The sequence below is a fragment of the Anopheles arabiensis genome, chromosome X (genome assembly GCF_016920715.1).
Source record: "Anopheles arabiensis isolate DONGOLA chromosome X, AaraD3, whole genome shotgun sequence".
NCBI classification, from domain to species: domain Eukaryota; kingdom Metazoa; phylum Arthropoda; class Insecta; order Diptera; family Culicidae; genus Anopheles; species Anopheles arabiensis.
In genome coordinates, this window is record NC_053519.1 from 4,404,667 (window position 1) to 4,458,455 (window position 53,789).

General features: G+C 49.8%; 7 protein-coding genes across 17 annotated transcripts; 1 reads left to right on the forward strand and 6 right to left on the reverse strand.

Annotated features, from left to right (window-relative positions):
* The first annotated feature begins 2,361 nt into the window (after nucleotides 1-2,361).
* Nucleotides 2,362-18,526, forward strand: LOC120906786. 8 transcript variants are annotated; one of them, XM_040318783.1, is made up of 7 exons: nucleotides 2,362-2,459; nucleotides 6,432-6,922; nucleotides 11,925-12,033; nucleotides 12,130-12,335; nucleotides 12,435-12,743; nucleotides 14,991-15,403; nucleotides 17,209-18,526. In XM_040318783.1, the coding sequence occupies exons 2-6, from the start codon at nucleotides 6,656-6,658 to the stop codon at nucleotides 15,105-15,107; spliced, it is 1,008 nt and encodes a 335-aa protein (XP_040174717.1). In that variant the 5' UTR covers nucleotides 2,362-2,459; nucleotides 6,432-6,655; the 3' UTR covers nucleotides 15,108-15,403; nucleotides 17,209-18,526. The 8 variants fall into 8 exon arrangements, with proteins under 8 accessions (XP_040174717.1, XP_040174716.1, XP_040174712.1 ...); XM_040318782.1 differs by lacking the exon at nucleotides 2,362-2,459 and adding an exon at nucleotides 2,532-2,625; XM_040318778.1 differs by lacking the exon at nucleotides 2,362-2,459 and adding an exon at nucleotides 2,589-2,796.
* A 577-nt stretch (nucleotides 18,527-19,103) lies between these two features.
* On the reverse strand, nucleotides 19,104-24,471 carry LOC120906785 (serine protease Hayan-like). Its single transcript, XM_040318777.1, has 3 exons — nucleotides 23,939-24,471; nucleotides 20,225-20,872; nucleotides 19,104-19,820 (listed from the first exon to the last, which is right to left on the reverse strand). The coding sequence occupies exons 1-3, from the start codon at nucleotides 24,054-24,056 to the stop codon at nucleotides 19,495-19,497; spliced, it is 1,092 nt and encodes a 363-aa protein (XP_040174711.1). The 5' UTR covers nucleotides 24,057-24,471; the 3' UTR covers nucleotides 19,104-19,494.
* A 1,868-nt stretch (nucleotides 24,472-26,339) lies between these two features.
* LOC120906784 (serine protease persephone-like) lies at nucleotides 26,340-28,179 on the reverse strand. The gene is made up of 2 exons (XM_040318776.1): nucleotides 27,554-28,179; nucleotides 26,340-27,479 (listed from the first exon to the last, which is right to left on the reverse strand). Exons 1-2 carry the CDS (start codon nucleotides 27,672-27,674, stop codon nucleotides 26,455-26,457), a joined length of 1,146 nt encoding a protein of 381 aa, XP_040174710.1. The 5' UTR covers nucleotides 27,675-28,179; the 3' UTR covers nucleotides 26,340-26,454.
* Nucleotides 28,180-29,455: 1,276 nt separating this feature from the next.
* Nucleotides 29,456-36,408, reverse strand: LOC120906787 (serine protease persephone-like). Its single transcript, XM_040318787.1, has 7 exons — nucleotides 36,166-36,408; nucleotides 35,899-36,076; nucleotides 35,487-35,823; nucleotides 35,240-35,414; nucleotides 30,493-30,968; nucleotides 30,232-30,415; nucleotides 29,456-30,147 (listed from the first exon to the last, which is right to left on the reverse strand). Exons 1-7 carry the CDS (start codon nucleotides 36,239-36,241, stop codon nucleotides 29,801-29,803), a joined length of 1,773 nt encoding a protein of 590 aa, XP_040174721.1. The 5' UTR covers nucleotides 36,242-36,408; the 3' UTR covers nucleotides 29,456-29,800.
* Nucleotides 36,409-39,103: 2,695 nt separating this feature from the next.
* On the reverse strand, nucleotides 39,104-40,216 carry LOC120906183. 2 transcript variants are annotated; one of them, XM_040317685.1, is made up of 3 exons: nucleotides 40,103-40,216; nucleotides 39,659-39,992; nucleotides 39,104-39,570 (listed from the first exon to the last, which is right to left on the reverse strand). In XM_040317685.1, the coding sequence occupies exons 2-3, from the start codon at nucleotides 39,747-39,749 to the stop codon at nucleotides 39,179-39,181; spliced, it is 483 nt and encodes a 160-aa protein (XP_040173619.1). In that variant the 5' UTR covers nucleotides 39,750-39,992; nucleotides 40,103-40,216; the 3' UTR covers nucleotides 39,104-39,178. The 2 variants fall into 2 exon arrangements, with proteins under 2 accessions (XP_040173619.1, XP_040173620.1); XM_040317686.1 differs by having other exon boundaries at nucleotides 39,659-40,209.
* A 2,871-nt stretch (nucleotides 40,217-43,087) lies between these two features.
* Nucleotides 43,088-43,766, reverse strand: LOC120906209. Its single transcript, XM_040317719.1, has one exon. It carries the CDS (start codon nucleotides 43,717-43,719, stop codon nucleotides 43,210-43,212), a length of 510 nt encoding a protein of 169 aa, XP_040173653.1. The 5' UTR covers nucleotides 43,720-43,766; the 3' UTR covers nucleotides 43,088-43,209.
* A 283-nt stretch (nucleotides 43,767-44,049) lies between these two features.
* LOC120906208 (forkhead box protein I2) lies at nucleotides 44,050-49,983 on the reverse strand. Of its 3 annotated transcripts, none has more exons than XM_040317715.1 (6): nucleotides 49,090-49,802; nucleotides 48,988-49,014; nucleotides 46,216-46,292; nucleotides 46,035-46,136; nucleotides 44,433-45,035; nucleotides 44,050-44,368 (listed from the first exon to the last, which is right to left on the reverse strand). In XM_040317715.1, the coding sequence occupies exons 1-6, from the start codon at nucleotides 49,682-49,684 to the stop codon at nucleotides 44,357-44,359; spliced, it is 1,416 nt and encodes a 471-aa protein (XP_040173649.1). In that variant the 5' UTR covers nucleotides 49,685-49,802; the 3' UTR covers nucleotides 44,050-44,356. The 3 variants fall into 3 exon arrangements, with proteins under 3 accessions (XP_040173649.1, XP_040173652.1, XP_040173650.1); XM_040317716.1 differs by lacking the exon at nucleotides 44,050-44,368 and adding an exon at nucleotides 45,525-45,907 and having other exon boundaries at nucleotides 44,483-45,035; nucleotides 49,090-49,983; XM_040317718.1 differs by having other exon boundaries at nucleotides 44,050-45,035; nucleotides 49,090-49,978.
* Between the last annotated feature and the right edge of the window lie 3,806 nt (nucleotides 49,984-53,789).

A 53,789-nucleotide genomic window follows, 5' to 3' on the forward strand; every position in this document is an offset into this window, starting at 1 on the left:
AGAAAATAAAGAGAGAATCATCAATGGGTTTTTTTAAATATCAATACGTATGGGTTAACCGAGTGTGACCAATGCGAAGCCTGGGTAGAATTCGTTGGTCTCGGCTTTCCATGGTGTCATGTTTGTTTAGATTTTTCGGAGGTGTGGTTGTTGTCCATTGTGCCAATATGTTTCCCAGTGCATGCGAACAATACTTTGTGGTCCGGTTTACAAAATCGCTTTTGGCCAGTAAGCGTGGAGTTTGATGGGGGATTTTAACCTGCCAATATTTGCGAGCTAGGCTGCTCTTTCGTTGCCACGAATACCTAGATAACTGCGTATGGGGACACAGTCTACTCGAGGCTTGAACCAATTACGGGCATGTTGTTAAGTCGTACAGCTTGACGACTGTGCCACCAGACCGCCAGAAAAAGAAGTACCCCGACAGACAGAAAAGTACTAACCCTGGTATGAAAATCTAAATGGACGAATAGATTATTGAATACGCACGATATTGCCGTTATGGAGTCATTTGATCCATACTGTGTGTAGCTAAAATCCAGTCTTCAAAATTGCCTACAAGTTGGTCGGTGTAAGCTAAAAGTTTCTCCAGTATCTGGAGTGCATCTATGTTGCTGCAGAGCACGCCAGCAATGAAGAGTACTTGAACATTTCTACGCATAATTTCTAGTGTTTCTAGAGACCTAAAAGATGACAGCGCGAATGATAGGAAGGCTGATCCATCATCATGATCATGACCCCTCCAGGGAAGACAATGTATGGCCGTAACGTGTAATTTTTCTTCGTATTTGCTCAATTCGCTGCTTCCATGTTCCGACATACGGACAAGGCACGACGGTGCCGTACTCTAAAATCAGTCCAACTAGACTACAATATAGCGATTTGAGGCAGCTAGGATCATCACAGACCTAGGCAACTTCTAACATAAGCCCAAAGTGTTCTTTTTGCTCATCGAATGGTCTCCTCGTGGTGTGCTAAAAAGTTGAGTCTGGAATCTAGGTCTAGGAATCGCCTAGGTCGCGTGCCTCTATTTTCCGTTGCAAAATTTGTCCATCGAATATGATCCTATCCTATGGATGAAGTATGATGCTCGTAAATCTTGTTCTAATGATCTTGGTGTTATCTCTTGAGAAGGCTCCTTACGAAGATCACCATGTGGATATCAAAGCTAATCGGTAACTATGAGCGGAAAAGCGGGCTTTACACAAAGAAGAGGGTTATGTTCGGTTTAAAGTGAGAATTGATGTAGTCCAGCAAATTGGAGGCAGCATACAAGATGAAAACACCCATACAAACAATTCCGTTTAAAGAAAAACAACTAAGAAACACATTCGAAATCGTAACCCGACGGTATGAGTCATCAGCGGTCGCGATCACAGCTGTGCCTTTGGAGCCACCGTCCACCGTTGTTGCTGCCCATCTCCCCTCGCATGAATCGCTCAGGTACACGCTCAGGTAAATGCAACAAATGCACTGGTATTGGTGGCAAAGGAAAGAAATAGAGAGAGAGGGCGAGAGATAAACCCGAGCACTTCAAAGTGTGTGGAATTTAGCCACGTGGTGGCGCCTGCAATTATGACGCCGCCGACTGCTCCCCACTCCTCTTCCTCCTCTCTCTCTCTGCAATTCCTCCAATTCTCTGAATCGCCCACGAACATCCGCGCGAAGAATTCGCCAGTCGGGAAGGTCGCCTCAAAATGGAGAGAGGGAACTGATCGTGAACTTGCAGCTACTGTACTTAGTGTGTGCTATTGTGTATATGTGTATGTTTGTGTTTGTGTCAGACTCATTCAACCCCCTGGAACAGTGAGAACACCAACAACAACAACAAAAAAACAAAAACAAAAACAACGAGAAAAAAAAACTCTTTCCGGCCTTTTGCTTGAAACGTTTGCCGTCTCCCCATGGCTTGGTTCTACGCGAGTTGAGCAGCCCTGGCCCGGTGGAGGGCTCATCTCTCGCATGCCCGTTCCCTCATCAGAACAGTACCCCTGGAATGATAGAACAAAAAAAAAAGAACGGATACACACAATACGCTTCAAATACATCCGATCGGGCTGCAGCCACCGTTGCCCTTCATAACCCTGTACGAGAGTGTGTGTGTGCGTGTTGTTGTGGGCAATCATCCCCCATCCCCCTTGCAGGCAGCATTCAAAGCACGCGCGCAAGTGATACGGCGGCAAAGCAAACAACACCCCTTCTTACCTGTGTAACACGCACAACTCGCTCTCTCTCCTTCTCTTTGCGTCTGTTGCACAAGAAAAACAAGCAACTGTGCGGTACAGAAAGAGAGAAAGGAGTGAGAGAGAGAGAGAGAGCACGCTCACTCCACGCACACCTTTTGGCGTGTAGAGGCGATCGTGCGGGACCTAGAACACCTTCGCGAGGCACCCGAGGCTACCGAAACAAGCACACGCGCGCGCATGCAGCATGCCGACCACGACGACAATAGAGCGAAGGTAAATGAATGGGCCAGGGGGGGGGGGGGGTGGGAAGAGCGCTTTCAAAGCCTTCTCTCGTACAATCCCCCCCAGACCCACACACGCAGTGACCAGGCAGCGCGGTGACGTTTCGGTAGCGACCGGCCCGTTCTCAGCGCGCATTTGCAGTTCGGAAGTACGATCGGTCGGTTGATTTTTGTCTCTGCGCGCCCGTCCCAAGCCAACACTGGCTTAACGTACCGGTGTATCTTTACCTGTGCGGGTGTGCGTGTGTGTGTGTGTGTATCTGTGTGTTTATTATGTGTTTCTTTGACATCTCCCGCAAACCGAAACAAGTGCAAATTCGGAGTTTTTGGTTAGTTCTCGTGCCACGGGTTGTGATTTCCCTGGAGTTCCTGGAGTTGCAGGCGGGGCTGTTGCTAAACACAGAGTGCAACGCAAACACCTCCCAGGGGATCTGCTATCAATGCTCAGAGACGAGCGAGTCTTCAAAAAACCTCAACCGTTAAATCCTGAACTAAATCCTGAACTCCGATCGGTTGTAGATATCCCGGAGGACCTAATCCCGGAGAACCTAATATCGTATTCCAGCAGTTGTGTGTTCTCCATCAAACAGCTTCCCAAATATCCGTGTGTGTGTGTTTGTGTGTGATCTACTACGGCAAGAAGCGAAAGGCCACTGCGCTCTGTCACTGGTTTGGGTTGCGAAAATGAAACATTGGATTTGGACGACCTTGCGGCAGTTGGCGAACCGCGAACCTTCGTTTTGTTCGTTGAAGCTCTGAAGTGTTGGATACAGTTTTTTGGAGGAATATTTTTGAATTTGAAGCAGAACATTCTAACATGCCTGGCCAGCTGTGTGATTCCTGTGTGAGACACGGCGTGGGCTCGATGACTCAACGCTCAACGCTTGAGGTGCTCGTGTAGAAATTCGCAACTGTTGGGGTCCAGGTTGTGTGGAAAATGCAACACAACTGCAGTTGTGCTTTCAAAACCCTCACACTCTCTCCCACTCTCTTGCTCTCTCTCTCTCTGATTGATGGGCTTATTCTAATACTTTTTCTCTCTCTTCTTGTTACTGTCTCCCACCTTCGTTCTACTCCCTTCGCTGGGCCAGCAGGGCCCCACACACTTGCCCGTATTGAGCAGCAGCGCGCTGTCGCGCATAAACCCGCGCACGTTCTGTTTTGCTTCTTTACCATCTGCGTGTGTGTGTGTGTGTGGTTTTGTTGTTAAGTTTTTTTTTTTGTTACTGTTGATGGTTTGCTAGAACTACAGCATCCACAGCTTAATGTCCGCCCGTGTGCGAGGTTTTGAGAGGGTGGAGGGATAATACAATTGGATAATGGCCGGGACCCAATTATGATGTGTGTGTGTTCCGGCTTTTGCGCTCTTGATTGTGCCCGTTTCCCCCCTTTGACGTATGTGTGTGTGGAAGTGGACACAGTGTCAGGTAGGCAACAACTGGCCAGGGGCACGATGGCGGATAAGCTAATAGGAAGGGATTTTATCAAGTTGTCCCCACTTGGCGGCTTGATTGTGGGGTTTTATTTTGTGTGTGCCGCTCGTACAGCCACTGGCAACTGGCCGGTGGCCAAGTGAGTCAAGCTGCGTGCCAGCGTGCCGGAATCAACAACATCATCATCGTCATCATCATCGCCGTCGTCGTTTGGTGGCACCGGGCGTTAAACGATGACTAGATGACCAACCGGGACGGTGCTCCGATGACTCACGCTTCATTTCCGTTCCGTTGCAGCAGTTTTTTTTTTGCAACCCGGAATTCAAAACATCCGGAAGTTGCATGGGATATTGTGGGAGTCCTCCGGAATTTTGGAACGCAACCAGGAGCGCTTAGTGACGAGGGAATCTCCAACTCCGAGCAGGATCTTGAAACAGCGGGGAACTTCCGAGGAACTCCAAAAGCAAAACAAAGCGTAGATTTTAATGTCATCCAGCAAAAACACCTTTTTTCGCTTCTCAGCGACCCTGTCTGTGCAAACAGTCCAGATAAAAACGGATTAGTGCGAGTCGTCATATATCATCCCCAACACACATACTAGGGCCTGGCAGACATCAAGACAAACAGTGCGCTGCATACCCGCTGGCCCCGTCGTCAATTAGAGCCTGCGCTAGGACCGAAATCTGTCGCACTTAGTGGCTGTTAATTTTCATCCGTTAGCACGCCTTCGCCACTCATTAGTGGCTGGGACGTAGCGTGTCGGAGCGTGCGCTACTCTGCTGTTGAGTACAACGGGCACAACAGGGAATCTAGAAGTGGAAGTTGAAGTTACGACTAATATAAGACTCAATCGAGCTTTCCCGGCTAAGGCGTTCCTTGAAGTCTCCGAAGTTGTGGCTACTGTGTGCGATCGGCGCGTGAATCAATCAATCTCGCTTTAGTGTGGGGAATTTTCTAATCCCCGGGGACCGGTTGGACGGAAGCGAAGACAGAGAGGGAGAGATAAAAAAAAAACCGGTACGTGCCACAACGTGGACACAACACCACGTCTTGGATAATCCACACATTCGGGACGCTTCGAATTTGACGCAACCATAGGTGACAGCAATTGAGAGCAACTTCTTCATTCCCACGCTGAGGTTAGGTAAGGCAGCTGGAAATTCGGCAGCAGCAGTGGGCTCTGCCTGCTTGTATCGCAGTACCGACCCAGAGGGTCACAGACGGGGCGTCATATTTCTGGGAAGGATGCCTGACAGGTGGAACAAGCCTTTGCCGGGCATCTTCTCTTATCTTGATCTCTTCCCCGCCATGACAGAGAACTGTTCCGCGGGTGTGTGTGAGAGAGGTAAAAAAGGGCATGACAGCGCCATTGACATTGGGAATAGCTTCAACAAACAAACAACTACCGGTCGGATCACGTGTGTGCTGGTGATGGTGGACGCCCCCGGAAGTACGGGAGTTTTCTTGACCAACCCAATCCAGCTGGTGTTGCACGTGAGTGTCCCATCGCAAAAGGGTTCAATCGGACAAGAAAGAGCTCTGCCCTAGGTACCACCCCTCTTTTTACCGACAAAAGCGCACTGTGTGGGTCTTCCTTTTGTGCCTACACACGCACACACATCTTCAAGGTTTTGTCATACTACGTGTTTGTCCCTGTGTGGGCCTAGTCGTGATTGTTTTCTTGGAAGGTAGCGCCGACCGACAAAGACGTCGGCCGTGCAGCCGTGCTGGAATGCAGTTGCATCGATTCATTCGCGCCAGTTGCGTCGAATCGGGCTGCCTACCTCGTCTACCTGCCGGACGGTCGCGGGACGCGCAACGGTGTCGCTCTGTGCGTGATACGTGATTAATACGCGGTTTTTGCTGTGTACGTGTGCGTGCCCGCAGCCCCACAAAGCGACAGTGTCGCTGTGTGCGCTGCTTTGCTTACCGCGCGGTGACGTAAAACGCTGCTCGTAGTCCTTCGAGCCGGATCGCGCAGCGTTGGTGCATTTGTCCTACAGTTTCGTCCATCAAAAATCGGATCCGAGTCCGCAACAATCAAACCCACCGTCCACCCGCTCACCGTGTGCAAAGCACACGCACATGCGAACGCAAAAAAAAGGGTCAAATTGGTTTGCTGCGCCCTCTCTTCTCCCCCCATCACCTGCTCCTCTGTCTACCCTATTCTTGGGGGAGGTGTGTCCGTTTTGTTTTCTTTTTTTTGTGTGTGTTTGTTTTGTTTGCTAATGCATTGCTAGCGCCTCTTTCTTCTCTCTCTCTCTCTGTCTTCTTTCTTTCTCGTTCGTCCACAGTTCGACGCCGTGGCTTCTCATGTGCGCTTTATTTTTAGTCACCGATCGGCCTGAATTGGCCGAGTTCGATTTTGCCCCGCACCTCTCCCAATCGTTGTGCCTTTATGGCTGTTTCCCCTTATCGTCCACCACTCTCGCTTTAGTTCCCCAACAGCCCACCCATCCCCATTTGTTCGCTAGTTTGCATTGGGAAGAAGGTGAAAGTGATTTGACCATTGGTTTTTTTTTTTACAAAAGACAAATATTACAGCCCAACTGCGTGTGAAACCGTTTAGCGACCTTGAAACGAAAAGAAGTGCAAACAAAAGTGCAGTGAGCAAACAGGCGAAAGAACAAACAATCAACGACATTTTTTTTTTTTTTTTTGCAAACCAGAGCAAAAGAACGAAAGCAACACTACGAAACGAAACACTGAGAAAATAGAACAACAAAACAGTGCAATAACGAGCAAGCGACACCCAATGAACAGCAAGCAAAGCAACAAGCAAACGATGCTGCCGGGATCGTCCCTGGTGCTGCTGGTGGCGCTGGCTGGGCTGGTGATGGTGCTGCTGCCCGTCGGCACGGTGCCGGCCGTCCACGCCCAGCAGTCGGACCGGGCGGGCGCACTGATCGAACCGAACGACGCCCTGTACGATGCCCGGTACGCGCGGATCGCGAAGGAGAAGCGCGAATCGTCCCGCCGCCTGGCGACGACCGAGGAGCACGGATCGGAAGAGTTCTACGAGGTGAGTAAGGAAGTTGTCGCGGATGAGTCACTAGTGAGCAATGGCATGGGCGGGTTGAGCGGCTGCAGTACCGCGCATCCGGTCCCGTGAGCGCCATTCGCTCCCTTATAAGGTGGCTCGAAGGGGGTGGGAAGGTTGTGGGGAGCATTGGGACCGGGTGGATCGTCGCGCCCTGTTTGTTTGACAATTGTGATTATGTGGCATAACACTCGGCACTGTTCGGGAATGGAAACAAGGATGCATTAATCTAGCAAGCGTTATGCATTATGACTCATGCTGGATGTGCCGGAGCCCCTTTAAAACACAGCCCTCCTACACACACACACACAGCATGAAGTGGAGAGAAACATAATTTCTCCTTAGACGCGCGACACGTTGGCGACCTGTTGGAATGTCTGACACACGCACTGTTGCCACGGCGGTGACTAATGCCCCGTAAAGTATTAATGCGAAGCTGCTCATGTCTGAACTTGTTGAAGGGCACACACGTTGTGTGTGTGTGTGTGAGTGTGTGTGTGTGTGGGGAGGGGGGGGGTGTATAGAAAGGGTATTCCCTCCAGGGTTCTTGAGAAACGACGATCCATCAAACCGCTTTGATAGTTTAATATCTCGCAGGTGAACCGGTACAGCGGTCAATGCGTTTCAGTGCATTTGCCACTCGACCGATAAGATAAACGAGGCTCTCCAGACGCTACGCGAGCTGCTGCTGCTCCCACTGGAATTGCTTCATCCATCCCCCGGTTAGAGATTGGAGTGTTGGAGGAAGAAGTAAGCAACACGAAAGTATTAACTAGACAAGCGGATTGATTTCCATTTCTGCCACCAATGGCGCAGTGCAAGCGGACTGGGGGTTTTTTTATGTCAATGTCAGTCGTATTTTTGCTTTACAGTAACTATGGCATTAAAAAGGGCAAACGATCAGGCTTCTAAGTCCCGCGAAATCCCAGGGAATATTTTTACAAATTTGACGGTTGTTCAAAATCCTGCACATTTGGGTAAATCAAAAGAGCATCTTTCAACAACAACAAAAATCAAGAAGTACTGCTTTGAATGTCAAGGATTGCAGTGTTTTAGAAAGGACATTACAGGTTTTTTTTTTACAAAAGTTCTCATAGCTGTAGAACACTATATTAACTCTTTCTAACGTGAAATGATCTTTACATAATGGGAATCGAACTCTATAGCACCCTTGTTGGACAAATTCCGTCGACAAATAGAAATTTCCAAGCAGCGTGTGCCATACAGTACAATTTCCAACATGTGAAGTTAATTTCCAATGAGAAAAAGTCAAGGAAGTGTCCCACAAGTATGAGAATCCCTAGAAAACCCTCTAAATACCCTTTTTTAATTGCCTTATTTAGAAACTTATTGAAATATTCTATTGAGTTATGGCAATAAATAAAACAAAATAATTGTTAAAAAGTGTCAAATCCTTACAGGGGTTTTCAAGTCACTTCCGAATATGCACATAACTCTTCGCCGGCTCTAAGAAGTGTTTTAACAGCTGCCACATGTTGCATTGGCATTACAATAAAATTTCAATTCTTACACATGATTTTCAACACATCACAAAGAATTGTCATGCTCAGTCCTGAGCCTGAGAAGTGTTGAACATTATGTGGAAAAACTGTAATATTGATGCAAATGCAATATTTGACAGCTGTTGAAAAACATCCAGCAAGCAATAAAAATTGTTGTTGACATTGGAAATTGACTCGGAATACGCTGTAACATGGTTAGAGGTATAGATTTTAGTGTATTTGTGCTTTCCAGGCCGTATTTTCTGTTATAATATTATTGCTTATGTTTTTTTTTTAGTTTGAAACTAACGTTTGTGAAATAAGAGTTTTCAGAAAGACTTACAGCAATGCACTCAGTCTCAGAGTTTTTTTAAAATAAATAATACTTTACATTTCCATTGTACTGTGCCAAAAGCAATGCTTAGAATTCACTGTACAGTTTCCTTGTGCTGAAACTGTTAGAAACCAGTGAAACTATCAAAATACAACTATTTAGTTTGAATTTTAATAATTTTTAAATCTAAATAGAACACAAAATCCTTCTTCGAGAGAAAGTGTTAAGCTTTATGTACAATATATTTTTATCCCCGTGGTATAGTTTCAGCCACTAAGCAGACTTGAAGCTGCATAAAAGCAAACCTGTCGGTCTATTGCATCTGTCATCGAATAACAAAACTTTCATTGTTTAGATGAATGCCAAAGTTTAAAAAAATAATCAACCCCATGTCGATGTTGCTTCCTTCCCGACACAAAACGGGGCGCACGGGCAAAGTTGTGTGCTTGCCTAATGCAGCAACTCGAACACATTGATTGTAGCACATTGATTAGTGCGCGGCAGGTGTGTTAATTTGTGTTAATTTCTGCCACCAATTAGCGAGCCTTTTGTGCTACGTGCCTGTGCGAGCCTAAATAGGTTAGGTTAATTAAGCCATAAGCGCTTGCCTAATGGAGTTGTGGGAAGTGACACAGCTGCCAGCGAAATTGTACGTAGAGTGCTGTGCCATAACAATGAGCTCTAAATCGTTCTTAAAAATGAGCTGCGCTTATAGTAAAGGCGCAGAACTCGCGGCATAGAATGACGTCTCATAGAATTATCTTCCAGAAAGTAATAGTCTCTTCGGAGGAGTTCAAGGATATCATTTTTTATTTAACATTGGTGATTGTAGCAAGGTAAACTGGTGGCAGAAACAAATTTGGTCTGAATCAAACAAAGCAACATGGGCAAAGTTGTTTTTGTAGTTTTGAATTTTGTAAATTTTCAAACACATTGAGGAATTCGTCACGAGGGGTCTTTATACACGTTAAAATATAGTAGCTCGTCACACCTTCTCAACACATCACAACCGATACGTAACGCATTTGAAGCTGTTCCATGTCCACTTACCGCCAATAAATTACTTACCATAAACGGGCGGTAGGTGTGTGGTGTGCATGTTTTACGACGTATAAGTGCGAAATAGCCGGTAAGCGTAACGCATTGCGCACATTATCGCGCGCGTTCGCTATTTCTCTTTCTCTCTCTGACCAAACAAACGTTTGAAAGCGTTGAAACCTAGACGCTTTCTTTAAAGTAAGGGAAACGGAGCAAAATGGGTACTCTTTAGTTAAGCATTATTTCACAGCAAGACTACATTCCAAGACCCAAATGGAAGTTTCGCATATTTTAAAGATATGGCATTTCTATACTACTAGTCTGAAGAAAGCAGGGCAATTGAATGCGTATTCTCATTAATATAACAAAAAAAAATATAACAAATATGCTTCACTTGGGACAAAATGGGCAGAATATAAATATAATATTGATTATTTCGTTAGGATTCATTTCAATCAATCTCTCATTGAGATTCATTCAAATGAATCTTTAGCGATGAGTGATTTGAATTTCGAATAGAATCTCCATTGATTCATTACTTTATAGAGAGTCATGAAATTTTAAAGATACATTAATCTCCAACAAGTCATAGATCGATTAATAAATCTCTAGACATTTATGAATCTTTAGTTGTGTATGATTTTCAAGACATTCAACCCCAGACTCAGTGACTTCGAATTCGAATCAGTCGCGATCCGAACGAGTCTGATCGAGTCCGGGTGAGTTTTAAAATAGTCCGGGTGAGTAAAAAGTAAGGTTAGTTCAATTTCAAATAACAAAAAAAAAATTGTTATACTGTATCGTACATATTCGATGCCTTACATGAAAGTGAACGAACATCAATAATTGCCTGACCGATAATGGATAGTCATTTTTGGGAATTAACAATTGCAACGTCAACCTAAACTACTCGCCCGGGCGCCCGGATCTGACTCGTTCAGACCCATCCAGACTCATCCGGACTCATCTGGACTCATCCGGACTGATCTGGACTCATCTAGACTCATCTGGACTCATCCGGACTCATCCGGACTAATTCGGATGCGAAATCTGATCCTGGAGTTGACTGATCCGGACTGATCTGGAGTTGATTCCGGTTATGATTCATCCGGAGTCGGATTCATATTTTGCACACCGTAGTCGGAGTTGATCCATGACTCCGATTCGGATTACCCATCACTTCGTGGTACTTTCCAACAAGTCTCGAAAGATCGTATAGCCAAGAAGAAGTATAAGAAGAAACTCATGCTCTATGATACGTTTGAGATTTATGAAGCTTTTGAGATTCATGAAGCTTTTAAGATTTAATAATATCTTGAGAATCGTGAATCTTTTCAACCGAGATTCAGATTCATTGAGTCAATTCAAAGATTCACTCAGATCCATGAATCTTAATCAGATGTACCCAACACTAGTCACAATAGCATAACGTTTTCCATACATCGCATCACGTATTACATTTTTTTGAGGTTTTCTGGTGGTTTCAATCCATAGAAAAACAGTAGAGCCATAAAATAATGTAAGAATTGCTGTGTTTCGTAGCAAAATTCGCATGACATTGCCCCGCTTGTCCCTATTTATCGTAGCTTCGTGCAAAGAGTGCAGCCTCGATGATTTGATTTGATTACACCGTATCTACTCCAATGCCTTTGTTATGTTGAGAAAGAGAAACTTGTTGGAAAATAAACTATCTATCATGAATCGGAATGGCAACAACAACAGCACAGTTTTGCCAAGCAAATAAAAAGCCGAAAAAAGCTCCCCAAGGGTGGCGTACTTGCAGCCGTGTCGCGCGCGCGCGCGCCCATTGATAAGAGTTCGTCGTACCTTGCACAACAGTCGCACGAAGCGGTCGGTCGCCCGAAATGTTGGTCAAGGTGTCAAGGTAGGGAAGCCGGCCGCCACCGGGCCACAAAATAGGTCGCGGTGCGTGCTCGGCTCGATTTCGTTACGTCAGCGGCGCGATTTGGAGCCGAACTGGCAGCGCCTGTGCAGCCAGCCACGCTTATCTTACGCTTTAACAGTGTTGTTCCAATGCTAACTAGTGCGATCGAAACTGACCAATACGTTTCTTCCTACCCCTCCCTCTTTTTTCCTCTTGTCACTGCAGCTTCCGATCGAATACGCCCTGCAGCTATCGGAGCTGAACACGTCCGCGGACATCCTGCCGCTGCTCGATCCGGACTCCGTCGACAGCCGCATCTTCATGGACGGTGGGGGTAAGTGGTGACCATCTTTTTATTATATTTTATTCTCCTCTACCTCCTCTCACGAGCTTACCCTTGTTTTCTCTTTAAAAAAACACACACACACAGAGTACAGTGGACGGGACATTGGAATGGAACCGGTGGCGGCATCGTGCGAGCCGGACTCCGAGCTGGTCAGCCTGCGGCCGGAGAATCTGACCAGCTCCCGCTACTACTACTACCCGAGCTGTACGCGCGTGAAGCGGTGCAGCGGCTGCTGCAACACCAAGCAGCTCGTCTGCGAGCCCACCGCCAACCGCACCATCCTTTACAAGGTGAGTGCGGCTCTGCGGCAGCTTCGACGCTCCACAAGCGCGTCCTAAGCGCTCTTCGCTACTGCATTGTTTGCTAATCCTTCTCCCACTCCTCCGCAGGTCACCATACTGGAGTACCGGCCGAACAAAAAGGATCGCTTTTCGCACCGCGAGCTGGTGCCGATCGAGGAGCACGTCCGGTGCAAGTGCCAGTGCCGGGTGAAGGCGTGGCACTGCAACGAGCGCCAGCTGTACAACGCGAACAACTGCCGCTGCGAGTGCACCAACCGGGCGGACCGGGACGAGTGTGCCCTGGAGAGCGACAGGAAGCAGTGGAACCCGGCCACCTGCACCTGCGACTGTCTGCCGCGGAACGAGGACTGCACCAGCGGCTCGCACTACGACCGCAACGCGTGCAAGTGTGTCCCGGTAAGCATTAGGCGTCGCATCACCGCCTCCGCATCGGCGGTCCGGTACTCCCCCGTCGTCGTCGTCCTCAGTGTCGCCGTCGTCGCCGCCATCGCCGCCGCCTACCACCATTAATGTCACCGTAGTTTAGTGTTTTGCGCAACAGACATTGTTTTTTTTTCTACACACACCACTCGTTCCTTGTAAACGTCCTTGTTATCCCCCCTATGTTATCTATTTAGCCGCAATTGCCATACCGATGTCGATGGTTGGGAAGTATCTTCCCCAGTTCCTTACATATAGTTTGTTAATGAAAAGTTCCTTATTTGATACGCGTGTGAACTGAACACCCGACCCGATTGCACCTCTGTTTCACTTCCGTGAACTTAGGTCCTAAACCACTCCTCCCTGCACAGTAGAGATGGGAACTGCAAGCTTCTTTGGTAGTGCTATTACATTCGGTACCTGGTACAGGTAGTCCCCGAGATACTTTGAGCAAATTTTGCTGACTTGACCACTTCAAGTGTCCAAAAAGTATCCTTCAATCAGAATCATATTAAATAGCTAATTCAGTGCTATTTCACCGCTTCTAGCCAAAAGATTTTTGGATATTTTGCATATAGTGGGCTATAACTACCCACTATATGCAAAATATCCAAAAATCTTTTGGCTAGAAGCGGTGAAATTCGACTTTGGCGGAAAACTGGGACTTTCAGACATTTACCCAGATACACTAGCGCAACGATCTTTGCTGTCCTGTAGCTGGCTCTTACATTTCATAGCACTGTCGTCATGCATTTTTATTCGTATTTGATCTAATGAGCTTTTCACGTGTAACTCTGTGATTTTTTTGGTAGAATTTAGCTCTTTAGGTTGCAAAGTTTGACCGATCGCTGCCCTAGGGCAATCCGAGGTTCAGTTTTTGACCCATAACTCCATATAGGATGCTGGTCGATGCATCTCTTTCGGAGCTGACAAATGAAAGTAGGTAGAAGAAGTCTTCACTTGACAGCTACCTCGTCCAGTTTGGTTGTCTACATTTTGTGTGGGATGCTGCATCCCATTCACAACCTTCCATTTTTTAATTAAACTCATTAATCAGACTCTTAACAAAAAAGCACCAAAAATCCTGAACTATTGTGAAGAATTAGACGCAACCAAAACAGTTCATTCTAGGGGTAAAACCCTTGTACTTAAATCTAAAATTAAGTCTAAAAAAATCTCGAACAGAACACCAACACAATTGAAACTAGTCGTCAATTTCACCAACCATTCACATTGAGCTTAGTGTGCGTGCTGTATACAAATGAACGAGGCAACTGTCAAACCCAAAATATTTTTGTATTAGTGCCAAAATGAGCTCTGCAATCAAACCTGTATCCTCTATGGACTTTGTTTTGACCCACGATAACCTCTGTCAAAACGCACTTTGACGTACCAGAATTCTGAATTCCAGCTACTAAATGTAGTAGCACCATAACTGGTTCAGAATTGATGTTGTTTGGATTTTTTTTCAACTAATATTTGCTTACATAAAACAAGAGCTGTATGGAAAAGAATGACAGCTGGAGTAAACAGTTGCTAGCTACTTACACCACATGTCACTCTATTCCAAGAAGGTAATTAGTATCTTTTTACTGATTACTTCAACCCTTTTTAATTCCGACAACTAGCTACTGGTAGCTACTGGTAACTGTGGAGTTACTTTCAAACATTCGCCCTGTAACCTGTTGTTACTTTTTATTTCCCAAAGCCCATCCCATCTCTACTACAAACACACACATACGCCGCGATAACACATTTATGCATTCAGTTTGCACATTATACATTTTATTTTAGTTTTTTGTCTCGTTTGTTTTCGTTTAGATTGTTTATTATATGTTTTTTCTCTCTCTCTCTCCCCTTTCCCTCGTTTTCTCTCTTTCTATCTCTCTAACTGTCTTTTTTCTTCATTTTTCCATGCACATGCACATCCTTTCTATTCGTCCATCTTTATCTATCTCTCTCTTTCTCTCTCTCTCTCTCTCTCTTTAAACCGGCCAAACATGTCCTTGGTGGTCAACGCCTCTCACTAACAAACACCTTTCACTTCGCGCGCGCCTGCGAAACCCATCGCTATGTCTCGGCTATCCTTTCGAATCTGTACTCGGCGACGCGCTCCACACGTGGTGTTTGGGACTTACTCTGCGGTGTAATGGGATCGGGGGTTTGTGTGCGTGTGTGGGCGGGTGCGACTATGCTATGCTTTCTACTGGGGATTTCTCACAGAACGATTTCTACGCCTACGATGGGGTTGCATCGTACTGGGACCATCAGAAGCAGCAGCAGGAGCAGCAGGAGCAGCAGCAGCAGCAGCAGCAGCGACCCATTCCCCTGACCGGGTAAACGCGTGTGCGAATGCCGTGGCTGTAGCGTGGAGGGGGTAAAGGATGCTTCCCCGGGAGTTTTTTTGTTTCTAGTACCAAAACCGTTACCGATCCTTGGTAGCGCCATTTATGCCAGTTACTGTACTTAGCTGTAAGCGATAGTCAATGTTTTTTTGGAGTAGATATAAACACACACGTAGAGAGGGATGCACAGAGAGAGAGAGATATTGAGTGTACGAGTGAGAGAGAGAGAAAGGGAGACACACATAAATAAGTAAAACACGGCAGCACGGTTCCGGGTCGGCGTGCATGAAGGTGAGCTAATAGTTTGTCGGGGTGGTGGGTTTGGGTTTGGGTTGTTTCTAAGCCTTCTAACAAACGAGAAACACCCAGTGGTCTAACAAACTCTCGTAACACTCGTATTTGCCATCCCCCCCAAACACTAACGGATAGATGGGAGTGTGTGCGCGCGAGAACAAAAAACAACATCGGATATGATATGGTGGTAGGTGCAGCCTGCTTTCGGAATGTTCATACGCCTCGTTTCACCCACAGCACTACACCCCGTAGTATCGCTCGGTAGTAATGGTGGAAGGTTGGAAGGCCGGGGGGGGAGGATATAGTGGCACGCGGCAACGCTTCTGACGAACGAAGACGACTTACTGTATAAAAATGTATAACACAGGGACAGGGTTTGCCGGACTGTTTCCTATTATTAGAGAGAGATAGAGAGAGAGATACAGAGAATAAGCGTAAGGTCAGTGATCGACAACCGATAGGGAAGAGATAACACTATCTGGCAGCTTTCCAGAGTATAATTCCCTATTTTAAGCTTCACACTTATACAGTAGAATCCCTCAAAGGGTATTTCAAACTGGTGATGGGAAAAATGAAGCTTTCTGTATCGATTCTGCAATTGGTTCCCAAATTGGAGTCGACTCTGGAATTGGAATTGGCTCCAGAATCAGAGTCGGTATCGGAATCTTCACAAGAATAAGCTTTTGGGTCCTATGGTGCTATGATTGCTGCAAAGAACCCAAACTTTCTTGTAAACGAGCCGGTGATACCGGGATTGATTTCGCTTCTGAAACTTCTGATTTCTTCATTCCAGGACTGATTTTGGCTCCGGAACCTGTTACAATTCCGTAACCGATAGCTATTCCGGATTCAACTCTGATTGCGAAACAATTATTGATTCCGAAACACTAGTCGATTCCAAATCCTAATCCAATTCTAATTCAATCAATTTTGGATCCAATTCTGATTCTAGAATCGGCTCTATCATTTCAATCGGTTCCAGAATCTGATTGGAAATTGATTCCAGATTTGATATCGGAATAAACTCCAGAATCTAAATCGATTCCTGAAACGAAATCACTTCCAAGACATTGAGTTTGGTATATTTTACAGTTTTTTAAGGCTTGTTCAAACAAAAACAAGCTGAGCGTATAATGCTCGAATTCAGAGATTCTTCAAATCCATGATTCTAGGCAATGAAACATTGATTTAAGTTTTGTTAGGAAAACTAAAAGTACTTATCTGGAATCCCATGCTTTAAATGACCATTTGATAGATAATTGTCTTGATACGCAACATATCTTTAACATCTAAAATTGTAGCAAAAACAAATTATTTTGATTGAAATATTTCATTGAAGCTGAAAAAACACCATTACACCTAACTGCCATACGTTGCCGATCACTGTAACCTTGTAGGAAAAGCTGCCGGCCTTCAAACCCCGTCCCTATCTACTCTCTTTCTCCTACTCCTCCTCCCTTCGGATGTACATGCGCTCTTCCCCTCCCGTGTGTTTGCTAATCATGCCCGGGATTTGGATGCTGCTTAACAATCCCTTCATAACCTAGTATCATCAGACCCTCGCTACCCCGCGCTAGTCACGCAAATCAAAATAATGCTGTTCTGTGTTTTTACTTTCATGGTCCCTTTTTATGCTCATCATCCACCACCAACCATCGGGTGCCACATACCTGCCACATCACCACATCTGCCATCCCTCCCTCCCCCGCCCTGCGTTTCATCGATTGCATCGGTGTGCCGGTGCTTTCTTTTCTTGAATTATTTTGCTACCGCAACGCGCATCAATCGCTTCCGCCCGACAGAACAAGCCCTGGCCGGGGCGGACGTGGAACCAATCGCTGGACGACCGGCGGCGCCTCATCGTGAAACCGATCCCGGTAGTAACCGATCCGTGAGCGGAGTTGCTGCCATCAGCGGGCCCTGCCCCTTCCCTGGCGTCCACAATCATCATCACAGCAGCAAAGAAGCAGACGGTCAAACCAAACGTAAGGAACCACCGGAAGGACGCGCGCGAAATTTGGGCAGGCACACTCGCGGAATGTTATTAAGTTATTTGTTCGCTCGCAAAGCGCAGGGAGAAACACATCGCAGGGACACAGGATAGGGCGACCTACCGGCAGGGCAGTCAGCGTAAACTTTGTAGGAAGCCGCACAGATAGGATTGTTTTTTTTTTTTTTTGTACAGTAGGTTTTTTAGCTCAGCTCAAGATGGCGGAAAATGAGCGCTGGTGCGAAATGTGCTAACATGATGGAGAGGTAGGAGCAACAGTTAGGCTGCAAATTGTTTGTAGTCTATGATTGCAAAGCACTATTTTTGGCAAAATTTCTCAATTCAATTCAATAGGGACACACCATTTAGATCAATCTTTCAACTCTGCGATAAAATGTTTGTAGTACAGTTTGTTCTTTGCTCCCAAATAGGCCTCAGTTTCGGCTAGACGAAAACTTCTTCCCAGCTGTCTCGATCTGCTTCACTTTACGGTTGTTATTAATAATTTGGTGGATTTTTGTAATGTTTTGAGCGGTAAATAACTCGTTTGGGGCTTCCTCAGTGCTCACATCACCATCCGTTTATACATAGTATTCCAATGCTTGAATGTTGATTTTGGGGTGTCTGAAAACTCTTCATAAAGACTTTTTTCTGCAGTTGTATTCTTCCCTTCAAACACAAATTGTGTAACAGACGGTACAAACTACACACAAAATGGGTTAATTTCTTCCAGTGCTATCTATGTGTTAGGCAACACAAACTTCAGCCGACCTGATAGGACAAATTAAGCGAAAATGAAAAATAATGATAGACGAACTTCCATTTACGGTCCGGAACATAATCAAAGCACGCATTAGTGCTTGTTTTCCAAAAAAAAACCATCTTGAGAGAGAAAGAGAGAGAGAGAGAGAGAGAGAGAGAGAGAGAGAGAGAGAAACAAAGCAAACTATATAGTTATAGGAAGAGACTACACACGAAAGCTAGACGACGAAAATCGGCATACTATGCAGATTGCATTTTTTATTTTTTTTTTGTTTTGTCGTATCAAGCTCATCAAAGTAGGAGGCAATATTGTTAAGTATCATATAAAAAGAAAAATCACGATCGAACATGTACAACGTAAACACAGACGCGCCGGTTTCTGTTTTCCCTTTTGATCCGATACTGCCGATGACTTCCAAGTATTGACTGCGGGCATTATTGCAGGAATCAGGTAGTGGGTTTCCCCACAAACCGGAGCAGAAGCTGCTGTCGGGACATCTTTTCTGAACGATCCTCTTCTGTTGACTTTTTCGGCTACGAACCTCTTCTGGCTGCATTGCTGAAAGATGGTCCTGAAATCATACTGAGCATCTGTTCCCACTACACCATTCTGGACGTGAACTGCAAGATGACGTTCGAGCTGTCGGATGCGTACGCAACGAGATCATCGCAAGCCCTTATCATCCCGACTTGATAGGAGCATGTTATGATAACCTCGTAGAGACAGGAGGGCACCCTTCCTGGAACAGTCATATCTTCGGACAACGACATCTAGGCTAGGGAAAGGGGGTCACGTCTCCGGAGATCTTTGCAGGCCTCTTCCGCAAGACCCCACGAACCAGATGACGCTGAGAGCCTCGGACAGCTGCAGTCTCGGGGATTGGAATTTCGAATTTGGAAAACGGATGGCACACGCTGACCGTGCCGCCCACAAAACCTGTTCACTTCAAACAAACGCATCTTCAGAACCAACCAAAGGTTGTGTTTTGTTTTGCGAGCTAACTATATAGCCGAAGCTATAATATAATTCTTGTTTATTATATCGTACTGCAACAGCACTACCGAATGGTGCAAGAACTACTCTGGCGAGTCTTTTCCGCTCTGGCGAGGGGACGAGTGCCTGGTAGACGGAGCGTTTGGGCAAATCCTGCTACCCTGCAGCTGGCGAGACCGATATCACGTTTGCTTTACATCTTCTTTAATTGCGTGTGCGTGTGTTGTGTGTGTGACTGTTTGTTCGATTCTCCACGATGCAGACTCTCAACCGTGCGCTAGAGTTGTTCGATCTTACGGCTAACGCTATTTACATGTGGACGCTGGTGACGGCTCCGGCAAGTCAGTTCGGGCTGCCCCAGACGCGCTGCTCGATCCATTCCAGGTACCGGGAGACGCGCGTGTAGATGCCCGGCAGGGAACTGCCACAGACGGCCCCGGTCGACACCACGCCGACCAGGTAGAACTTTTGCCGGACGGTCATCACGAGCGGTCCGCCCGAGTCGCCCTGGCACGCGTCCGTCGTCTCGTCATTAACCTTCTCGCCGAGCGCGCACAGCTGGTCCTCGCCGAGGCTGATCTGCTGGTTGACATCCCGGAATCGCTGCACACACTCGTCGAGCGGTATCTCGTACACCGTGCCCTTCATCAGCTTGTCCGCGCGCTGGCCTGTTGCGGTTTTAGGAACGGGGTCGGACACAAAAACAAAGAGTTTAGATATCGTTAGAATTGCCTCGATGTAGCCTGTCCTTTGGTTAGCTGTAGCCTGGAGCATGCAAGATTCACTGATTGGCTGTGTCCTGAGTTGCTCGAAATTATTGAATTGGATTGGATTCAATTGGATTCAAAATTGACAAGCTCATAGCAAATTGCTCGAATGCTAAAATAAAGAACTCGTTACAGATTCTAAATACTCCTTCTACCAAATTTAAAAGCAATATAAAAGCTAGCTCTCGAAAGATGTCAAGATAGTGGTGGAGCGCCGTTTATCCGGTTGTCCGAGTGTCCGGGCGAGGACAAGTCCCTGACGAGCTCGGATAAACGACGCCCCGAATAAACAGCTACCAGCTTACCGTCGCCGTCGGCGCCCCAACCCATGACAGTCAGGTTGATCGACGGTCCAATCTCGGGCCGGTCCGTGTTGAGACAGATCGGCTCAACGTCCTGCTGGTAGGTGACGTTCTTCTTCAGCTCGATCAGCGCGATATCGTTGCGCCGGGACTTGTGGCCTTCGTGCAGGTGCACCTGCTTGATCTCGTACACGTCCTTTTCCGAATCGTTCAGTTGGATGAACCCGATCTCGACCGTGACCGGGTTCTGGTCCTTCAGGCAGTGGGCCGCCGTAAGCAGAAACCGGGGCGCGATCAAGGACGCCCCGCACCGGGTGAACTTCATCTCCTCTTCCTCCTCCTCTGCACGAAAGTTGACGAGCGCCACGAACGGGAACTCGCCGCGGAGCGCCTCGATCGCGCCGCCAGATATATGGTCGGTGAAGGTGGCCGACGCGCTGGTGAACCGCTCGCACTCCTGTTTGGCGATGCGGGCCGTGAAACGATTGCTCGTGCCGTCGCCGGTGCCAGGTGCCTCCGTCGGACAGCAGACGACCGGATCGTTGCCGCTGAACTCGCACCGGGCACCGTTCGCCCGGATGCCCTGGGGACAGTCGGCCGCCTTCTGGCAGATGCCGGTCCGCATGCCGGGCAGCCCGCACTTATCGCCCTCTATAGAGAGATAAAACGAGAAGGAAGAAAAGAGAAAGAGAGAGAGAGAGAGAGAGAGAGAGAGATAGAGAGATGTATGAGTACGTGGATAAAGGATCGGGGTAGACGCGTCGGCACAGGAAACCGAACGACACCCGGAAGCGGAACCGTCGCCTTGATGCGACATTCGTCATTGCCGCAGAATGACTCAACTCCCTCGCAACCGCAACACACTACTTTATCACCGCTATTGTAACGCGCAATACCAAACACATCCAAAACCTCTTCCTATCTCTCTCCCACACTCACACACACACACACACACCATATAGAATGTCAGGATCGGTTGGGAAGCTGAAATTGCCCGCACTCCTGGTCACGGCACCGAGCAGGATGACGAGGACGAGCAGGCCTGCCTTTGCGCCGACCGGCGGCACGACCCCAACGGCCACCGACCACCGTGTTGCGCATCGTCGTCGTCCCATGGTGCGCCTAGAGCTGTCGCGTTTTGCACTCTGCGCTGTTTCGCCCCAGAGCGAACGAATGGCACGGGCGCGGACGATCACAATTCCCAGGGACACACACAGTGACAGACGGACGGACGGAGTCGGACAGAGCAAAACCGGACGGGTGGCAGCACACAACACACAAAGACAACCTCCGCGCGAGATCCGCTCATTAGCACATCAGCTTCGCCAGGCTGCACCAGTGCTAACGCGCGATACGTACAGTGGTGGCAATTGGTGCAAGCGCACAACACCACAAAAACTCAAAATCAAGTTTATGTCGTTAATGTCCGCGGTTGACAAGCGATTGGAGTGAAACGATTCATTACAAACCGAATGTCTTAAATTTGATTGTTTTAGTTTTTACACGAAATTATCGATATACGTGACTCTAGCAAAACCATTATTACACCGTTTTCGAGTCGAAATTAACAATGTTAACCTGCTATTGAACTAGTAATGGGAAATACGAATCTAGAGGGTTCAGAATCTCAGACTTCCAATCCCAATATATTATTTAGAGCAAAATTAATTCGTTACCTGAGTTGGCGCAGCGCCACGGAGGTGCCAAATTATTGAAAAATTTGTCAACTTTGTTAAAACTGCTTGTCAACTGCAAACAAGAGCTTTTCTCGGGGCCGCGTCAAAAATCGACACTTGAACGACAAAAAGCGCAAACCTCTGAATATCATCGATATTTTGTTTCAGAATTACTAAACACATACAGAATTCAAATAGAAATATGTATTTTAGGAATATTCGCATAGAAATCGGGCAGTACTGCGCCAAAAAGCTGTTTGTTTACGCTTTTTTGCCAAGGCTTTCCCGTACCACTACTGAGCTTGGCTTTCAGTGACTTACAGATTACACATAGCAGGATAGTAAGTCCTACATATGGGGGCACGGTCAATTCGGGACTTGTATCCGTGGCATGTTGTTGACTGATCAATGTTCAGACAGGCATCAGGAAGGTTCAGATCGACGTGAAATGTGTGCAGTCTTTCTCCGAGATACGCGAGCAAAAGACATTCGCGTAACTCGTTTTTTTTTCTTGGTTAAATCGAAAATCATGTTTTTCAGCCAAAAGATCGTTGGTAATTCGTATAGATAATTCGGCAATTGCTGTCTTTACAGCAATGTCGAACTTTCAGCAATACAGGGTTTCCCACGATTTATTGGTCAGTTCCCATGATTTTTTGGTGCGTTTCCACGATTTTTTATCGTATCCCATAGAGTTTTGGTTCGTTCCCATAATGGATTGGTATTTTCAAATTGGATATCAATAAATTTGGACCAAACAATTCTGGTAAACGACCAACAAATCGTGGCAACGCACCAAAAAAATAAGGGAACCCAATGCAATTTTTGTTGCATTCTACAATTGTTGCTGAAAATTGTACTGATTTGATATATTCATTCAAATTCGCTTTACTTGAGTGTCGAGCGCAACTCGCGGACAAATTGTACTTATAGTCGAACAATGTTCAACAGCCGCTTAACAACGCCTTTAATGGGTTTGACTTTCGGAGTGGCACGAAAATGGCACGAATTTAGAAGACTGATTACCAATGATGGTGAAATTCAGAGACAAAAACAGGCGCACACTTATAGAAATTTCAACCACTGTATCTACCGGTTAGATTGGATTAGCTCTACATATCTCCCTGTCGCTCTCTCTCTCTCTCTCTCTCTCTCTCTGTCCCACACACACATACAAGCTCCGTGCCTGCAACGGAGGACATTCAAGCCGGATGGAGCTTGTGAATCCCGATTGGTGTTAGCGATAAAGAAGCGAGCGTGGCCGGTGGGCCGATCGTTATCAGAACGCGCTTGACATTATAGAACCGGTAGAAACACACACACACACACACACACACACACACACACACACACACAAACACACACATGACCAGCGATTCGTCCGTCCATTCCACACCTGGTTGGGGCTGTTTCCTGGAAAGTTGGACCGGTTCCAGTTTGGTGGATCGCTTTCGGTAACGGAAGGCCAAAACCGGATTGCCTCTGTGTGCGTGTGTGTGTTTGTTCTTTGATTGGTTTGACCGCAGCACCAGCTAGAAGAATCGCAATGCCGGCGAACGGTGGAAAAGAGCGGGAAGATGCGTTGCTAGCGCTGCAAGACCTCCGCCCCCCCCTCCCCTCTCCACCTATCCAAGCGGTCCCGCACAAGAGATGTCCCCGCGTCACACACAATTGCGGAACAGGTTTTTGCTCCCTTTTTGCCGTTTTGCTGCTGCCGTTACGGAACTTTCAACATCGGGCGGACGGGCGGGACCTTGGGCCGCTCGTCGGTGTACGGCGGGGAACCGGTTAGTGGACAGAGCGCAAGCACACACACACACACACACATACACACACACACACGGTTGTGGTGAGTGTGATGCGCATCGGGGTATGATGTGCCGCTATGGGTTTGACCGGTTGACGGGCGGGTTTTTTTGATCTGGCCGTGAGGCGGTTGATTGCGCTGGACACACACACACTATCCGGTCTCTGTCACCGTGATTCACTCCGAACACGCACGCACACACACACACACACAGAAACACGGGCACAAACTTACCGTACAGCACGCTATCCATGAAGACGGTATCGGTGGAGGAGCTCCCCTTTTGCGCCACTGCCACTGAGAGGCAGAACAGCGGCAGCATGATCGCTGCTATCCGTGGCCGGTTCATCATTCTCCTTGCTCCTTTCCTGCCTTTGTTTTGCGGGAGATCGTTTTTTTTTGTTTTCCCCTTCCTTTTTTTGGTTTTTGTTTTTGTTTGTTCGGCCTAACCTGACGTGAGCAGGCGCGCGCGCGCGTACACAACACCGCGCGACAAGCGAGCAAGCGAGCAACGGGCACACACCAGAGCGCTACCGAACACCGCACGGAACTGAACGGAATCGGCCCTGAACACACATGCTGGCACGACCAACCAAACACACACAAGTACACAGACACACACACACACACTTACGCACACGATCGATCTGATCCGGCAAGGAATAGAAGGGACGCCGTGGTCGTGTGTGCAACCGGCTCAGATCTCCGAACCAAGAGGCAAGGGGTAAGGAGGTGTTGCAGGAACTGCGTTGGTGGTGGTGGAGAGGGGGTTTAATTCACAGGCTCAAAAAACTAAGCACTCCGTTGGGTCCGCATTTTGGGGTTATCGACGGTTTTTGGTTTTTCCCCAGCGCCAACCACAAAACCCCTCTTAAGACCCCCCCCCCCCCCAGCCGGTACGATTGATGCAAATTCGTGGCTATCGAGGGATCGTTCGCGCTTGTGGCAAAACAAACACCACTGCAGTGTCCCCGTTTGCGTGCGTTAACACCACAAGTACTGATAACCCGATCGTTCACCGAGCAAAAGAGAAAAAAGAGTGAGATAAAGAGATAGAGACACAGAGAGAGAGAGAGAGGGAGAGAGAGAGACAGAGAGATAGAGAAAGACAGAGAGAGACAGAGAGAGAGAGATGCCGGATGAAATGGAACTGCAAATGTGGTGGTGGTGTTAGTAAGCGGATTACTCTCAAATAATCCTTAATTGATAATGATTGCAATCCAGCCTAAAGGTGATGGTGGGTCACGTGACAACACCATTTGTCGAGCCGAACCAGGGAACCGATTCCAATTCCGATCGCCGCAAGCAACTCCAAACCTGGGAGGAACCTGGAATCGTGGATGCGCGTAGTTTTGCGGACCTCGACATGCCGAACCAGTTTTCTTCAGAGCATAAGGACTAAAAACTTCAAATTCGACTCAGAATCACAATCCAACACAGTTTCGATGATCTTCTTCTACCATTTTCTAACGTTCATTTGCCTGGCGCAACATAGGCTCTGCCACACGCTACCTTTTCACACTAATGAAGGCTTGATTTATAATTTGACCGAAATGCCAGTTCTTGACTGAGGGATAGGATGTAAAAAAAAACACCTCCAGACAACGATTTAATGATTAATAGCACTACAATTCACATCAAATTTTCAAATATTGTGAATGCATCTTTGAAATACTCATACTTATCCGTGTAAGCATCATTCCTGGACCACGCAGATGTTTGTTATGAGTTTCCGGGAATGTCCAGTGCCTGATTAAACGGCGTTCTACTGCAAACTCGTCGAACTATCAGTAACTACAGTGAACTCTCTCAAATCCTCAAAAGTCCGACCGAGCTTAACACGGATCAACGTGCTGCTACAGAGTAAAGAGGAAACCACGTTTGGCATCCTTTGAACATTTTTTTCGTGAAGTATCATTCCAAAACTCATCTTCAAGAATTTGGAAAGCCAAATCGCATATCCCGCTTAGAGAGTATTCGCCTTAGGAAGATACATTAAGCCTGAAGAGACAAAACGTGTATCGAACCTGGACGGGACTATCAAAATGTTCATCAAAAAGAAACATTTTACCTCGAAGCGACTACATCCAGGCGAGATTTCACTTGAGTTATAAAAACTTGGTGTGAACAGATGAGTTTTAGCCGTAACTTTGGTTTGTATTGTTGGAACCGGTATATGAGACTATCATAGTCACATCCTACACATGCCAAACACAAGCTAAGCAGAAGTTAGATAAGAATGCAAAAAAACATACTATTTTAATCCAGAAATGGGCTCAATCACTATCTCCTTCGGATTGTATGTCCAGATTGAGCAGTTTTCTTGTCAAAAGGCGAACTAGATGCGAAACGTTACATCTCTAATCGTATCAGTTTAGTTTTATCGGTTTTGGGAATTGTTTGGATAAGGGACTGGTGGAATTTGACTGCATCCTCGTTGAAGTTGCGCGGGATGTCCCAGAGAGCTGCAATCTGTAAGGTAGAAATTATGCACGTGGGAAATTCTTGTTGAGTTGGCTGAGGTCTTTGAGAAGCATCTCACTTAATATCAGACTTGATTGACCCAGTTTGATCAAGTTGTTGTAGCATGCCTTGTAATGAGAACAAATCCCAACATCTGCACTATGCTGGTAGCTTCCGTATCAATTATGAGTAATTTTGTTTTATTACAAACGAGTACATTACACCCTAGATAAATCTTGCCTTTAGTTTGGGCATTTTGTTTTGCGATGTGCGACGTGCGACGACGGTCACACGTCCGGCCACACGATCGATTCGACCCAGTCGAGGTAGCGCGCCACCTCGGTGTAGATGCCCGGGATGGGCGATCCGCACGAGTAGCCGCTGGACGTGATGCCGACCAGATAGTGGCGCCCGTCCACGTTCAGCGCCAGCGGGCCGCCCGAATCGCCCGGACAGGTGTCGGCCACCGTTTCGTTCTGCTCGTTGCGCCCGAGCGCACACAGCTGGCCGGGATGCAGGCCGGTCGGGTTGCGGCGCGTCCGCGGTATGCTGGCGGCGCAAGCGTCCCGCTCCACCAGGCTGACGTTCGCCTTCATCAGGCGGGCGGCCGGCTCGGTGTCGCCCGGCTGCTGCGTGCCCCAGCCCTGCACCGAGAGCGGCTGGCCGGCCAGCGCCTCCAGCCCGCCGCCGCCGGTCGCGTTCGTGTACAGGCAGACCGGCTCGACGAACGGCCAGTCGCCGGTGACCGGTTCCGCCAGCTCGAGCAGCGCGATATCGTTCTGGTACGTGACGGCATGGTAGTCCGGGTGCGGGGTCGCCTGCCGGATCGCAATGTCCAGCGGCTCGTCGACGGTCCGGGCCGGCTGCAGCTCGAGCACGCCGAGCCGGGCAAAGACGGGCCGCTCGCGCAAGCAGTGCGCAGCCGTCAGCAGAAAGCGGGACGAGATGAGCGAGGCCCCGCAGCGGAACAGGGAGGGCAGGCTGGCCTCGGTCCCGTTCGGCGCGCCGTACCCGAGCGCCGCCATGTACGGGAACTCGCCGAACTGGGCCGCCACCCCGTTGAAGATGTGGTCGGCCAGCCCGGTCCCGTTCGGGAACTGCTCGCACTGGCGGACGCTGATGCGCTTCGCCACCGTGCCGCCCTGGAGCCGGGGCTCGAGCCGCACCGGGCAGCAGACGATCGGGAGCGACTGGTTGAACGAGCAGGTGACCAGCTCGTGCAGTGGCCACGGGCGCTCCTGCGCCCACTCGCACTGGTTCGCCGGCCGGCAGAGACCGGCCGTGCCGTTCCGCAGCTCGCACGCGTCACCCTCTGCGCAAGGAGAAAGAGCACAAAGTCATCGCGTGGTCGTCGCCCCAAACAAGGCCCGAACCTTCCCAACTTACCGTACAGCATCGGGTCGTCCTCGAGCAGGATCTGGTCGGCGGCCAGCAGCAGTACGTGCCCGCCCAGCACCGCCAGCAGGGCCAGCGTGACCCGCCACTGCCGATCATCTGCGCCGATCATCGCTCCTGATAGCTGTGGCCGTTCCTGCCGAACTGTCACCTGCGGAACTTAACCCTGACAGGCTTGACAGTTCGGTTTGGCTGATGCTGCTACTGCTGCTGCTGCTGCTCCACGCAAGGTCGTCCGCGTACCACCAAACGACCCTCCACAAACACACACACGCACACAGACAGAGAGGCGCGCGTGCAAACACAGCTGCCCGGTGGGGGGAATTTGCGGGCAATGGAATCCCTCCCGCGCACACCCTAAATCGATGTAAACAATCGATCCGACCCGAGCTCACGCACACCGTCACCGGCCGAGCTCGATGCTGTTCGATTGGCGCTCCAAACCGGCCGACGCTGCGCAGCGAATTTAGCGGCAACCGTACGCTTCTTCGACGCAAACAGTCAACGCGGTACTGTGACGCTGGCTGACGGGCCGCAGGCACCAAACGGGCCAGCCCGAACCCGATGCGTGCGCCTGTGTGTGCGTGCCGCTGTTTATTTATCGCGCAAATAGCGCAGGCCGGCTCCGAATTTGCCTTCTCGCTCCGACCGAGAAGCGGCATCTACAGCATCCCTCCCCTTTCCCCTTCCCGCTCTCCCGCGCCGCCGAAACCGTCACGGTCACGGTAAACGAACCTTGAGCGGGGCAAGGCTGAAGAAGACCGACCGCGAATGCACAAGAAGGGGATTGATGTAGCTTCAACAACAGTGGTTCCGGGTTTTTTTTTTGTTTTTTTTTTGTTTTTTTTTTTTGGAAATCACACTGCTGAAGTTCAGTCCCTGGAGATGTCTTCTCTGCTCGCTCGAGCCTGTCCGGCCTCCTTCACGGGTCCTTGACCTAGTGCGGCAGTACTTGAACGGCCTTCATCCAGAATGCGCCCTCTACTACGTCTTTCTCCTCTGATGCGTGACGGCTTGGGAGAGAAGGCAATTCCAAGGACCAACAAAAAGCAAGATAAGCGGTAAGCGTCTAGCTACTTCAGGGGATGTCACAAGCTCCAACAGAGTGACCTCCCCATTTCAAAGGAAGAAGTCTGAGTTCACCCCATAGTTCTGTGTGCTCTGCATCGACTTCATCTAGCGAAACTGTCATTGTAAATCATTGTTAAAGCAGACCAGCAAAAGCATAGAGAGGTCACAACGAACGAGTGGAGCTCAAGTGGAGCTAGCGGAGCTCATCTGCAGCTCAAGAGTCGTTCTGTTCGCTTTTCAAAACGCTACATTGCACTAGCTACGAGTAGCTGAACTTCGGGCGGGATGGATGGAATGAAGAAGACTGCACGCCAACGAACTCGCCTTATTCTCGGGCAGGAGCCTAAGTGTACTTGCTGGACAGTTGGATGGGAGACGGCGTTGCATAAGCAAACCGGCACTGAACGGCCGTTGTACAAACGCAAACGTAATCAAGCGCTCTGCTCTAATCGCTCAAACAGGGTCTCAGCGGGTCACTGAGCATCCTGCCATCCCGCTCAAACGTGGCCTCTGACCAGCTTTACCAGGCCACACAAATATCGCATTAACACACAACCACAACAACAACAGCCACATCACCTCACCAAGAAGACGATTCGGTGCCTTCTGTCGGCAGGTTTGAGCGCTTCAAAACCGGGCGGTAGAACAAACCAGTTTTTTTTTCGCCAAACCCAGTCCAGTGGAATCGCCCTCTCCACTTGAAAAACGCGTGATGGCGTCGGCCCGATCACACTTCTACAGTGCAACTATAGCTGGTGGTGTCATCTGGTGCCCGCTAGCTCAATAGGCTAAGCCGAGAATGTTGCACAACATGCTCTGGACGGGGGGAGGAGAGGTGCAAAGAGTTGAACTACGTTGCAGGAAACTTTAATATACTTTCCAGTGTGTCTAGGGAGGGTGGAGTTGGGGAACGATGTTCGGGGTTTTGGGTACAGTACGTCTCTACGCCATCACCGTCTGCTTCGCTTGAGTATTGCTTTCTTACCGTTGCGCTCTTTCTCTCTCTCTCTTTCTCTCTCTCTCTCTCTCTCTCTCTCTATCTCTCGCTGTATCTCTCTACAGCTATACAAACGTCCTCCAATACAGTCCAAACAGTTGTGTGCAAGTCTACCTATCGTCCTAACGAATCCGTCCTATCTCCTAAATGCGAAGGCTCCGCTAGACCGACTAGGCCCACACGATGCTCTCGATCCAATCGATGTAGGCGGCGACGCGCGTCGACACGCTCGGCGTGTTGCTGCCACACCCGTTGCCGAACGAGGTAACGCCGACCAGCTTGTACTTCCCGTCGTCCATTATCTGCAGCGGACCGCCCGAGTCACCCTGGCACGTGTCGCCCACCACCTTCTTCTCTTCGTTTTCGCGCCCGGTTGCGCAGTACTGCGTCGCGACGATGCCCTGCGGTAGCTTCCGGTTGTTCTTCAGCAGATTGCTGTCGGCGAACGTCTGGTTACACTTTTGCCACGGTACCGTCGTGAGATTCACCTTCATCAGCTGGTTCGAGCGGAGGTTGCCTGCAACAAAGGGAGGGGAAGGGATCCGGTATCAGTAGTAGTAGTAGTCGTAATAGTAGACACAGTGGTCGTGGCGGGACTTACGGTCCAGATCGATGATGCCGTACCCTTCGGCGGTCAGTACAGTGTCTTCGGGCAGATCGCTCAGGTCGTCATTGAGGCAGATCGGATTGACGTCCGGTTCGTTTTCGATGCGCCGCTCGAGCTGTACCAGTGCAATGTCATGATAGTTCCGGTTGGTCCGATAGTCGGGATGCGGAAAGAACGCCTGTGGAAGGACGGGGCGGGACGACAACGATTATACCTGCCTGCCCGATGAAAATGGAGATTCACTACTAACTATACCTTTAGCCCAACCAGCACGCCATGGTTGCCGGGGGCGAGATTGTTCGTGCCCAGGATGGCCACCGTCGGCCGATCGTTCGTAGGTATGCAGTGGGCCGCCGTCAGCAGAAAGTCGGTCGAGATCATGCTGGCACCGCACCGGTAGCTGATGTTCTGCTGGGTTTCGTCGTCGGTCGGGTAGCCGAGGGCGGCCATGAACGGGAACTCGCCTTCGCTCGCCTCCTCCCCGTCGATGATGTGGAAGGTCAGCCGGGACGTGTACTTGGGCACCTGCTCGCAGGCCAGCCGGGACCGGACGCCCAGCGGGCGCGTCCCGTTCGTCTTGCAGCAGATCACCTCGGTCAGGCCGTCGAAGCCGCACGACACGCGGTCGGCGAAGCGGCGGTTCTTCACGATCACCTCCAGAAACCAGGGACAGTCGGTCGCATCGGTGCAGACGCCGGCAGAACCATCGCGCAACTCGCACGGATCTCCCTCTGTGAAGCGGAAATTGAGAATGTGTGAAAGAGAGGGAGAGGAAAAGCAAAGCCTCCGAAGGCTAGAACCATTAACACACGGAAGTGTGGTTGTGTGGGGCTAAGTACGCCCCAATGAGCAGGAATGGTAACTAGTTGTTTGCAAACGCTTGAAGTGGACTCCGAGCCGACATCGAACATTTTGGAACCGACTCCGGAAGATAGCGAGCCTTGCGAAATCGTTTGTCAGAATCGTTTGGAACCGTCCGGAATTATACAAAGTCTTCCAGAGTCTGGAGTCGTCCGGAATCGTCTGGAGTCGTCTAGAGTCGTCCGGAGTCGTTAGGAGCCGTCCAGAATAGACCAAAGTCTTCCAGAGTCATCGGCGGATTACATCGACCATCTCCGGTGAACATCGGTTGACTTCGACTCTGCCCGACTCCAGTCGACTTCAGACAACTCTGGACGTCTTCGGATGACTCTAGACGACTCCGACTCTGGAAGATTTTGGGTAATTCTGGATGGCTCCTAACGACTCTGGACGGCTCCTAACGACTCTGGACGACTCCGGGCGACTCTGGACAACTCCGGACTATTCCGAAATACTCCAAACTATGCTCGACGACTCTGAGCGTCTCCAGATGAGTTCGACTCCGGACTATGGAACGTCTCTGGGTGATTCCGCCAGAGTTGGACAGTGTTGGAATCGAACTAACAATGCCCGAAGTCGGATTCGTGAGTACGCTCCAGAGAGCACACCACTAGTGCAAACAACGTGCCAAACAACGGATTTTTACTCCAATCGTGTCTATGTGTGTGTGTGTGTGGCATCACGGGCCTATGCTTTTGTTGCGCCACAGCATCAGGGTCACACGGGAAGGTTATCATCTGTGCGCGCCGTTCTAACTTTGGCCGGGTCTGTGCCTACCTCAGGCTGCTTGCACTATTCGACCATTTGCATTCTATTCGCGAATTGTGAAGTGAAAATGGCACAGCAGCAACAACAACAAAAAGAAAAAAGAAAGTCGCACCTTATGGGAACAGGTTCAACTGACGATCTGCGATAAAAACCGGAATGTTCGCAACGTTTCGGAAAACCCCAAATGCACAAACAGACACACACACACGGGCGACTCCTCTGACATTCCCACCACTGCACCACCTACCGTAAAGCGTCTGGCAGAGGGCGCCGCCGGTCAGCAGCGCCAGCAGCAGCAGCAGGCCGATCGTCGTAGCGTGCCGCAACATTCCAGGTCGGCCTGTCTGTCTGTCCGTTCTAGAGCGGTGAAGTGTGCGCGTGCAGCGATCGTCGTGTTTGTACTCTGGGCTGTAACAATGCGCGCGGAAGTATCGGGCTTCGGGATTTCTGCACGGCTTTACCCCGACGGCGGGCAACCGGTCATTGGCCTCTCGCTCGCTCGCTCGCTCGATCGCTCGCACTCACTCGTACGCAGTCGCGCAACGGGAAGCCATCGCGTCCGGCGAATTTAGACGCGAACCATTGCGTCACGTTCGCGGGGATGCGACGAACAAAGCAACAAAAAAAAACAAAAACAGTAAAGCACTCGGGGCCCGCCGGCCTCTGCAAAATCACGTCCCGGGGGGAGGTGAAGACGACGTGCGCGAGTTAGAGGAAGCGGTACGGGTCCCCGACTACTGCTGGACCATCGCGTGCCACCAGGGAAGACGCACAAAGGATAGACGCCGGGTCAAGCTGCGAAGAGTAGCGAGGGCACAGGACATACAGATCGGCGGGGGGGATCTGCAACCGCACTGTTGATTGCTGAAGGTGGTGTTAGAGCGTCGACCCTATATCAATCGGGGTGTAATTGCGACAGCACTGGTGCAACACACAGCAGACGCTTTCGTCGTCGCGCGCACGCTCGCCAGCTGATTGAAGAGTTGACCTTCGAAATGCTCGCTCGTCCTTTCGGTTGATCGGTTGTTGGTGGTGGTGGTGGTGGTGATGGCGATGGTTCGTGCGTTCTGCTTCCCGCTTCGGGACGATCTGTGCCGACGAAGCTCACACAAGCGACTAACGGGTTTGCGTCGTGCGGCGACCGTGGCGCGCTGCTCTGCTCTGGCGAGGTTCGCTCTTCGTTTGGGGCATTTGGCGACCGGTTATCTGCGTGTGCCTGTGTGTGCGTTGTATGTTTTCGTCGCGAGGTGCTACTTCCGAACAGAGTGCCCGGCCTATGTCCCCCCTTATTCCCTCATCAATCAGGTCGCACGGTGCGAGATGTGCCCGAGAACCCCGTAAACCCTTCGGTAGCAGGTATTGTTTGGAAACAGTTTGCAGTTGTCTCAGTTGTACACGCCACCAAGTTGTACAATTAGGTTAGGTATGTTAGGATTTTGAAGATCTTACCAAGAGAGTGCAGAATTCAACGAGTCGCAAAAATCTGCCCCTATGAATTGTGAACCGGAATGAATTGTTCTATATATTCTAAAAACCGGAATCACTGATGTTCTAGAAAGTTCCAGTAAGTAGTTTGGTGGGATGTATAAATTTGGCCTTATTTTTTTTTATCCGAAGCTGATTTCAAGATCTCAGGATTCCGCACTAGGATCCATGTAGTAGAAGCGCTCTTATTCGGTATCCCAATACCGAGGATCTTAAAGTTTATGTGAAGATCTGGCTGACCTCTGCAAAGAATGCAGAATTTGTTATTGGAGCATCCAATATGTATGTTTGTGTTTTGGAACTATATACTAAACATAATGAGTCGTTTTATGTTCTCCGTACCCCAATCGCTCCCGAAGCCCTTAACGACTTTTTGAGATCTCTGATGCTGTCAGATGCATCGAGGCACAGCTACACTCAACTGCCTGAGTACGTAACAGTAACATCCTAATGTACCTGATGTATGTTGCTCTTTTCAGCTTTTCCAAGATATTAATTGCTATCCGAACCGGAAGTCATTTGAAGATCTTTGTGACACTGGACCCTACAGCTGAGACATAGCACCTAAAAGACTTCGATTTGTCTCCTCTTGCGAGAGATTTGAGAGAAAGAAACTGAAAATTACGTTGTTGAAAACAAGAAAACAAGTATCATAAGAGTGTTCAACCATCATGCTCAATCCGCCTGGAACAAAAACTACCATCCCAATAAGACCCACCTGTAACCTCAAGAGTTAGCAGTGTCTAATCAGGCGTGTCAGCACACAGCCTGCCACAGAAGTCAGAGAGTGGAGAGTTCGGCCAGCGGACCCGGACCACTCTCTCCCCCAACTGTTCAATTTGTTTTGCCACCGACTCCCGCGCGGGGAATGCCCCGAGAACCCCGGTGATGCCCGAGAACATCGGGCAAAGGGACCTGTTGGGGGGCAAAGGTTTAACACGTTCGATCGTCACGCGAATCACCGCCGCACGGTGCAAGGTCCGCAGAAGCGGGTAGTTGTCGGGAGGGATCGGATATTGGTTTGTTCTTGTGTAGCGAAACGGCGATGATCTTTTTTTTCGACTCATCATTGGGGTTTTTTTTTTTATTTGTTGATTATTATTTGTTGATTTACCGACTGAACGAAGATTCACAGCAGCATAACAGTTGTTGGATACAGAACACAACGGTAAAACTCTCTCTCATTACAACTAACCCCAAATGTGTGTCAGCAGAGTTTGAGAACGTCATGGTTTGATTGGTAGTGCCGTCTTCTTTTCCTCATTACTCACGATCACTTTTTTGTTTGCGTATCACAACGTTGTTGCGGCTGTTGAAGGAACTTTCCCAACATAAACAAACTGATACCTGGTACGATCCGGACAAGCTATACTCACGCACTCGGTGGCCGGAAGCAGCTTAGAGCTAAGGCTAAATTAGAGCTAATCTATCTCGGGGGAGTGGAATCCTCCCCCGGCGCAGAGAGGCTCCAATAGAATAATATCTGTGCGGCTCGTCGTGATGTCTGTCTTGCTGGAGCGCCCCACCCGTCATGTGCTTCCGTCCTCGGGCCACACGTGCGACTCGATCCAGTCCAGGTAGTAGGCGACGCGCGTGTACACGGACGGCGTGGATGAGCCACAGCCCAGCCCGAACGAGGTAACGCCGACCAGGTAGTACTTGGAGGAGCCCTCCTCGCCCGCCACATGGTACAGCGGGCCGCCGGAATCGCCCTCGCACGAGTCGCTGTACCAGTTGTCCTCGCCCGGCGCCCGGAAGCCCCGCGCACAGTACTGGGACGGCCGGATGCTTTTCACCTTGGCGAGCATGGCCCCGGCGTACGTCCGGTCGCACTCGGCCACTGGCACCGTGCTGAGGTTCGCCCGGAGCAGGCCGGCCGACGAGGTGCTCTCATCGGTTTGGCCCCAGCCGGCCACCTGCAGCACGATGTCCGGCCCGAACTCGTCCGTGTCCGTGCGGAGACAGATCGGCTGCAGAACCACGTCCATCTGGAACGGATCAGTCACCTCCAGCAGCGCGATGTCGTCGTACTTGTTCCGGTACTGCGGGTGGACGATAATGTTCTGCGTGCGAGATGGTTTAGAAGGAGCCGTTAGAAGACACTGCTCTCTGTTCTTGTTCATCGGTTACACTACCTTAATAGAACGATCCTGCACGTCGGCCGGCACCGGTGGCGACAGCAGATCGATGGTGCCCATGCGCGCCACCACCGGCATACCGTGCGGGGTGCGGATGCAGTGGGCCGCCGTCAGCAGGAAGCGAACCGTTATCAGGCTGCTGCCGCACGCCCACAGGTAGCCGGCGCCGGTCGGAGGGCCATCGTCGGCCGCCAGCGGCCGGTAGCCGAGCGCCGCTATGAACGGCACGTCGGCCTCCTGCGCCTTCGACCCGGCGATGATGTGGTACGCCAGCTGGGGCTGCGTCCCGTCGTACGTTGCGCAGGCCTTCACCGATGGCCGCACTCCCACCCGGCTGGGAAAGACAGGACGGATGTGCAAGAAGCGGATGAAACGAACGCCAAACGGCCCAAAACTTGGTCCAACTTACGATGACTTGGTCGGCGGGGCGCGACAACAGATGACCAGATCGTTTCCCTCGAACTCACACTTGACCAGCTGCTCGTAGGTGATCTCGTGAGCGCGCAGCGCGGGCCTTAGCCAGGCACATTCGGTCGCCCGGGCGCAGACACCCGGCTCGCCCGAATGCAACGTGCACGGGTCGCCCACTGCAAAGGGGAAGGTTTAGTAGTTAGTGGTGTTTTTGCTTAGAATAGGCTTGCGGGACCAACGCTCGAACACGACCCGCGTGACCTACCGAACCGCTCCTCGATGATGCCGCCGGTCAGTGAGACGGCGGCAGCAAGCGACAGCACCGGCAGCCAGCGGGCCATCCTGACACGCTTCGTCTTCGGCCGTTGTCCCAAACTGCTCTCGAGAACAAGAAAAAACACGTGGCCAGCACTGGTCGGCCCAAACACTGCCACCGGCACTGTCGAATTGATAACTGAGCAAAACGCTGCAGATGTCGCTGTCGTGTTCTTTCCAGCAGCAGCGGCAGCAGCAGCACCTACACACTTATACACACACACTGCCCATCGATTTGAATTTGCCGATGAAAGTGTGCGCCGACGATGGGGCGATGTTGTTGAGTAGTGTGGTGCAAGAATCGCACCGGGAAAGCAAAGATCGACCATCAGATTGGTGGATCATCTCCATAATGATCTCTCGCTCTCTCTCTCTCTCTATCTATCTTTCGATCTCTCTCTCTCTTGCGCACTCTCGTCCTAAATGCTTTTTATCGCTCACGCTCGCTCACACACTCGCTCGTAGCTCTCTGCGTGCCTACGTTGTTGTGTAGTTCGATGCGTTGCGAGCCAAACCGGATCGCCGAACAAAACAGTGAGTACGCGCGGCACAATACAACGAACCCACTTCCCTGTCCGTGCTCGGCGCGCGGATGGGGACATTTTGGGGCCCTCCTATCTACAGTGCGTTCTCCAACGATAGCCTTACCTCTCAGACATTCTATATTTTGCTTTCGGATAGTAACGTTATAACGGACTCCGCTACGCTGTACGAATTGTAGGAAGGAGTAACGCGCATTAACGAAGAATTCTAATAACGAAGAATACCAGAACCGGAATGGTCTATGGAACAATTCCAAGATTAGTATGGGGTCTGCATAAGTTCCAGGATCAGGATCATTTCGAAGATCTATATGAGTAGAAGATCAGTTATAGGATTGGTAATTGTTCCTTATCAGGGAACCTATACTCAGTATCATGTAACATGGGGCTGAGGCAAGGTGACGGACTCTCATGTCTGCTTTTCAATATCGCCCTGGATGGTGTTATCCGAAGGGCGGAACCAGATAACGACATCCGAGGCACGATCTTCAACCGAGCTGCCTAATTTCTTGGCTTCGCGGATGACATCGACATCATCGGCAAGACGTCAGCGAAGGTGTGTGAGGAATACACTCGACTCAAACGCAAAGCAGCAAGAATTGGATTGAAAATCAATGCGACGAAGATGAAGTACCTGCTTTGCCGGAGACTTAGATCATCTGGGAAGTAGTGTATTAGTTGAAGGCAAAAATCTCGAGGTGGTTTCTACTATCTTGAGACGGTCGTTACTTCGGACAACGACATCATCAGCGAAATCCGGTGACGCAATGTGCAGGAGAACCATGCATACTTCATCGACTGCTTAGATCCAGAAGACTTCGAGACCGCACGAAATGTGAGATATATTGATGAGACATTTTGATTCGCCCAGACATATGACTACGAGTCTTGCAATCCGAGCAGATAATGAAATGAAGTTTGGCGGAAAATGATGAACGACTAACTTACTGAGCTGTACGGCGAACAGGTCAGGATATCACGTAATACGTCCTGACGGTAAAGGCTGACGTGATACGATGCCTGGGGCATGTAATGAGAATGTTGGACTCAAGAAAACGTTCGACAGCGACCCCCAGTTCAGGGCGAGGTCCAGGTGAGCACAGCGAGCTCGATGACTGGATCAGATAAAGCAATCGACCTGTTGAAGATAGGGTGTCTACATGGATGAGAGGCTGCAGCCAGCGGGATGTTCGGTCGAATAATGTTCGGGAGAATAATTGTTGACCGGGCCATGTCATGATGTCGTGCTCCAACATAAACAGGCCAACGAGAGAAAGATATAGAGAGATAGAGAAAGGGAGAGAGATAAACATGTTCTGTACCAGTTTCAGAACCCGTATGAGTTCCACATCAGTTGCAGGATTCGCATGGAATCGGATTCAGTTCAGATTTCAGAATCGGACCTATGTGAGTTGAGGATCACTTGCAGGATTGGTATGGGTTCCGTATCAGTACTAGCACCAATAAGGGCTCCGTATCAGCTCTAGGACTCATTTGAGTTCCATGTACGTTTTACAACTGGTATAAGTTTCAAATCATTTCCAGGATCGATAAAGGTTTCGTACCAGTTACATTACCGATAACAGTTCCGTATCAGTTTCACAACCGATATGGAGTCCGTATCAGTTGCAGGACCCATATAGAAACTGGATCAGTTCCACAACCCTCACGAGTACAGGATATGTTGCGGGATTGGTCAGGATTTTAACACAAGTACCAGAACAGCAATAAAGCTAGAACATAGTCTCTAAAATCTATAGAACCTGTATGGTTTCAATTCAGGTACAGGTCCATAAAGAGTTCATCACTATTTCCTGAACAGGAATTGGTTTCTTTTTATATACACCTCTGAGATAAGGGCAGCTTGACATATCAGCTCTAACCAAATTAATCAAGTCAGCCGAGATACAAGATTAATTCGCTTCGAAAACATTTGCGTAACTGCGTAAGTGTAATATTATGTTACTATTATTTGAAATTTTAGTTAATGTTTTTGGTTTAAGCGAAGATTATAAATGAAACACCAATATAAAGCTAGGACTGTTATTTTGTAACGCAGTGTAGTATGATGTTGGGCGAATCGTCCGAAAAACAATAACAACAACAAAAACCGGTCCCACCCGCCAGCAGCGCATAGTATCAACACTACTATGCATGGAGGAGGAGGTTGTAAGGGAGGGGAGAGGGAAGGGGGAGGAGTACTGCGTATGATAATAGCCACACAGGTTCAAGGCCAGCAGGAAGGTAAGTGTTAAGGCAAGATTTCTGCACAAACATCCCGCAGTCCACAACAACAAACACGTCCCATCCCGGACGAAAACCGGATGAAGTTCTGGAAAATCCGGATTAATTAACGACCAGCAGCCTTTTATTTCGATCTCTAAATTTAGACCACAAACACACACACACACACACACACGCTCACAGTACCAGCGTCACCTGCAGCATGTTGACGATGTCGTCGTAACTGTCCTCCTGCGTCCGCACGCACAGGTCCACCCGCCGGTAGCCGCCGCCGCGCAGATCGACGTGCGTGTCGCGCACCTGCAGCCGGATGGCGCGCCGGAAGTGGCGGTTCAGCTCCGGTATGCAGGCCTCCTTCCCGTACGGCAGCTGCAGGTCCGGATCCATGCCGACCGTCACGTACGGGGCCCGATTGTCCAGGTACTCCTGCAGCGTGTACAGCTTCCGGTGCTGTGCATCGAGGTAGTCGCGCTTGCGATCCGAGTCGAACTGCGGATGGTAGGCGGTGAGCGTGACCGGACCGTGCGTCACGTTGCCCGGACAGTCCAGCTCGGCTGCGTCCGGGATGTCTGCCATGGAGAGCAAGGGGAGTTGGGGGTAGAGTGTGTTTAGTTGCGGCTGACCGTTAGCAGAGGCTGGCCGGCTGCTTGTACTTACAGTTTTGCTCCTTTCCACTGACAACGGTGGGAAAGAGGTGTAGCAGAGCTATAGGCAGGAAGAGGGACAGAGAGTGATACCAAGTACGCATGTTGTTTGGCTAGAGTGTTGACAAGGCTGTGGGACTGCTCGGTTGCGGGTGACACTGTCGACTGACTGGCCCGATTTCCGGTACTGGTTGGTTTGGTGGCACTGGCGAATTCATTGAAACGAGGTCATACGTACGTCGATGGGTGTCACGAGCGCGCTTTGACCATACTGCATGCTCAGCATGTTTGCAAATAGCTTTCGATTGTTGGGAGCTTGGTAAACAAATTATTTGACCACAGTTTAACTACCGTCCGTCATTGTTTTGTGTAGAGTTGTGCATTAGCGAGCGTAAATGGAAACAATTAATAATTACGTTGTCAGTAAACAGTAACCAGTTCCCACAGATCAAAGTACCTAGTTACTGACATGTCCGCTGCCCAAATTGGATTTGGACATTAACGTTCGAAACCAATTAGAAACCAGTTATGGATTCAAATGTATGTTCCAGGTTGTATGGGGTCTCGGTATGGGGTCTCGGGATCAGCTCCTGAAATGATATGGGTTCAGAATCAGTTCCAATGCCGATATGGGTTTAGGATCTTTTCCAGTAGAACATCACCTCCAAGACCAGTAATGATTTGAGATCAGATTCGAGTCTGAAACCTGTGAAAACAGTAGTTGGAAACAGTATCCAAAACGTTATGAATTTGGAACTGGTTCAAGGAACGATGTATCATTTTGAGGTCTGGAATTGGTTGAGATAAGCAGAAAAGATCCGAGACTGAAACCATAACCATAACAGTAACAGTAATATAAGGCCAGAACTCAGGAACTCAATTCCAGGACTGGAATAGGTTCGTGATGTACTTCAAGATCAAGAAAGGAAACAATATCAGGATCGTTATGGATTCGGAACTAGTTCCAAAAACGATATTCTTGATGATAATGGTTCGGAATCATTTCTATTACTGGAATGGGTTCGAGAGCTCCAACATCAGGAATGATGCAGGACATGTGCGGAAACAGTATCAGTATCGGAAACAGTAACGTTATGGATTCGGAATTTCTATTACTGGCATTGGTCTTGAGATGAGCTCTAAGATCAGAAAAAGTGCAGAATCTGTGCGGAAACAGTATCAGGAACATTATGGATTTGAAACAAGTTCCAAGAACTATATGGATTCGGAATCATTTCCAGTACCGAAATGGTTTTGAGATGGACTTCAATATCATAAAGGAATCATCAGATCCAAAACTGGAACCCGTTCGGAAACAGTACTGTTGTGGGCAGCCGTGCCGACCCCTGGACTTGCCGTGGCAGTTGCGCTGCCACCGGTCAACGTCCAGGAGGACGACAGTGTACACGCACACTGTCGCACACACTAAGCAGCGCAAGGCTTAGTGTGTGCCGAGCGCCATACAGGCAGAGTGTGTACGAAGGCCGATCGAGCAGGAGCTCTCGGCAGGGGCGCTCGGTGCGGCTGGTGCGCGGCCCATACAGTATACGTTTAAAGTGTTCGTTCATTATGCATTTTATTTATATCGTATGTTTAATAAGTGTTTTAATAAAAGCAAAAGTGTCAAACACAACAGTGGCGACGAGGATGGGATCCTCCTGCGTAAGGGGGATCCCAACAAGAACCCGCGGACGCCATCGCGATCGGGCCCATCTCGTTTTTGCTGCATCATCGCAGCGGCCATCGCGATGGCACGGTTCCCTGTGCTTTTGGGATAACGCGGAACATCGGGCCCCCACCGCCGCCAACACCGAGGCCCCCGGCTGCCGTCCCATCATTGGCGACCACATGGGCAGACGAACACACACTCTCGGCGACAAGGAAGGTCGTTGGGCTGCAGCCCCAGCAACGCCAGCAGCACCACAGGTGAGGCAGCTTTCCACCTTGCTGCTGGAACATCGGATGAGGGTCATTCCATCCAGGCTGCAGCCCCCAGTTTCATCGGGCGAGGACACATTCCGCCCAGCTGCAGTGATAACAAGGATCCATCGGCGACGAGCAATACCGCCCCGGCTCGAGCTCAGCACATCATCGGCGAGGCACAAATTCCGCCGCGGCTCGAGCCCTGCCTCTCATCACGGCGACGTAACATTCCGCCTCGGCAGCACAATATGGATCGGCAACGCAAAGTTGCATCGGCTGCATCACAGCAGCCCCACATCGGCGCGAACGCATTCCGCCAGCTGCAGCAGTAGCAGCACAGCAACCGGACGGGCGAGGTGCCATGCCGCCCCAGCTGCAGCCACCGTTTCCAGATGGGTAAGGACATATGTCACCCTGGCTGCCGCACAGTGTCCGGAAGGGCGAAATCATATTTCGCGCTGGCTGCAGTCGAACGGGCGTCGCCAAGTGCGCCTCGGCTACAGCCACAGTGTCTAGAGGGGACGAGGTAGCATACCGTCCCGGCTGCAGTCGAACGGGCGTCGCCAATTGCGCCCCGACTGCAGCCACAGTACAAAAGAAGGGCGATGAGCCAAAGCATCGTAGGAGGGCGAGGAACCATGCCGCCCGAGTATTTTCATCTCTGCCGCCCGTCATCGGAAAAAAAAATACATCGCTGCTGCCCTGGGGCAAGGATCATCATCATCATCATCATCGCGGCATCATCATCATCGCGGCACCTTCATCATCGCGGCATCATCATCATCATCATCATCGTTAGCATCATCGTCATCATCATCGCCGTCACACCATCGCCGCCGTCCCAGGGAGCGGCACAGCAGCAGCATCACCGCCGCGTTAGCGCCATCGCGGTGTGGCCCGAGAGCAGCAGCAAGCGCTGCTCAGCGCGCCAACATCGGGGTCCCCACATCTTGGCAGCATCGGCCGGAAGGGTTCACCACGCTGGTATTCCCTTAGTGGAATACCCCCGCGTCGGTTCGAGCCCTTCGGTATTAAAAGGGGGAGATGTTGTGGGCAGCCGTGCCGACCCCTGGACTTGCCGTGGCAGTTGCGCTGCCACCGGTCAACGTCCAGGAGGACGACAGTGTACACGCACACTGTCGCACACACTAAGCAGCGCAAGGCTTAGTGTGTGCCGAGCGCCATACAGGCAGAGTGTGTACGAAGGCCGATCGAGCAGGAGCTCTCGGCAGGGGCGCTCGGTGCGGCTGGTGCGCGGCCCATACAGTATACGTTTAAAGTGTTCGTTCATTATGCATTTTATTTATATCGTATGTTTAATAAGTGTTTTAATAAAAGCAAAAGTGTCAAACACAACAAGTACCCAGAAATCCAAAGCAAGAATTCAGGACCCATCGACATCAGTTCCAGAATCAGAATGAATGGGGAACAACTCGATGGCAGGATCAAGTGAAGCGAGACCTGACGGAGATCGGGTGTCTGCATAGATGGGAGGCTGCACACAGAAAACCAACAAAGATTTGAAATAAATATAGCTTTATTAAGTGTCAACTACATTGTTTCTAAACAATCCAAAACCAAAGCTCAGGAAGCGCTGCTACCATCTTCCATCATTGCTTCCGAACTGCCATAACCCCCCCGCTAGAACCCGTAGATGGCAGCAGTGTAGCTGAAGTACAGTGTACTGTACGCTTCGATCACGAGCCGTATTTGGCGCTGGCCGACACCGCCCGACACGACGTAACCGCGGCCCAGGGCGGTGCTCTGCTGCACGACCACCTCCACGTACGACACGACCGCGCCGACACCGGCCGTCGGGTACTGCAGATCGAGCCGGACGTCCTGGGGCGTCGGCCACGACTGCTGGTTGGACGACAGCCCGACCAGCCGCTCGCTGGCCGAATGCGCCCCCACACTGTACACGATCTGCTGGCGAGTGCTGCCACCCGCGAGCACCTCCGACCGGCGCACCGGCACGAGCGGGGTGACCTGGAGGTCCGGGTTGGCCCGCCGGAACGCCTCCAGGTCCGGCACGGTCTCGAGGGACACGTGCAGTACGGGGTCGGGGACGGGGCCGGCGATGACACCGCCGAACAGCTGGATCAGGGCGACGCCCAAACAGACGCACAAGACGGTAGACGACGAACGCATGGTTGATTTGTGCGGAGGAGAGCTGTAATACAATGGTAGCTAGACGTTCGGAAGCACCTTTTATAGGTGGCAGTAGATCTGGGTTAGTGGTTAGTGCAAACGGAAATGCCACTCGAAAGATAGCGCACTCACAGAGGGAATCGCGTCGGCGTCTTATCGCCACGAGAGCCAAGCCGGTACGAACTGCGTGAACAAAAACAAAAACAACAACAACAAAAAACATCCCCGTACCTGTCCACGCGATGGGACATTGAGCTTGAGTCACCTGCCCAGTCAAACCCGCTGTGATATCTTCGCGCCCCGTAATCCCTGGAATAGGAAGTCAATCAATTCGATCGCTCGAAGCCTTTGCGCCCTTCAGCGTAAAGTGTTTCGGTTGAAAGTGAGAGAGGTATCATCCTCTTTATTGCACACTTAACATCGCCACAACGCCATCCCGTTCATCGCCAGTGCCGGTTGGAGTGCGCCGGATGTCTTCTACGCCGGTGCCTAAAGCCTAGAGGAAGTTGGAAGAAACTTTGCCGCCCGGGAATGAAATGAAATGGAATCAACAATTTTGAAATAAAACAAGGGACATTTAGAGCCCCTCCCAACGCTTGTCTAACCATTGAGCAATTCTGGACCGGAGTTCGTTAACCTAGACAGAAACCTACGGGGAAGAGAAAAAGAGTCCACCAAAAATTCTGCAAATCTTCAGAAGAGAAAAAACCAACCGTTTGCACCGTCCTTTTGCGTCCTGCTGAGGAGCGTGTGTGTGTGTGTGTGTGTGAATGCTGAAAGTGTGTTAAATCCCGGATGCTAGTGGGGGAGGAGGACAAGGGAACTACGGCAATGGTGGCAGGGACGTTTTCCGCTCCGCTACCGGCTTGCGTTACCGTCTGCTGTAGTCCGGCTTCTTGGTGGCGGGCTGGTGGCGCTGGCGGCCTCCTCCGTGCTGCAGCTCCTTCTCCGGCACCGACCGGCTGCCGGTGGGCCCGCTCGTCGGCTCCCGGCCGTACTCGCCCTCCTCCCCGTACCCGCCGGCGCCACCGCCGTCCGGGCCGATCGTGTCCGCCGGCGAGTGGAGCGACCCGGCCCGGTCCCCTGCTCGGACGCCGGGCCGGAGGGGCGGCCGGCCGGCGTCGGCAGCGGGCCCCCGCACCGGCTGCCGGCGGGTCGGCCAGCGGGGGCATCGAGATGTCGTACTTCCGGGGGCGGCCGCGGGACAGATGCCGCCGCTTGAGAAACTCGTGATCGTCCACCATCCAGAACGAGCCGAAGTCGTCCTCGTACCGGACGAAGCACTTGTGCAGCGACAGGTTGGTGCGTATCGCGTTCTACACCAATTGAAGAAGAGGGAGGAGGAGGATGGATGGGGGGGGGAAGAGGAGAAGGAGGAGAGAAAAACCGACACAGTGAACCACGGCTGCCAGGACCGACCGTTTTGTCATCGTTCTACTCGGTTCCGCTAGCAGCCGAAGGTTAGCAGTGTGTGCTGAAGGGGACACGAACACTTACAGTGAGTAGGATATAGTCGACTCCTCGCCTCCATTTTTTGTTGTTGTTGCAAAGCAGACACGAACCGCGATGGCACGCCTTAGAAAATGGCGTGATGGCGGTTAGTAAGTCGTGCGCGCAACGGGAAGGGAGGAGCGCAGAGCATCTGTCATTGTTCTACGGCGGCAATGATGCCATCGTTCGTTTGCAAACAAAAATATCTAGCACATTCCTTCGCACAGAGCGAAATAGTGAGAAAGAGAGAGAGAGGAGAGAAATGGAGAGCACAAAAACAAAACCAAAATAGGTCGTACGATAAAGCCACGAACCGTTTGTAGAAAAATGGCGGCGGTGGCGGCGGCGGCTTGAGCGTGCTGGCAACACTGGCGACGATGGCGGCCGCTGCACGGGGCGACCCCGAGTGCGGCGGCGGCGGCGACGACGACGACCCGGCCGAGGCGAGCGTCACTGCCGGGGACGGTTGCTTCTTCTTGCTGCCCTGGTGTCCGGTGCCGCCCTGCTGGGAGGGATGGTGGTGGTGCTGCTGCTGCTGGTTGTGCTGCTGCTGCTGCTGGAACTTAAACTGCATGATGCCGAGCTTCTGGGGGCGCCGCTTGCAGAACTCGGCCTCGTTCACCGTCCACACGGCGCCCTTAATGTTTTCCACCCGCATGAAACACTTGTGCAGCGACAGGTTGTGCCGTACGGCGTTCTGGGACAGTATGGTTAGGAGGTCGCAAATGGTTTTTGAAAAAGTGACCACGGCACGGAAGTACCAACACTCTGAGCTATAGGAATCTCTTCGATTCACTTCGTGCACCCTTGCCGCGCTTACTTACCTTCCAGGTGGCCGCGTTGCGCCGGAAGTAGCAGAAAGTGTTCTGGAACCAGTTGTAGATTTCGTTCAGCGTCAGCTGCTTCTCGGGCGATTCTATGATGGCCTACAATGGGGCGGTAGAGGAGGTGAGTCAACAGGTAGAGAGAGTATTTGGTAGAGAGGGAAAGAAATATAGACCTTACCTGGCGGATCAGTGACGCGTACGTGAACGGTGGACGCACGTCGTGGCTGCGGTAGAACTCCCTGTTCTTGTGAACATCTGCGAAGGCAGGCACAAGAGAATACAATTTCAGTTGAACCAGCTACCTCGCTGTGTGTTTCTGCGTGGTGATGGGAATTTCGTTCCCCAACCTGCTCGGTACGTTTCGTTCTTTACATGGAACGTTAGAACCTTGATTTCTACGCTGTAGGACCCGCGCGTCTACATGTGGAGGAACAAAATCGGAACTCAAGCAACTACTGGAAATGGGGATTCACCACTCGCGAGCTACTTCAGAGTGAACGAGTTTCGAATGGCGACTTAAATTTGCGAACTCACACTCTAAGACACTAAAATTGCTAGTCAGCGCCAATCGTTGGTTCAATCTCAAACAATATTTGAGTACATCTCGAACGACTCAACAAGATGCCCGTCATGGGTTCAAGCCTAGAATAGACTGTCCCTCCATAGAAAGGACTGCCTATCCGGCTGCGTGGTACTGATGTCTCGAAGGCCTTCAATAGACCGGCATATCCGCGTTGGACGTTACGCCAAATAGAAGAAGAAGTGAGTTAAGTAACTCATCGCCAGTGAACTGCTCATCGGCGTGGACAGTTTGAGACACTCAACAATATTTAACTCTATTCGTGATGTGCTAGTCAGTGTGGAGAGTGAACTCATTGGAAAAGCTTATTCTACCAAAGCGCTCACGAATCAAGTGATGTTTTGCTCCTGAAAGAGTTACTTAACTCATGATTGATCGCTGAGCTACTTATCGTCACGGAGTGTCAAATCATCGTCTTCATTTTTAACTCATGAGTGATGTATTTCACTGTTGCTAATCGGCATTATGAGTTGATTCACCAATCTAGAACCAATCTAGAAAATACCTAACTTCTGAGTGAACTCACTGCTAACAATCACTTATTCAAGATTTCAAAAAAAAGGATGAAACCCACGAGTGATTTATTACACTGTAAGTGAGTTGTCTGTCAGCGTCAAGATTCAAATCACTCATCTAGATAGAACTCTGTCTAGAGAGTTACTTAAGCCGTGGCTCTGGCACCAATCGAACAAAACATCCAGTTAGAGCGAGGGGGTTATAGGGTAGGGCATCGTCATATATCTCGAACAAACAAGACAAACATCATCTCGACAAACCTGTCAAATTCCATACATTTGTGATGTCTGATGTCTTGTTCAATGACTGCCAGAGCGACGGATAACTCGTGATTGAATTAAGTAGCTGTGATTAAGTGACTGTGAGCTACTATTCGTCATTGAGTGATGTAACACTTAGCTTAGTCGTTGCTTAACTCTTAAAGAGACCAGTGAGTTACTGGTTGATGATGATACCCTGGCAATCGATTGAAGAGGAACGAATTTATCGCTAGGGCAATAAAATTTACAATGATTGAAGTGACTACAACATAGTTGGCCACTTTAGGTCCCTTCATCTCAAAACCCCAACACACGACTCCATATCGATCTGTTCCTTGCGCTCCTGTCTCAAATATTGTGTCTTTTTTACCTGTATTCTTAGTATTCTACAAAAAAAAACAAAAACTAAGAAAATCTCATCATAATCATTCAGACTCAAGTAATTCAAGTGTAACTAAAACATACGAAATACAACGGTTATCTTACATTACCATGGTCATCGATGGATTTTCTATACCTAGACTTAGTCGCACAACCAAGACCTTTTAAAGCTGTATAGTAACTGTTGATTAATCACATCGGTGATGGGTTGTATACCCAAAATTCCAAAATTCCAAACTACGGAAGGCAGGTCCGCTCAGCAATCGTTAGGAGTCTTTCGCCGGAGTTGGCCTTCGAAGCAAAGACCTGTCTACGAAGCGTACGTGCAAGGTAAAGGGCAAAAAAACACAACGAAATGAAATCCCTGATCACAAGAACATTACACCAGACGGCTTCGGACGACTCCAGACGAGTCCGAATAACTCCGGACGATTTTGAACGATCCCAATCTAGACGACTATGTCTCCGGACGTCTTTGACTCCGTTCGAAACTAGTGATTCCCATTTTGCTGGAGTCAGGTCCATTAAGTCTTTTGTATTTGGGCACCATGGTTAGGTAGATTATGCTCTGCCTCGTGTACCGAATCCATTGCAAAATATTATCTCCGAATCTATCTGCAAAACGAGGTAAAACGTCCACAGTTTAGCACCACACAGGTCTCTATCTGCTAAAGTCGTGAGAATTCAGATTCATAAGCAAGAAAAGGTGTAGTAAGACAGATATGAATGTACGACCCGATTGTACAGTTCAATCCTTTCCTCCAAATCGATATCATTTTCAAGCCTTGTGATTTTCAAGCCACAGTTTAGCACCACACAGATCTCATACTTCCATTCTGGATACTCTTAAGTCATGAAAATTCAGTTCCAGAACCCAGAGAAGGTTTAGTAGGACAGAAATGTATGTACGGCCCGCTTGTATAGTTACATCCTTTCCTCCAAATCAGTATCATTTCCCACTCTTGTGAGATCGCTAGCCACTTTCTTCATCACATCGTCAATTTGAAGAATGAAAGCGCACTATTAGCTTAAGATGTTTAACTTCTGAGGCTAGTCAGCCGAACTCACTCATCGCAATTAAACTCTCGAAGGAGTTGCCGCAACTCACCCACTCATCAAATTCACACCAAATTATTTGCCACAGAAGAAAGTCCACCGTTGGGAGTAATTACCATCACCAACATCTGTGTTCCCCTTCTTCCAACCCGCTTACCGTCCTGCACGTCCGGATAGTTCAGCTCTGGAAGGAGACGGAGAAGAGCGAGTCGCGATTAGTGTCGGTGCCGACAGCGACCCGGTGCCGAAAACGACCTACCGTCGCTGTCCTGGGGCGAGAAGTACTTGGGCCGGACCGCTCCACCGCCCTTGGACGACTTCGTGCCGCCAGTGCCACCAGTTGCCGCACCCAGCGACCCAGCACCCGGCGGGGACAGCGAATGTAGCGCCGGCTGGTGATGATGGTGGTGATGGGGATGCTGCTGCTGCTGCTGCTGCTGCTGCTGCTGGGCACCGTGGTGATGGTGTAGATGATGTGCCCCCCCGCCCAACCCGACGTGATGCTGCGGGTGGGTGAGCCGGACGCCCCCGAACGCACCCTGCACCATGTCGGCGGCCAGCTCGGCCGGAAAGCGCAGCCCGGCGATCAGATCGAACGGCCCGACCGGCGTAACACTCCCTCCCGGCTGGGCGGCGCTCGAGCCGGACGATGGCGGCTGCGTTGGTGGTGCCGGCGGTGGCGGCGGCGGCGGCGGCGGTATGGCCGGCAGCTGGGACAGAAAGGAGCCGCCGAACAGGGCGGCGGCCGGCGTGGCCCGCAGCATCTCGTTCTTCTTGTTCAGGTGCAGTATCATCGCCTGCAGCCGATCGCGCTCCTTCTGCAGCTGCAGGTGCAGCTGGCAGACGACCTCCATCTGGATGCGGGCCTGGGCCGCCGAGTAGTCGCCGTTGATGTGGTCCGAGTGCAGATGGCTGTAGAAGTCGTCGAACTCGTCGAACACGCGCTCGCAGCCGGGCCAGCGGCAGGCGCCCCCGCCGAACAGCGGGTGGATCGTGGTCGAGCCGGCCCGGGACGAGGACGACCCATTGCCCGGCTCGTCTGCAAAGCAAAAGCGTGCCACAGGGGGATGGTGTATTAGTAAAAAAGTTGCGATTTGTGTTTGGGGGGGGGGGAGCAGACGGAAGCACTGCCAGCAATCGTAACGCGCGTTGTTCCGATGGTTCTACAGGGACAGGGATGACCAGGCCGCACGTCCTCCAGGTGGGAATTGCTGCGAAAAAAATGGAACTTTAAAACGTGTTGATCGTGGCGACAAATTTTGGCTCGGGCGTCGAACTGCACCAACTGCAACGGGCGTGATGGCGTGTCTAGACGAAAATGGCATTCCTGCTGTGCGTTGCCCGCTCCCACACACACACACACACACACACAGACACATGGGCACAGCACGGCAGAGAGTTGCACTTTGGTGCACACGTCTGCGCTCTGCTCGAAACCGTCGAATTGCACCCCTTCCCACCGCTTGTAGGTGGGCCCCGAGGGGAAATCGGGATGCTGGACGTCTTCATCTTAAGCCTCCACCCTGCAAAAGCTGCGCTGCTCAAAGGGAAAAGCTGCAACGAACAATCGAACAGGCGAGTAGAGAAAAGCAGAACAAACATGTGACGACGGTGACTTTTGGACTTTCGGATGAACGGTTCCAGCGTCTGATAGAAGAATTTCTTTCTTCACACCACACACACACACATACACACTGGAAGGCAGGGATGCAAAACACACGGATGCACAAACTGCCATTTTGTGAGGGGAAATGATGCAGCAGTTTCACATTTATCCTTTGTTCACAGCACACAGATTCACACACAAAAACTGGAAAAATAGGCCACCCCAAGGCCAAAGCGTGATTTTGCGTGAAACAAAAAAAAGAAGGATTTGAAGGGTTGGGGGGGGGGGGAGAAAAGAGGGCCCGAACAACCCAGACGGCCGGTTGATTGGAGTGCCTGCAGGTATGCAACCCGCACGGTGGACAGTATCCTTCTGATGGACCGTTCTGCTTGCCCTGCACGGTCTTACAGCCTCTCTCTCTCTCTTTCTCTCTCTCTCGCTCTCTCTCTCGCTCTCTTTTCGATGCGCTCACAGTCTAGAAAAGGATGGTACGGGGCGTTCTAACGCGCAGACGCCAGAGCGCACGCAACCCGCCGGACGGTGAAAGGCGCCTACATGTATGCAATCGCTTGTCCGACGCGCTGCTGCTTCGCTTTGTCACGGCGAACAGGGGCGCTGCTCATGGAAAGCTGGAACCTGGAGCGCATCGACACTTTGTTGCAAGACCCTTAACCCTATCTCCCCCTCTCCCACCCCTCACCCGCAAAGGTCACACACAGAGAATGCAACGACAACAACAAAAAAAAGCAAGCACAATCGATTTAGTAATAGCTGTATATATATATATATATATACATATGTATATCTACATATATATTTTTGAGTTTTGTTTTTCTTTCTTCATTTCTCTCTCTCTCTTTCTCTTTCGCTCACACACACCCTCCTTCATTTACACAGTCACAGGTGAAATGTTTACAGTTAATGTGTGTGTTTTTTGTGTTTTCTTCTTTTTTGTGTTGCACTTAAACGTCGAAAAGAGCGTTTGTTACTGGCTTGTCACACTTCTTTGCTGTAATGATTTTTTTTTTTGTTATAATGTTTTCTGTCCTTCCTTTCTTTTCTCCCATTTTTTTTGTATTTTTTTTTTGTTTTCTGAGACATTTTGACCACAAACACACCTTTCTTTTTTCTTGCTCGTTCTGGCGGGAATGGGGGATGGGGAGGAATATCAAATTGGGATGCTCTTTTTTTGTTTGAATTGTCCACACACACACGCGCACACACATCCAGATACAGTGTTCGGTTTGCAACATTTAAAAAAGAACAAACATGTCTCGATTTTATTTTTTTTAAGTCAACCGATTTTCTTTCCTTCCATACACACACATTCTTGCACACACACACATACACACGCACAGACACTAATACGCGGGAAATATATCCGTGTATTTGTAGAACATGGGAATTCCAATTCCAACAACAACAGAAACTGTTGACAGAGCGGAACGGGGGAGGATCCGAGCAATTTTCCTTTAAAGGAAGGGAAGAGAAAAGGGTAGGGAGAGAGGAAGAGAGAAAGGCAAGGGGGGGTTGCGCTGCTTTTACCTTATGCATTTAGTTTTTTTTTTTGTCACAAACAGAGCGATAAGTAAGGACGTGGGAAGGGGTGCCGCTGATGTCCTTTGTCTACCACACATTTACTCCCTCCGCCCCATTAACTCGCGAGTTTATCATTTCATGTTTTTTTTTTTAATTTTTTAATCTTATTTTTTGTTTTTTGTTTCATCTTATATTTTCCTGTATTTTGACACACAAAGATAAGGACCCCCCAACAAAAAAAGAAAAAAAGATCGATCGTCTCTTGCTTTCCCATAACTGGTTGACTCTCACCCCACCCGACATACCCGCGCGATCCTTCTCTCCCGCACACACGCACACACAACACGTGTTTTTTACTTTACTTTCTCTCTCTCTCTCTCTCTCTCTCTCTCTCTCTCTCTCTCTCTCTCTCTCTCTCTCTCTCTCTCCTTATTTTGTTTTTTTATGTTTTGTATCCTTTGGATGAGCTTCCGTAACGTTTTTTTTTCTTTGTTTAATGTTTTATGCTCCCGCATAAAAGATGCAGGCGGGGGCGGCTGCCCGCTAGGACAAAGTGTTGTGGACACGTAGAAACGGCCCCACCCCCGCCCTGAAGTGGGTGGAACGTGACAATGGGGAAGAATGAATGAAATAAAGCCCTCCGCCAACCGGGCCACTAGCTTTTTGTTTTCTCTCTCTCTATCTCTCTCTCTCTTTCTCTCTCTATCTGTTTACATAATCTGCACTGTTTCTATTTACACTTACATTCGAGGGGTTGAGGGGGGGGGGTTGGAAAGGGAGCAAAAACAAATACAAAACAAAAAATAACACAACTTACATTTCCAATTGTTCTTGCGCTCATGATTTTGTTGTTTGTTTACACCACATAACCTTAATCAGCCCCACACACACACAGCTAACTAAATTTCGATTGTTTGTGTACGTGTGTATTCGCACTACTACTACTACTACTTACGCACACAAGCATGGGAACGACCGCGAACGGATTGCTCCTTGTGCTCCTGTGCCCGTGTAAGCCTTGCCTAAACTGCCCTATGTTGCTCTCTTTTTCTCTCTCTCTCTTTCTCTCTATCGCTTCCTCGCACACATACCCGCACCGTAACTTCCCCCTCTGTTTTTTTTGCATACAGCTTCCTTACCATATACATAACACACATCAATATATACACCCATACATACATACATACATACACACGCAGCTTCGAACGATCGTGTGATCTTCCACAGCAAAAAAAAAAACAAATCCTTCTAATAATAGTAATAATAATATTAATAATAATAATAATGCCAATAGGAGGAAAACCCCGAAGATCCTCCTTCCCTTACATCGTGTGTCTCGTAACTTGATGCTGTGTTACCCGCAATTTCCCACGCAAGTTGGTCGCTGCGAAGGGCGAGAGCGCGCGCACACCTAAAAGGTTCGAATTCGCAAGCTACTACACACACACACACACGTACACACACTTTACACGATCAAGTTGTAACGGTTCATACCTTCGTCTTCAAGAACGTAAGGCGGCAATTGTGACTGACAACGCAACGCAAAAGTATCTTTACACGCTTAAACCTAAATCTCCGCGAAACCCCTATCATGTGTTCGGGAAGCGGGGCGCTTTCTCCTGCGGCCCGACGGGAATGGGATGGAGAGAGATAGAGAGATAGGAAGAGAGAGAGAGAGAAAAAAACAGCACCCTAAAAAACGGACGGGGCTAACGGCAAATGCAACCGTCATTCTACCAACAGTGAGCAACGTCCTCGGGCAAACGGATTTCGGAATGCGGGTTCCGGGTGTTGCAACACGCAGCAAAAGGCTG

Coding starts and splice junctions, on each gene's coding strand:
- LOC120906785 (XM_040318777.1), bottom strand. CDS start 24,056: ATGATGAACCGGCCACGGATAGCAGCGATCATGCTGCCGCTGTTCTGC. Junction 20,873..23,938: donor CATGGATAGCGTGCTGTACG/GTAAGTTTGTGC, acceptor ATCTCTCTATAG/AGGGCGATAAGTGCGGGCTG. Junction 19,821..20,224: donor TTGGGGCGCCGACGGCGACG/GTAAGCTGGTAG, acceptor AAACCGCAACAG/GCCAGCGCGCGGACAAGCTG.
- LOC120906787 (XM_040318787.1), bottom strand. CDS start 36,241: ATGGCCCGCTGGCTGCCGGTGCTGTCGCTTGCTGCCGCCGTCTCACTG. Junction 35,415..35,486: donor TGCAGGATCGTTCTATTAAG/GTAGTGTAACCG, acceptor TCTCGCACGCAG/AACATTATCGTCCACCCGCA. Junction 30,969..35,239: donor CTGGGGCCAAACCGATGAGA/GCACCTCGTCGG, acceptor TCCGCTTCACAG/AGGGAGATCCGTGCGAGTTG.
- LOC120906208 (XM_040317716.1), bottom strand. CDS start 49,684: ATGGAGGTCGTCTGCCAGCTGCACCTGCAGCTGCAGAAGGAGCGCGAT. Junction 49,015..49,089: donor CTCGCCCCAGGACAGCGACG/GTAGGTCGTTTT, acceptor GTCTCCTTCCAG/AGCTGAACTATCCGGACGTG. Junction 45,036..45,524: donor CCGCCATTTTTCTACAAACG/GTTCGTGGCTTT, acceptor CAATTGGTGTAG/AACGCGATACGCACCAACCT.
- LOC120906786 (XM_040318783.1), top strand. CDS start 6,656: ATGAACAGCAAGCAAAGCAACAAGCAAACGATGCTGCCGGGATCGTCC. Junction 12,034..12,129: donor CATCTTCATGGACGGTGGGG/GTAAGTGGTGAC, acceptor ACACACACACAG/AGTACAGTGGACGGGACATT. Junction 12,336..12,434: donor ACCGCACCATCCTTTACAAG/GTGAGTGCGGCT, acceptor ACTCCTCCGCAG/GTCACCATACTGGAGTACCG.
- LOC120906183 (XM_040317685.1), bottom strand. CDS start 39,749: ATGCGTACTTGGTATCACTCTCTGTCCCTCTTCCTGCCTATAGCTCTG. Junction 39,571..39,658: donor CAGTGGAAAGGAGCAAAACT/GTAAGTACAAGC, acceptor TCTCCATGGCAG/ACATCCCGGACGCAGCCGAG.
- LOC120906209 (XM_040317719.1), bottom strand. CDS start 43,719: ATGCGTTCGTCGTCTACCGTCTTGTGCGTCTGTTTGGGCGTCGCCCTG.
- LOC120906784 (XM_040318776.1), bottom strand. CDS start 27,674: ATGATCGGCGCAGATGATCGGCAGTGGCGGGTCACGCTGGCCCTGCTG. Junction 27,480..27,553: donor GGACGACCCGATGCTGTACG/GTAAGTTGGGAA, acceptor CTCCTTGCGCAG/AGGGTGACGCGTGCGAGCTG.